Below are 69,737 nucleotides of genomic sequence, written 5' to 3'. Positions count from 1 at the left end.
CAATGGTGGCCGCTGTAGTTGATGAGTGGAGAGGGTAGGCCTCCATCCACTTGGAGTGAGCATCCATAATGACCAGAAACATGCGTCCCATGAATGGACCTGCATAGTCCACATGTAGCCTCCTCCATGGCTTGTCTGGCCACTCCCAGGGGTGCAAGGGGGCCTGCATCGGCATCTTCCGGTTCACTTGACAGGTGTCACAGCCGTTCACCACCCCCTCAACCTCAGCATCCAGCTGTGGCCACCAGACGTAGCTTCGCGCCAGGCCCTTCATCCGGGTGATTCCTGGGTGAGACTGGTGCAGTTGTTGCAACACCGCTGGACGTCCCTTCAGAGGGATGACCACCCGGGCCCCCCAGAGGACACACCCCCCTTGGATGCTGAGCTCGTTCTGTCTCTGGTAATAGGGAGCAAAACAGGGATTAATAACCCCTTTAGGCCAGCCCCTCTCAACATACTCACGCACCCGGGCCAAAACAGGGTCTCGGCTGGTCCACCTCTCCACTTGTCTGTCCGTAACTAGAGGTGCCTCCAGGTGATCGAGCATCATCACTCTGCCCTCATCTTCCGGGTCCATCACTCCATCATCCTCCTTTCTTGGCAGCGGCAGGCGGCTCAAAGCGTCAGCATTTCCATGATCCTTTCCTGTTTTGTAAACCATCACATAGTCATAGGCCCCCAAGGTCACAGCCCACCTCTGAACTCGGGGTGAAACCATCTGAGGGACCATTTTAGCTTCACTAAACAGGCTGAGGAGAGGCTTATGGTCTGTAACTATGGTAAATCTACGGCCATACACATAGTTGTGAAACTTCTTCACTCCAAACATCACTGCCAGACCCTCCTTATCCAGCTGTGAATAGTTCCTCTCTGCAGCAGTTAATGTGCGGGATACAAACCCAACAGGTCTCTCCGACCCATCAGGCATCCGATGGGACAACACTGCCCCCACTCCATAGGGAGAGGCATCACAAGCCAGGATCGCCTCCTTCTTCGTGTCATAGTGCACCAGGACCTGTGATGACTGTAGAAGAGATTTAGAGTGATCAAAAGCCCCTTGCTGTGCGGCCCCCCAATCCCAGCGAACATCTTTCCTGAGTAGTGAATGGAGAGGATCCAGAAGGGAAGATAGGTTAGGTAGGAATCGATGATAATAATTCAGCAGTCCTAGATAGCCTTTTAGCTCTGACACAGTCTTAGGTGTGGGTGCATCCTTAACAGCAGCCACCTTCTCAGAAACTGGACGGAGCCCATTCCTGTCAATCATGTGCCCCAGATACATCACTTCATCCTTCAGGAAGGTGCACTTCTGCCGCTTAAGGCGTAGGCCATGGTCCTCCAGACGCTGCAGGACCTCCTCCAGGGTTTTCAGATGCTCCGCCTCTGTTGGACCACTCAAAAGAATATCATCCAAAAACACACAACAGTGAGGGATCCCTCGGAGGATCCCCTCCATAATCCTCTGGAAAATAGCAGGACTGGATGAAACACCGAAAGGCAGTCGGTTATAGGTATACAACCCTCGTTGTGTGTTTATAGTAACATATGGCTTTGAGACCTCATCCAAAACCACTTGTAAATAAGCATGGCTCATGTCAAGCTTAGAGAACTTGTCTCCTCCAGATAGCTTAGCAAACAGATCCTCTACTCTTGGAATGGGATATTGCTCTACACTGGAAGCCTGATTGACAGTTACCTTGTAGTCCCCACAGATGCGGACCCCCCCACAGGGCTTGAGTATGGGTACTATGGGGGCAGCCCATTCTGAATGAGTCACTGGCTCAATGATCTTAGCTTCCAGGAGCCTATCCAGCTCAGCCTCCACTAAAGGTTTAACCGCATATGGGACCGACCTGGGTTTGAAGAACTTCGGTTTGGCTTCAGGATCCACATGTATAGCTGCTTTGACGCCCTTCAGAGTCCCCAGCTCATCTTTGAACACCGCTTCATGCTTCATAAGGACCTGCTCCAGCCTGCCGTAGTTCATAGTCTCCACCCGGTGGACGGTGTGCACCTCCATGGCCAATTCCTGGAGCCAACTCCGTCCTAGTAGATTTGGGCCTGAGCCAGCCCCTACGATCACAGGCAACACTTTAGAGACAGTCTTGTGGGTCACAGTGACTCGGGCCATGCCTTTAACCCTAAGCTTCTCCCCGGTGTATGTCTTCAGCTTAATCGGGCATCTCTCCAAATTGGGCATAACGGCTAGGTCCCTCAGCGTAACATACTGCTTTTGACTAAGAACCGTAACACTACAGCCTGTGTCAACTTCAAAATGGACCTTGGTGCTGTTGATCATCACAGATTGTTGAATAGGGGGCACTTTGTGATTACGCTGTCCTACCAGGCATAGAGTGTGCATTGCATACATATCCTGCTCTGACTCAGAGTCACTACTCTCCCCCTCCTGTAACAAATGAGCCCTGCGGGACTTCCCCCTAGCTGTCTTCGGCACGTGGGACCCCCGTGGACCTGACTGACTCTGGGCGGGTTTTCCCTTGGACCGACACGCCCGCATGATATGGCCTCTCTTACCACAACCATGACATGTCTCTGTAGCGAACCTGCAGTCAGCCGGGTTGTGGTGCCCCCTGCACCTGAAGCACAGCTGGTCCGGAGATGGCGAGACTGTGGATCTCCGCTCAGACACCTGGTAAACCGCCTCCCCAGGTTTGCTCCGCCCCGCCGCTCCAGCCTCATCTCTCCACAGGGCCTGTATATCCTTAACATCTTTATTAGCCGTTTCCATAGACTGTGAAATTTCCCAGGCCTTCTCAAAGGTTAGATCCCCATGTGACAGAAGCCTCCTCTGAATACTGTCATCATTCACCCCACACACCAAACGGTCCCTCAACATCTGTAACAGAGACTCTCCATAATTACAGTCACGTGCAAGCTTCCTAAGTTCAGCCACATATTCAGCAATCGATTCCTCCGGACGTCGAGTTCTTGTATTGAACTTGAACCTTTGCACGATCTCACTAGGTTTGGGGTTGAAATGGGCCCGCAATGTCTCGACTAATTGAGGGTAGGTCTTTTCCCCAGGTGTAGCAGGGCTCACCAAACTCCTCAACAAACTGTATGTAGCTGGGCCACAACAACTGAGCAAAATAGCCTTTGTCTTACCAGCATCAGTGATATCATTAGCCACGAAAAAAAAATCCAAAACCTCACAGTACTCCTCCCAAGTCTGGGACTGGCTGTCAAATGGGCCCACAGTTCCTACTGTGCCCATACTGGCTCCTTTCCTCCTCCACCTTCAGTTGATCCCCGTCGCCAATGTAATAGCCGAGTTATCCAAGGAACACGCAGAGACCAATAAGGCGAGTTGACTGTTTACTTCCACAGGAGTAGAGCACACCAAACAATTGACTGTGGCACCACCAACATGGCTGCTCAGAGCGCCCCCTATGAAACAGGAAGCACCTATATATAGTGTACAGATGAACCCTAGTGTCTCCATCTAGTGGACAGGTAAATACATTACAAGTCAAACCAGCCAGGATATTACACAGAGGGTCATGCAGCCTTTTCCAGTAAAGATAAAGGTATTATGATCATGTAATTACCAGTACTGTGATCAACTATCAACATAACTGATCATCAATTATAATGTCTCAGTCTCACCTTTCTCTCTGTCTCCCCTTTTCTCCCTCTCTCTCTATCAAAGGTTGCCCTAATTTGTTTGAAAAGAAGCACTTTGCTTTTAACTGGAGTGGACTTCACAGGCATCCTTTTTATGTAAGTAGTGAGTTTACAATCTATGCAACTGCTTACATTTTCTAGAAGATATTGTTACTATCTGAATCTATAGTTTATCTCACTTATCGTGTCTCATCTCTCTTCCTCCCTCTTTCTCACTCAGGATGCCATTGTTGATGAGGGTATTCAGAGGTCCATGCAGCCTTTTTCCAGTAAGTAAGTATACAATTCATGCAACTCTGATCATCTGAATCTGTCATTTAATCATGTATGACTTATCATTGATCATGTCTCATCTCTCCCTCTCTCTCTCTCCCCCCCTATCTCTCTCTTTCTCTCTCTCTCTCTCAGGAGATGCCATTATTGTTGAGGGTATCCAGAGGGCCATGCAGCCTTTATTACTAAGTAAGTATCAAATACATGCAACTATCTCTCTACATTGTTCTCAATTGAAGATACTGGACCAGTACTGTGATCATTTAACTCCATCAATTATCATTCTCACCTTTCTCTCTTTGTCTCTCCCTCTCACTCTTTTAAAGGTTGCCTTGTTTGAGGAGGAGATCTTTTCAGCCCAGTGGAGTTCACAGGCAACATTTTGAGTTACTTGTATACTTTGTACATATATTTCTATACTTACATTTGAATAATAATAATAATAATTTAATAAATAATTTGAAATTATACTTTGACTTCTATCAGAGCTTTTTCTTTGACAATTTCTTGTACTTCTACTGTAACTGTTACTTGAGTATGGAGATTGTGTACTCCACGGCCACGTCTGATCACCAGGGAGTCAAGAGTGAGTGAGTACACTCGTCCATTTGCACTGGTACACTTGTCCACGGAACTTACTCATCTTTGTAGTGGTTTGGGGAAATAGTACGGTGGTATTGCATATTTAAAGGGGCCGCAAGGATTTCGTACTGGTGGGTGGTGTCCGACCGATTGTGGTGAGCCGGTCTGGGCCAAAAATGCCAGGGCCGATTTTTTGTCCCAGTCCAGCCCTGGCCTCGTCTGCATCACCCGCAGCGGCAGCGACGCCCACAAGTTCATCCACCAGACGGATGCCCTCTGGAGGCACCGGCAGAACATCCACGTGGTCCGCGAGTGGGTGACCAACGAGATCTCGGCCACTCACGTGAGGCGGGCGCTGCGCCGCGGCCGGAGCGTCCGGTACCTGCTGCCCGACCCCGTGGTGCGCTACATCCGGGAGCAGAGCCTGTACAGCGCGGAGAGCGAGCAGAAAAACGCTGACGTCGTCCTGGCCCCTTTGCAGAGATACACAGGCTCCGCCTCCTCCAGCTGAGCTAGCCTCCCCATCACCCGCTGCCTCACAGCCTCCCCCAGGACCACCTCTCCTCTAGCGGGGGCGGGGATAGGTTTTGTGGCTGGACTGATTATTGTCGCTTTTTGTTTCCGTTGGTTTTTGACTCTGAAGTAGTCCACGTCCGTCTGCCAGTGCCTCGTCAAAAACGCGTGACTTTTCTGATAAGGAAGATTTAGTTTGCTCTGTTTCAGTAGAGCATCTTTTCTTGAGGTCTTCTCTTCACAGGACAGAGGTGGAACAGAGACGGGACAGAACGTTTGCTAAATGCTGTGAAAGCGCCTTGTGATTTGTAGGTCGAAGTATAGCATAGTTATAATCCAATCAGCTGACACTAGAGTGTCATACGCAATAATGTTCACATTAGTGCCGATACAGACAGCAGCAAGGGTTGCCCTTGATGTGTTGTGTATTAGTGAAATTGCATAGCGCAACCTTGGTCGAGACAGGGCATTTACTGATTCTAGTGTGAAGAAATTAGAATAGCCTACCTTGTTTAAGATCAAACATGTTTTACATGGAAATGAGACACCACTCCAACCTAGTAACCTAGTCTGTTTGTTTTTGAATACTGGTGTGAGAGCAACTGACTGTTTTTGATGGGTGTGTTTTACTGTTCTCATACAGAACGGTGCTAAAAGATGCATGGAACCTGACAGTGATGGTGGAATGTAAAAGGGATAACGGAGACGGTACAAACAAACAACTTCCATTCAACACCTCAACACCTCAAGTTGTTAACAGTGGCACTCAAACAGAATTGAATCTAAGCATAAGCACATTACTACTGTATTTGATATATACTGTATCAGCAAGGAACAAATGAAATGCATTCATCTTCATAGTCACATTCATCTTGGTGTTTTTGGCAATGTCAAATGGCCACACAAGGGGTTTTTTTCTACTTCAATAGCCTTGGCAGGAAAACACCCCTGACTTCTGCATTCCGCCTGTTTTCTGCATAGTGTCGATAGTTTAGTTTGTCTTTCAGTTTCTCATTTGGAGAGCTAGAGAGAGGAGCTAGAGAGAGATTCAACTATGTTCATTTTCCAAGTTGAAGTGATGTATGGGCGAATTGAAAAATGGCCTCGTCTTCAAGTGAGATGAAGAGAAAGTAGGCTACTACTTTGTCACCTACTTATGTTCTACAGTAGGTCAAATACTTTAATAATTGTCTGTGCTCCCCGGGGGAGAAGAGGATTGTCATACAAGCTGCACGCAGAGAAAAGTATGACATGTCTTGTTCCCATCCCATATCTTAGAGGAGCACCAACCCCATCCTTAGCCCTCAGGTGACAGCGAATGAACAGAAGGCACACCTCCCTCTATCCCTCATAAGCGAGTCCCTGCCATAGCCAACATCCTGTTCTGTCTACAGGTGACAGTTTTTCCTCCACCTTCGTATTGCAGCTTGAGCACCCTGTCTGAAAATGCCAGTGGGCTTCTGTGGGACGTGGGACATGCTCAGCAATGTCAACATGGAGGATTATATGATTGCACTTGGTAAGTTCTAAATTGTAAAAATGTAATATCTAAAGTGAACGCCTGGTCATCTCCATATTTTCTTCATTGAATTTAGGTCATTATGATGATGCTACAGTATGCACGGTTTTCAGGACCAGAGTTGAGTTTTTTAGTGTCTTGATCATTTGATAACCGATCATTGGTGGTATTAAGAGACTTGGTTTGACACGTTTACCTTGCCGGGCAGCTGGATGGGCGAGACTGTAACAAACCAACTGGCGCGTCAGGCTCAGGGCGTGTGTTTCTGCTCGCTCCTTGTACTTACCATTGATCCATCCATTTGTTGACTATGCAAATATTACTTACGCTTGTTGAATCAGTCAAATGTTATCAATTTCACTGATATTGTGTGTGAAAATGAGACACAAGTTCAAGTAGGCCTATTTGTCGATATAGGCTATAGGCTACATTGGAATATGCTGCCATATGAGAAGAGCACAATCCCAGCTGTCTGGGATCCTTGACTATGTTCTTAGCTCTGTTAAGAACCCTGCTTGTGTAAATGTTCTTTAAAGATGGAAGATCAGCACCAATTGTGATGAGCTATACAGACAATTCTTTCTAGAGGTTTATGATTTTGAGAAGTCAAGTTGCCAAACCAAACATTGATGGAACCAGTTAGAATGCTGGCAGTAGAATTGGCACAGATTGATTACAGGCCAGTGCTCATTTTGAATTTCTTGTTCATAGAAAATAAAGTCGCTTATGTGCCTTCTTTATAATGGCTTGGAGACAGATCTTCTGGTGGCTGTAGACCAAGGAATTTGAATAAGCATTTCTACTTCTCCATATAGAATTGTGCTGTAGGCTACATTTTTCCTTCTGAAATCAACAATGACTTCTTTAGTTGTGCCTACATTAAAATGTGATTATTATTAGCACACCAGCTGACTAAATGATTCTCTATAATTTACTTCATCATCATTCACAATAAACACAGTTACTGTTGTATATTCTTAAAATTTAACAATAGAATTATTTTGGAATTTGGCAGTGCAATCATGAATAAAAAGTGAGTAGGATAATGGGATCAGCACGCTCACACACACACACACACACACACACACACACACACACAGGCTTATAAGCTCCCTGTCCCTCCGCAGGTATCAGTGCTATCACACGTAAGATTGCCCTGAGGTTGAATCTGAGGAAGGTGATCGAGACCTGTACGTGATTAAGACCCTCAGCCCCTTACGAAACTACACCTTTTCCTTCACACTGGGACGGGAGTTTGAGGAGTTCACCAAGGGACTGGATGACCGACACTGCAAGGTACTTGTCAGGCTCAGTCAAGTTGAGAAAATGTTGAATGTTCCATGTTATATGATGATGTTTTTGTACATTATTGACAAATGGTATCATTTTGTAAACGTGCACAAATTATATTCCGTGTGTGTGTGTGTGTGTGTGTGTGTGTCTTTCAGTCAGTGGTGACATGGGAGGGTGCCAGGCTGGTGGCTGAGGCTGGTGGCTCTGCGGAACAGAGGCTGGGCACACTGGATTGAGGATGATCAACTGCATTTGGTAAGAAGTTTGAACTGAAGACAAAAACTTCGCAATCGCAAAAGCGAAGTGGTTGGCGGGGGGGGGGGGGGGGGTTGTTTATCACTTCTGCCTGTCAATGTGCGTGTGAATAGGCTAACTCTTATTCACCTAACATGTATCTTTTCTCTGTGCTTAGGAGCTGTACTGTGAAGGTCAAGTCTGCAAGCAAGTTTTCAAAAAGAGCATAGTGAATAAATGTTGAAGATGAATTGTCTGGACCCTAAATGATAGGGAGAGCCTTGTTAAATACATTTTCTGTTTTGTTTTGTTCTTGGACTTAACTGCTCATTATGCAATACAAACGAGAAGTACAAATGTGGGAATGGTGGTGGTGACGTTGTCCGGCCACTAGAGGGCACCATTTGATTATTGTTATCAGATGGTCTGGTAAAGTCCCTCTGATCATGGATGGAAAACCACTGTTTCCTGCACATCTCTTGGATGGTAAACCGAAGCTTTGAAAAATGAGTTTCACATTGCACTGGTTTAGAGAACCTCAAAGAAAAATAGCATCTGAGCTGAACTGCCAGTCTCTTATTATTGCACAGGACCCATATATCTATTGCATAAGACTGCATCTGCAGTGCCCTAGCTGTCTGATAATAAGTCATGGTGTGGAGTTGAGCATAATATAGGACACATCAATTGCACCCTTACCTAATGCGTATACTGTCCACAGTTGTGTCCCCATGGTAGTTAATCTTTTTTTGCCAAAATATTCTATATAGGTTATGTGTCTGCGCCCAACTTTATACTGAGAATGTCTGTGTATTTTTTGTACTATATGCTACACAATGTAAAATAAAAGATGTACATATGTATCATAACGTCTCTTGAGTGAATAATCACCTGCTTGCACAGGTGGATGTGCAATGGAAAATTAGCCTAGCTCTCAGATGCTTGCCCTTGGCCCCATGACCTTCTCCACATTGCCTATCCCCGAGCCACAGCCACGATCAGGCATAGCCTAAGTGTGCCAAACAAATGATGTCAGGCCTGAGAAGCAATCCAAATCACTCAAACAAATATGCATTATCAGAGGGGGCAAGAACCTAGAATTGATAGTTATGGCTCTGTTACATCGATATTACTCTAGGCTACTAAAACAACAGTAGAATATCAAATATGATTAAATGTAACACAGATGGCCGAATCCAGCGATCAGACTCAAATCCCACCCTTCTCCCGTGGTCACGTGATACACTATCCAGAATGGCCTCCTTCGTGTTTTGACATACTTTTGTGTTTGTTTCATTCTTGGTAGAAATCGTGTGGATCAATCCATTTAGGGAGGAAAATAGTCTGTTCTGCCTCTTTATTTTTCTTTATTTAACTTTAAGACAATCAAGCCAAACAGTTATTTGCTTAACGAGTTAGCTAGACCATGAATATTTGGTTCTATTAGAAATAGCTGCTGCTAGCTAGCTGGCTGGCTGGCACAATTGTTGTTTAGCCAGTTGGAAATAAAGGAAAAATAATGGAAGAATTGAGTGCCGACGAGGTAAGCTTACAACGGCGATGCTGGTATAAATTACTTTCTGGTGTTGACATGTTTTTTGACAAGGTTGTCCTTCTTGATTTTGGTGTGCTGGGACTACTGCCTCTTGTGGTGCCAACAGAGATCTGCAGGCCAACATTGTCCAGAGTGACGGAGGGAGGGAGTGATAACCGGACAAATGCTATACTATACTAACGCTGGCTTACAGCCACGCACAAAAACACATAGACAAATGTAGGCTATATTGTTGAAAATATTTATTTCAGTACAACAAATGCAGTGTGTAGTAATGTAAAGGAATGTATGAGAAAAGCCTAGCACATTTAGATCAAGGTCCAGGTCAAATTACTTTAAAACCTGAGGTCATTATTTTGCTAGTACGTTGTGCCAGCAAGTGTCTTCATGTTCTGCTGGAGTGTTACCCAGGATGGTGGGATGTTTTCCAGAGTTCAAGACCTCTGTGTGTAGAGCTGTCCTTCTGGTTCCTGGTTGAAGGAAGGTTCTAAAGGGTTCTAGACTTCTGTGTAAAGAGCTGATCTTCTGGATCCTGGTTGAAAGTAGATTCTCCAGGGTTCTAGACTTCTGTGTGGAGAGCTGTTCTCCTGTCATCGTTCACATCCGTGCTACTCTCTGGTTGGGTCGTACATCAGCACCTCTAATCTCTCCAGCAGTAACATTGACCCTCTACTGACCTCACTGGACATGCTGAGGAGATCAATTAAAGGATAATGCTCGTTTTTGACAACCTGACAACCCTCTGTAATATGATCTTTAGAAACGTCTTTCGAAACGAAATAGCTTCCTCGCACAGCGCGCAATCGTTGCTCCAGCACGCTGTGCGCATGCGTGCTGGAGCAAGTGAGGAAGCTATTTCGTTTCGAAAGACGTTTCTAAAGATCAAATTACAGAGGCATGTGAAAAACCACCACATGATTATGCTCTATGTAAGCACAACTAGCGATTCATGAAGACAGATTGATGAAAACAACCGCTTCGCGGCAGGAAATAGATTTTTAGAAACTGCATTCTAAGTGCCCCGACCACCGACATTACATGGATATACTTGGCTCGCGCTGGATTTTAAATTGCTTCTACATGCCTCCGAACTACACCAAAGTGATCTCGGTGAGTCAAACGTCTTATAATATGTCGTAAATAAGGTCCAGGTTGTCAAAAACGAGCATTGTCCTTTAAAGCAGCGTTGACCTCTGAGAAACACGTCCACATTCCCCAGGTGTCCTGTTTCCTCTGTCAGACAGTGCAGACGTTTCCCAGCCTGTGAAAGGACTGGGAGACTCAGAAAACATTTGTTGAACAGCTCTGTACCAAAAGTTTGAGCCGACACCAGAGGCCGACACCTACATCAGGAGCCGTATGCTGAATGAAGCCATAATAAAAAGACATACACCCGCGGTACATAACTGTTCACCAAATGTTTTACCACTATGAATGCCACCCAGTGTCTGAGCCACCCAGTCCTTTCACAGGCTGGGACACATCTACACTGTCTGACAGGACGCCTGGACAACGTGGACGTGTTCCTCAGAGGTCAACACTGCTTTCAGTGGACTCTTCTACATGCCCAGTGGACAGTGGAGGGTCAATGTTACTGCTGGAGAGATTAGTGGTGCTGATGTACGACCCAACCAGAGAGTAGGACGGACGTGAATGATGCCAGGAGAACAGCTCTCCACACAGTAGTTTAGAACCCTGGAGAACCTACCTTCAAACAGGAACCAGAAGAAGAGCCCTTCACACAGAAGTCTAGAACCCTTGAGAACCTACTTTCAACCAGGAACCAGAAGGACAGCTCTCCACACAGAAGTCTGGAGCTCTGGAAAACATTCCACCAACTCGGGTAACATTCCAGCAGAACATGAAGCACACTTGGTAGCGCAGTGTACTAGCAAAATAATGACCTCAGGTAATTTGACTTGAACCTTGATCTAAATGTGCTATGTTAGAAATGTCTAGTGTCAAAGCTAACATGAGAATACAAATGTTTGTATGTGTGTGTGTGTATGTGTGCACGTGTATGTTGTTGTTCTGTGTGTGTGTGTGTGTCTGGGGGGGGGGGGGGGGGTGCAGTTGTGTGTGTGTGTGTGTAGTTCTGTGTGTGTGTGTGTAGTTCTGTGTGTGTGTGTGTGTGTGTGTGTGTGTGTGTGCACTGTCCGCACAGGCAGGCGAACATCCAAAACTGGATCTGTCAAATCTGTCAAAACAGACAATAGTAAGATTTTCAGTGCATTATCCTCACTGACAGTGTAATTCAGCCCAGAACATATATATCAGATAGATAAATTGATAGATCGATAGACAGACAGACAGACAGATAGATAGACAGATAGATAGATAGATATATAGATAGACTTTACCAGCTTTTTCTCGTTAATAAGGACGTTGATGTCCTTCAGACCTGAAATCACAATAGTGAAGCTCGAGCTCACTGATGCAGGGTTCAGCTGGACGTTAATGTCCGTCAGATCTGAAATCACAAAATTAATATTGTTTAACCTGCAAAATGGAGAGCATCAAAAAACAAATGGCTGTCCAGGCTGTTTTGACCTCACCCCATTCCTGTCTACGAGTAGGTCGTCCCGAGCCTTTCAGAGCACGGGTGGAGGAGCAGGAGTGTCGTGTCTGTCTCTCCGACCTCAGAGGCTTGTCCTCCTCCTTCAGCGCCAGGCCCATCGGTGGAGTTGAGGCAGCTGGGGCGACACTCTCCCTGAGGTGAGAGAGGCTCAGCTTGGCCTCCAGCTGCAGCGCTAGGTCGTTGACCTCCTCCTCGATTGTTAGGGAGGCCATCAGAGGTGGAGTGGGTTTACTGGCACCAATGGTGTGAAGCGTTGTGCTGGCAGGTCCACTGGCAGGAGGAGGGTTAGCCCCAGCCTGCTCCCTGACCAGAGGGTTAGCTCCAGCTTGCTCCCTGACAATAGGGCGGCTCAACACAAGCTTGGTCTCCAGCTGAGGTGTCAAGTCGACTTCAGCCTCGAGTGTTGGAGAGGCCATCACAGGTGAAGCGGGCTTAAGGGCACTCACAGGAGCACGGATGTAGGAGCAGGAGTGCCCTGTCTGTCTGTCCTTCCTCAGAGGCCTGCCCTCTGCCTCTAGTGCCAGGCCAATTGTTGCAGTGGATGTAGGGGCAACACAAGGCCAAAAAGCTGTCTTCCCACTCTCCCTGAGGCGAGGGGGGCTCAGCTTGGCCTCCAGCTGAAGTGCAAAGTCGTTGACCACCTCCTCGAGTGTTGGAGAGGCCATCACAGGGGGAGCAAGCTTAAAGGCACTCACAGGAGCACGGATGTAGGAGCAGGAGTGCCCTGTCTCTCTGTCCTTCCTCAGAGGCCTGCCCTCTGCCTCTAGTGCCAGGCCAGTAGGTGGAGTTGTTGCAGGGGCAACACAAGGCCAAAATCCCATCTTCCCACTCTCCCTTGGGCGAGGGGGGCTCAGCTTGGCCTCCAGCTGCAGCGCTAGGTCGTTGACCTCATCCTCAATTGTTGTAGAGATCAACTGAGGTGGAGTTTTCTGTTTCAATGAAAAGAAAGTCACTGAAGCTAATCCAATAATTTATTTGCTCATTGCTCATGGTATGTAAGTAAATCCTGAGCTTGAGGTTCTCCCTCTTAAGCTCAGCTATAGAAATTGAGTATGGATATTGAGAAATGACAAGATCCTGAGAACCTTTATAGTGGCCTGGCATTAAAGAGTTGTCTGGTCTCAATAGAGAGTGGGTCTAGGTCCAGGACTGTACAAAACCAGATTAAGTTGACTGACCATGCTTACATGGTATATGAAATATAAACCTTTAGGGGGGTTACTTACCTTTTGGTAACCCGACATGGTCCCGTGTGGGCTGGACCAAGCCTCCATGTTGTGTTCTTGAGGGGAAAATTGGACGGTTAATTTAAATTAACTGGGGGCACAGGCTTTACAAGGGCTTTAAGTGTGGGTCAGGCAATTGGCAGTGAACCAGACAATTAACAGTGAACAGTCAACCAGACCACTACACTCACCCAGCATCTGCTTCCGCTGCTGTGGTGGAGTGGCAGCCAGAATGGAGGTCGTCCGAGACCTCCATTCTCTCGCACGCTCCCGAATGCCCAGCGGGTAGACAGCAGGACGCGCAGGAGCTGTAGGAGCCGAGGTTGGACGAGGGCCCATGGTCTGGGCGGAGACACACTGGATGGACGTGGACCAAGGCTCCATGTTGTGTTCTTGAGGGGAAAATTGGACGGTTAATTTAAATTAACTGGGGGCACAGGCTTTACAAGGGCTTTAAGTGTGGGTCAGGCAATTGGCAGTGAACCAGACAATTAACAGTGAACAGTCAACCAGACCACTACACTCACCCAGCATCTGCTTCCGCTGCTGTGGTGGAGTGGCAGCCAGAATGGAGGTCGTCCGAGACCTCCATTCTCTCGCACGCTCCCGAATGCCCAGCGGGTAGACAGCAGGACGCGCAGGAGCTGTAGGAGCCGAGGTTGGACGAGGGCCCATGGTCTGGGCGGAGACACACTGGATGGACGTGTGAGGGATGGCAGGCATGGAGGATCCAGAGGGCTGTGCAGGCAGTTTGATCTCCATGCTGGGCATGGCACGCCTGACGGCCATTCGCTGCCTGTATCTGTTGGTTAGATACACCCGTGGCTGTTTCTTGGGCCGGGCCAGGGCCACATACAGGGGCTTGGTGGCCAGGATGCGTCCGTTCAGCGCTGCAATGGCCCGGGAGGCCTCCTCAGGGGAGGACAGACACACAAACCCAAAGCCCTTGCTGCGGCCGCGCTCCATCACGACTTTGGCACTAATGATGGTACCAAAGGGAGAGAACTCCTTCCTCAGTCGCATCTCATCAATCTCTTCCTTCAAGTTCTTTATGTAGAGACTGATGCCGGTACACTGTTTGATTTGGTCGCCCAGCTCGGCCTCTCGTACATTTCTGGATTTGAAAGGGCCAGCAAACACCTTTTTACCGTTGAGGAGCATGCCATTGATCCTCTTGATGGCCCTCTCAGCGTCCTCCGGAGCCTCAAAGTGCACAAAGCCGTAGCCCTTGGAGCCGTTCTCGTCACTCTCCACTTTACAGGAGAGGATGGTGCCGAAGGCGGAGAAGGTGTCATACAGGGCCTGGCTGTCGATGCACTTCTCCAAACCCTTCAGGAAGATGTTCCCAATTCCGTTGTCCCTCAGGGTGCGGTCGCGTTGAGACCACGTGATCCGGAGCTGTCGGCCCATGACTGTTTCATAGCTCAAGGTGTCAAGAGCGCGTTTGGCGTCAGCTGGCTGCTGGAAGTTGACATATGCGTATCTTGAGGAGCGCCTGGTGATCCTGTCTCTACAGACCCGGATAGAATGGAGTGTCCCCATGGGGCTAAATAAATCATACAGCATGGCCTCTGTCACGTCGGGGTGCAGATCCCCAATGTGCAGGGAGGCCATGGAGAAGTTAGGAGCACTGGATTGCATTGCATACACCAACCACTTCAAAATGTCACTGACCACTGACAGAGAAAAATGTAACTATGAACTAGAATGTGGCTGTCATAGTCATACTGTGACATCATTGTGTTCAAATATGATGTCATATCATTGTGAGACAATCTGTTACAGTATGGCCAAACTTCTAATTCTAGAATTGCCATGACTGACTCAAGTCAAGGAAGAAGTATTAATTATTTATATAGTTAGGTTAAATAAGTTTATTATTATGGCCTGTGCAAAAATGTAATAAAAATAACAAAATTAATATGACTAAGGCAACAAACTCATTTTGTCCTGATTCCCCTCCTTGAATAGAGTGTGTAATTCCGATTATATCCACTGGGTGGCAATGCTGTAAAATGGGCATGGGGAGTAGAGTGTCAAAATAACGCTCGTTTGGAATTCCCTTCAACATCATTTTCAGGGCTGTCGCATGTCAACAGCCTGTCACAAACTATGGCTTACCATAACCATTGTTAATGAATGAATCTTATATTAACTGAAGCTAAGCTTTCGGAGAGGGAAAGTCATGTGTCCCGATCTCAGACGATGTGGCAGGCCGGTTGTTTTGGAGTTTTGGTTTTACACGTGCATGTTTCGTTTGCAGTGAGAGTGCAGTTATATTCTTTTGCAGTGCAGTTTACATTATTTTGCAGTGAGAGTGCAGTGTTATAATTTAAGCCTGGAGCGTCTGGGGGGGCGGGCAGCTATAGGGGGTTTGGGGAGCGTCCCGAGCCATGCTGGTGTGCATTTGAAATGAAATGATTAATATAGCCATGTCCTTTTTCTAACGCCTGTGTGGTGTGTGTGTGTGTGTGTGTTCTGACGCCGGACCCCACCGGTTAAAAAAAGGTGGTGGCAGCGCAATTCGCTATTGAACCCAGAAACCAGCTCCTCCCTCTGTTGGGTGGTTCTGGTTCTTTTCAGTAGGCTACGCCAGATGCAGCATGCTACATCCAAACTGTGCCTGCTACATCTGGTGTACTACACCTGCACACACTCAACATAACGAGACAATCAAAACAAACTGACAAAATTAACTGAAGGATTTGCAGCTAGAGATGAATGCGCTGATATGGTCTCAGTCTCAGTGAAGATAATATGAGGAAGGTGTTTTTTATAGTCAGGGAGTCTGAAACAAAAGCACCGTTCGTGCTGACTATGCATGACTGGCAGGGCTGGACTGGCCATGTGGCGGGGCCGGACCTACTTGTGGGCCGATCTAAAAAAATATATATATTTTTTTTTCTTTGGGGGCTAACGAACGGCCCATAGAGCAGGGACAGCGGCCCATTGGTCCATTTTCTATACTGACACTGGGCTGGCCCAATCATATGTAGGCCCCACCCCTCCCTCTGTTAGTTTCAGGTGTCATTTGCGTGGGCCGTTAGAGAGCCAAAAGTCAGTGGATGGAGAAAGAAGTATTGAGGCGGATGCTGCAACATGTGCAAAAATTACTGATATGTTTGCGCCAGGGGCTGCTTCAACGTCTACAGCCGACGTTGTGCAGCAACACCATGTTGAACACGAACTTGAAGGAGAGGTGGCTGGTGGCCATGGTGGCCGAGAGCAGGACAGGGAAGCCGAGGAGGGACAGAGACATGACAGGGCCGAGGAAGGACAGAGTGAGCAGGAGGAGTGTGTAGTTGAAACGGTAAGGAAATATAGCTGAAAGATAAAAAAGCTATAGCTAAATATGAATATGGGTGACGGCTATCTGCTGGCTAGCGCCAGCTAGCATTAGCTAGGTACAGCTAGCTAGCATTATCTAGCTACCCACCTCCCTGCCAAGCTAATCGGGTTGTAGCTAGCTACGTTTGAGCTAGCTAGCGTTAACACTGTTTGTCTAGGCCAGCCAGATAACGTCAGTACTAGAAGTGCTAACATTAGCACGTTAGCTTAGCAATTAGCACTAGCGCTATTACTAACGTTATCTATTCTGGCCTAGCCTAGCAGTGTTGCTGCTGCTGGGCTACTTAACGTTATATCTTCGAAGAAAAAGAGGAGCAGGCTAACGTTAGCTGTGTGTGGCCATGGTCCAAAATTAACCCTAGCCATTTACTAGCCAATGGCTAGCTGCTAAAAATCTATTGGTAATGGATAATTTACCAGCCAGTTGACTGGTAAGCCTAGCTCCTTTCAGGACTGTTACTAAGGGGCTAGGTTAAAAAAGTCATTCTCAACACTGAAATATATCAAAAGCAGACTGAGGAGCAGCCTGTCTGCCAGCAAATTGGAAGCCTTCATGTTGATGGCCACTGAAAAAGACGTCCTTGTTGCTTTGGACACAGACACTGTCATTGACAAAGTGTCAGAGAAGAGTGAGCTACTGAGGAAACTTATAGTAAGTTGATATGAAATTGTTGTTATTATTATAAAATCATTCATAATAATGTAGCAGCTTTTTAGACTGAAGATAGTGTGATCATGTGACTCATTATTACCCCCCCTCCCCTGTCTCTCAAAGGATGCCCGGCCCTAACTTGTGTGGTTCATTGTCCATTGTTGATGAGGGTATTCAGAGGGCCATGCAGCCTTTTCCACTAAGTAAGTATACAATACATGCAACTATGTTTTTATATTTTCCAGAATCTGTCATTTAATCATTTATAATTTAAAAATGATCATTGATCATGTCTCATCTCTCTCTCACCCCCCCCCCCCCCTCTCTCTCTGTCAGGATATTATTGTTGAGGGTATCCAGAGGGTCATGCAGCCTTTTCCAGTAAAGATAAAGGTATTATGATCATGTAATTACCAGTACTGTGATCAACTATCAACATAACTGATCATCAATTATAATGTCTCAGTCTCACCTTTCTCTCTGTCTCCCCTTTTCTCCCTCTCTCTCTATCAAAGGTTGCCCTAATTTGTTTGAAAAGAAGCACTTTGCTTTTAACTGGAGTGGACTTCACAGGCATCCTTTTTATGTAAGTAGTGAGTTTACAATCTATGCAACTGCTTACATTTTCTAGAAGATATTGTTACTATCTGAATCTATAGTTTATCTCACTTATCGTGTCTCATCTCTCTTCCTCCCTCTTTCTCACTCAGGATGCCATTGTTGATGAGGGTATTCAGAGGTCCATGCAGCCTTTTTCCAGTAAGTAAGTATACAATTCATGCAACTCTGATCATCTGAATCTGTCATTTAATCATGTATGACTTATCATTGATCATGTCTCATCTCTCCCTCTCTCTCTCTCCCCCCCTATCTCTCTCTTTCTCTCTCTCTCTCTCAGGAGATGCCATTATTGTTGAGGGTATCCAGAGGGCCATGCAGCCTTTATTACTAAGTAAGTATCAAATACATGCAACTATCTCTCTACATTGTTCTCAATTGAAGATACTGGACCAGTACTGTGATCATTTAACTCCATCAATTATCATTCTCACCTTTCTCTCTTTGTCTCTCCCTCTCACTCTTTTAAAGGTTGCCTTGTTTGAGGAGGAGATCTTTTCAGCCCAGTGGAGTTCACAGGCAACATTTTGAGTTACTTGTATACTTTGTACATATATTTCTATACTTACATTTGAATAATAATAATAATAATTTAATAAATAATTTGAAATTATACTTTGACTTCTATCAGAGCTTTTTCTTTGACAATTTCTTGTACTTCTACTGTAACTGTTACTTGAGTATGGAGATTGTGTACTCCACGGCCACGTCTGATCACCAGGGAGTCAAGAGTGAGTGAGTACACTCGTCCATTTGCACTGGTACACTTGTCCACGGAACTTACTCATCTTTGTAGTGGTTTGGGGAAATAGTACGGTGGTATTGCATATTTAAAGGGGCCGCAAGGATTTCGTACTGGTGGGTGGTGTCCGACCGATTGTGGTGAGCCGGTCTGGGCCAAAAATGCCAGGGCCGATTTTTTGTCCCAGTCCAGCCCTGGCCTCGTCGGCATCACCCGCAGCGGCAGCGACGCCCACAAGTTCATCCACCAGACGGATGCCCTCTGGAGGCACCGGCAGAACATCCACGTGGTCCGCGAGTGGGTGACCAACGAGATCTCGGCCACTCACGTGAGGCGGGCGCTGCGCCGCGGCCGGAGCGTCCGGTACCTGCTGCCCGACCCCGTGGTGCGCTACATCCGGGAGCAGAGCCTGTACAGCGCGGAGAGCGAGCAGAAAAACGCTGACGTCGTCCTGGCCCCTTTGCAGAGATACACAGGCTCCGCCTCCTCCAGCTGAGCTAGCCTCCCCATCACCCGCTGCCTCACAGCCTCCCCCAGGACCACCTCTCCTCTAGCGGGGGCGGGGATAGGTTTTGTGGCTGGACTGATTATTGTCGCTTTTTGTTTCCGTTGGTTTTTGACTCTGAAGTAGTCCACGTCCGTCCGCCAGTGCCTCGTCAAAAACGCGTGACTTTTCTGATAAGGAAGATTTAGTTTGCTCTGTTTCAGTAGAGCATCTTTTCTTGAGGTCTTCTCTTCACAGGACAGATGTGGAACAGAGACGGGACAGAACGTTTGCTAAATGCTGTGAAAGCGCCTTGTGATTTGTAGGTCGAAGTATAGCATAGTTATAATCCAATCAGCTGACACTAGAGTGTCATACGCAATAATGTTCACATTAGTGCCGATACAGACAGCAGCAAGGGTTGCCCTTGATGTGTTGTGTATTAGTGAAATTGCATAGCGCAACCTTGGTCGAGACAGGGCATTTACTGATTCTAGTGTGAAGAAATTAGAATAGCCTACCTTGTTTAAGATCAAACATGTTTTACATGGAAATGAGACACCACTCCAACCTAGTAACCTAGTCTGTTTGTTTTTGAATACTGGTGTGAGAGCAACTGACTGTTTTTGATGGGTGTGTTTTACTGTTCTCATACAGAACGGTGCTAAAAGATGCATGGAACCTGACAGTGATGGTGGAATGTAAAAGGGATAACGGAGACGGTACAAACAAACAACTTCCATTCAACACCTCAACACCTCAAGTTGTTAACAGTGGCACTCAAACAGAATTGAATCTAAGCATAAGCACATTACTACTGTATTTGATATATACTGTATCAGCAAGGAACAAATGAAATGCATTCATCTTCATAGTCACATTCATCTTGGTGTTTTTGGCAATGTCAAATGGCCACACAAGGGTTTTTTTTCTACTTCAATAGCCTTGGCAGGAAAACACCCCTGACTTCTGCATTCCGCCTGTTTTCTGCATAGTGTCGATAGTTTAGTTTGTCTTTCAGTTTCTCATTTGGAGAGCTAGAGAGAGGAGCTAGAGAGAGATTCAACTATGTTCATTTTCCAAGTTGAAGTGATGTACGGGCGAATTGAAAAATGGCCTCGTCTTCAAGTGAGATGAAGAGAAAGTAGGCTACTACTTTGTCACCTACTTATGTTCTACAGTAGGTCAAATACTTTAATAATTGTCTGTGCTCCCCGGGGGAGAAGAGGATTGTCATACAAGCTGCACGCAGAGAAAAGTATGACATGTCTTGTTCCCATCCCATATCTTAGAGGAGCACCAACCCCATCCTTAGCCCTCAGGTGACAGCGAATGAACAGAAGGCACACCTCCCTCTATCCCTCATAAGCGAGTCCCTGCCATAGCCAACATCCTGTTCTGTCTACAGGTGACAGTTTTTCCTCCACCTTCGTATTGCAGCTTGAGCACCCTGTCTGAAAATGCCAGTGGGCTTCTGTGGGACGTGGGACATGCTCAGCAATGTCAACATGGAGGATTATATGATTGCACTTGGTAAGTTCTAAATTGTAAAAATGTAATATCTAAAGTGAACGCCTGGTCATCTCCATATTTTCTTCATTGAATTTAGGTCATTATGATGATGCTACAGTATGCACGGTTTTCAGGACCAGAGTTGAGTTTTTTAGTGTCTTGATCATTTGATAACCGATCATTGGTGGTATTAAGAGACTTGGTCTGACACGTTTACCTTGCCGGGCAGCTGGATGGGCGAGACTGTAACAAACCAACTGGCGCGTCAGGCTCAGGGCGTGTGTTTCTGCTCGCTCCTTGTACTTACCATTGATCCATCCATTTGTTGACTATGCAAATATTACTTACGCTTGTTGAATCAGTCAAATGTTATCAATTTCACTGATATTGTGTGTGAAAATGAGACACAAGTTCAAGTAGGCCTATTTGTCGATATAGGCTATAGGCTACATTGGAATATGCTGCCATATGAGAAGAGCACAATAAAACAAAATAAGCATCAATAATATATTAGAATGAGAATTAGAATAGAGGCTAGTAGGCTACTGATCATTCAAAAGCCATAAAGCACTGGGCTATCTCTGGAACTAATCGCTTTTATTATATCTTCATCTAGAGGGTAAAGATGTGCACTGCTGCAGGCTGTCTGGGATCCTTGACTGTTCTTAGCTCTGTTAAGAACCCTGCTTGTGTAAATGTTCTTTAAAGATGGAAGATCAGCACCAATTGTGATGAGCTATACAGACAATTCTTACTAGAGGTTTGTGATTTTGAGAAGTCAAGTTGCCAAACCAAACATTGATGGAACCAGTTAGAATGCTGGCAGTAGAATTGGCACAGATTGATTACAGGCCAGTGCTCATTTTGAATTTCTTGTTCATAGAAAATAAAGGCTTATGTGCCTTCTTTATAATGGCTTGGAGACAGATCTTCTGGTGGCTGTAGACCAAGGAATTTGAAAAAGCATTTCTACTTCTCCATATAGAATTATGCTGTAGGCTACATTTTTCCTTCTGAAATCAACAATGACTTCTTTAGTTGTGCCTACATTAAAATGTGATTATTATTAGCACACCAGCTGACTAAATTATTCTCTATAATTTACTTCATCATTCACAATAAACACAGTTACTGTTGTATATTCTTAAAATTTAACAATAGAATTATTTTGGAATTTGGCAGTGCAATCATGAATAAAAAGTGAGTAGAATAATGGGATCAGCACGCTCACACACACACACACGCAACGCAGGCTTATAAGCTCCCTGTCCCTCCCCAGGTATCAGTGCTATCACACGTAAGATTGCCCTGAGGTTGAATCTGAGGAAGGTGATCGAGCAGCAGGGAGACCTGTACGTGATCAAGACCCTCAGCCCCTTACGAAACTACACCTTTTCCTTCACACTGGGACGGGAGTTTGAGGAGTTCACCAAGGGACTGGATGACCGACACTGCAAGGTACTTGTCAGGCTCAGTCAAGTTGAGAAAATGTTGAATGTTAGGCCTACATGTTATATGATGATGTTTTTGTACATTATTAACAAATAGTATCATTTTGTAAACGTGCAGGAATGATGTGTGTGTGTGTGTGTGTGTGTGTGTGTGTGTGTGTGTGTATGTGTGTGTGTCTTTCAGTCATTGGTGACATGGGAGGGTGCCAGGCTGGTGGCTGAGCAGACAGGGGAGAAGAGGAACAGAGGCTGGGCACACTGGATTGAGGATGATCAACTGCATTTGGTAAGAAGTTTCAACTGAAGACAAAAACTTCAACGGGGTAACCAATCGCCTTGAGGCAGCAAAGCGAAGTGGTCGGCGGGGGCGGGGGGGGTGTATATCACTTCTGCCTGTCAATGTGCGTGTGAATAGGCTAACTCTTATTCACCTAACATGTATCTTTTCTCTGTGCTTAGGAGCTGTACTGTGAAGGTCAAGTCTGCAAGCAAGTTTTCAAAAAGAGCATAGTGAATAAATGTTGAAGATGAATTGTCTGGACCCTAAATGATGGGGAGAGCCTTGTCAAATACATTTTCTGTTTTGTTTTGTTCTTGGACTTAACTGCTCATTATGCAATACAAACGAGAAGTACAAATGAGGGAATGGTGGTGGTGACGTTGTCCGGCCACTAGAGGGCACCATTTGATTATTGTTATCAGATTGTCTGGTAAAGTCCCTCTGATCATGGATGGAAAACCACTGTTTCCTGCACATCTCTTGGATGGTAAACCGAAGCTTTGAAAAATGAGTTTCACATTGCACTGGTTTAGAGAACCTCAAAGAAAAATAGCATCTGAGCTGAACTGCCAGTCTCTTATTATTGCACAGGACCCATATATCTATTGCATAAGACTGCATCTGCAGTGCCCTAGCTGTCTGATAATAAGTCATGGTGTGGAGTTGAGCATAATATAGGACACATCAATTGCACCCTTACCTAATGCGTATACTGTCCACAGTTGTGTCCCCATGGTAGTTAATCTTTTTTTGCCAAAATATTCTATATAGGTTATGTGTCTGCGCCCAACTTTATACTGAGAATGTCTGTATTTTTTGTACTATATGCTACACAATGTAAAATAAAAGATGTACATATGTATCATAATGTCTCTTGAGTGAATAATCACCTGCTTGCACAGGTGGATGTGCAATGGAAAATTAGCCTAGCTCTCAGATGCTTGCCCTTGGCCCCATGACCTTCTCCACATTGCCTATCCCCGAGCCACAGCCACGATCAGGCATAGCCTAAGTGTGCCAAACAAATGATGTCAGGCCTGAGAAGCAATCCAAATCACTCAAACAAATATGCATTATCAGAGGGGGCAAGAACCTAGAATTGATAGTTATGGCTCTGTTACATCGATATTACTCTAGGCTACTAAAACAACAGTAGAATATCAAATATGATTAAATGTAACACAGATGGCCGAATCCAGCGATCAGACTCAAATCCCACCCTTCTCCCGTGGTCACGTGATACACTATCCAGAATGGCCTCCTTCGTGTTTTGACATACTTTTGTGTTTGTTTCATTCTTGGTAGAAATCGTGTGGATCAATCCATTTAGGGAGGAAAATAGTCTGTTCTGCCTCTTTATTTTTCTTTATTTAACTTTAAGACAATCAAGCCAAACAGTTATTTGCTTAACGAGTTAGCTAGACCATGAATATTTGGTTCTATTAGAAATAGCTGCTGCTAGCTAGCTGGCTGGCTGGCACAATTGTTGTTTAGCCAGTTGGAAATAAAGGAAAAATAATGGAAGAATTGAGTGCCGACGAGGTAAGCTTACAACGGCGATGCTGGTATAAATTACTTTCTGGTGTTGACATGTTTTTTGACAAGGTTGTCCTTCTTGATTTTGGTGTGCTGGGACTACTGCCTCTTGTGGTGCCAACAGAGAACTGCAGGCCAACATTGTCCAGAGTGACGGAGGGAGGGAGTGATAACCGGACAAATGCTATACTATACTAACGCTGGCTTACAGCCACGCACAAAAACACATAGACAAATGTAGGCTATATTTTTGAAAATATTTATTTCAGTACAACAAATGCAGTGTGTAGTAATGTAAAGGAATGTATGAGAAAAGCCTAGCACATTTAGATCAAGGTCCAGGTCAAATTACTTTAAAACCTGAGGTCATTATTTTGCTAGTACGTTGTGCCAGCAAGTGTGCTTCATGTTCTGCTGGAGTGTTACCCAGGATGGTGGGATGTTTTCCAGAGTTCGAGACCTCTGTGTGTAGAGCTGTCCTTCTGGTTCCTGGTTGAAGGAAGGTTCTAAAGGGTTCTAGACTTCTGTGTAAAGAGCTGATCTTCTGTATCCTGGTTGAAAGTAGATTCTCCAGGGTTCTAGACTTCTGTGTGGAGAGCTGTTCTCCTGTCATCGTTCACATCCGTGCTACTCTCTGGTTGGGTCGTACATCAGCACCTCTAATCTCTCCAGCAGTAACATTGACCCTCTACTGACCTCACTGGACATGCTGAGGAGATCAATTAAAGGATAATGCTCGTTTTTGACAACCTGACAACCCTCTGTAATATGATCTTTAGAAACGTCTTTCGAAACGAAATAGCTTCCTCGCACAGCGCGCAATCGTTGCTCCAGCACGCTGTGCGCATGCGTGCTGGAGCAAGTGAGGAAGCTATTTCGTTTCGAAAGACGTTTCTAAAGATCAAATTACAGAGGCATGTGAAAAACCACCACATGATTATGCTCTATGTAAGCACAACTAGCGATTCATGAAGACAGATTGATGAAAACAACCGCTTCGCGGCAGGAAATAGATTTTTAGAAACTGCATTCTAAGTGCCCCGACCACCGACATTACATGGATATACTTGGCTCGCGCTGGATTTTAAATTTCTTCTACATGCCTCCGAACTACACCAAAGTGATCTCGGTGAGTCAAACGTCTTATAATATGTCGTAAATAAGGTCCAGGTTGTCAAAAACGAGCATTGTCCTTTAAAGCAGCGTTGACCTCTGAGAAACACGTCCACATTCCCCAGGTGTCCTGTTTCCTCTGTCAGACAGTGCAGACGTTTCCCAGCCTGTGAAAGGACTGGGAGACTCAGAAAACATTTGTTGAACAGCTCTGTACCAAAAGTTTGAGCCGACACCAGAGGCCGACACCTACATCAGGAGCCGTATGCTGAATGAAGCCATAATAAAAAGACATACACCCGCGGTACATAACTGTTCACCAAATGTTTTACCACTATGAATGCCACCCAGTGTCTGAGCCACCCAGTCCTTTCACAGGCTGGGACACATCTACACTGTCTGACAGGACGCCTGGACAACGTGGACGTGTTCCTCAGAGGTCAACACTGCTTTCAGTGGACTCTTCTACATGCCCAGTGGACAGTGGAGGGTCAATGTTACTGCTGGAGAGATTAGTGGTGCTGATGTACGACCCAACCAGAGAGTAGGACGGACGTGAATGATGCCAGGAGAACAGCTCTCCACACAGTAGTTTAGAACCCTGGAGAACCTACCTTCAAACAGGAACCAGAAGAAGAGCCCTTCACACAGAAGTCTAGAACCCTTGAGAACCTACTTTCAACCAGGAACCAGAAGGACAGCTCTCCACACAGAAGTCTGGAGCTCTGGAAAACATTCCACCAACTCGGGTAACATTCCAGCAGAACATGAAGCACACTTGGTAGCGCAGTGTACTAGCAAAATAATGACCTCAGGTAATTTGACTTGAACCTTGATCTAAATGTGCTATGTTAGAAATGTCTAGTGTCAAAGCTAACATGAGAATACAAATGTTTGTATGTGTGTGTGTGTATGTGTGCACGTGTATGTTGTTGTTCTGTGTGTGTGTGTGCGTCTGTGGAGGGGGGGGGGTTGCAGTTGTGTGTGTGTGTGTGTGTGTGTGTGTGTGTGTGTGTGTAGTTCTGTGTGTGTGTGTGTAGTTCTGTGTGTGTGTGTGTGTGTGTGTGTGTGCACTGTCCGCACAGGCAGGCGAACATCGAAAACTGGATCTGTCAAATCTGTCAAAACAGACAATAGTAAGATTTTCAGTGCATTATCCTCACTGACAGTGTAATTCAGCCCAGAACATATATATCAGATAGATAAATTGATAGATCGATAGACAGACAGACAGACAGACAGACAGACAGACAGACAGATAGATAGACAGATAGATAGATAGATAGATAGATAGATAGATAGATATATAGATAGATAGACTTTACCAGCTTTTTCTCGTTAATAAGGACGTTGATGTCCTTCAGACCTGAAATCACAATAGTGAAGCTCGCGCTCACTGATGCAGGGTTCAGCTGGACGTTAATGTCCGTCAGATCTGAAATCACAAAATTAATATTGTTTAACCTGCAAAATGGAGAGCATCAAAAAACAAATGGCTGTCCAGGCTGTTTTGACCTCACCCCATTCCTGTCTACGAGTAGGTCGTCCCGAGCCTTTCAGAGCACGGGTGGAGGAGCAGGAGTGTCGTGTCTGTCTCTCCGACCTCAGAGGCTTGTCCTCCTCCTTCAGCGCCAGGCCCATCGGTGGAGTTGAGGCAGCTGGGGCGACACTCTCCCTGAGGTGAGAGAGGCTCAGCTTGGCCTCCAGCTGCAGCGCTAGGTCGTTGACCTCCTCCTCGATTGTTAGGGAGGCCATCAGAGGTGGAGTGGGTTTACTGGCACCGATGGTGTGAAGCGTTGTGCTGGCAGGTCCACTGGCAGGAGGAGGGTTAGCCCCAGCCTGCTCCCTGACCAGAGGGTTAGCTCCAGCTTGCTCCCTGACAAGAGGGCGGCTCAACACAAGCTTGGTCTCCAGCTGAGGTGTCAAGTCGACTTCAGCCTCGAGTGTTGGAGAGGCCATCACAGGTGAAGCAGGCTTAAGGGCACTCACAGGAGCACGGATGTAGGAGCAGGAGTGCCCTGTCTGTCTGTCCTTCCTCAGAGGCCTGCCCTCTGCCTCTAGTGCCAGGCCAATTGTTGCAGTGGATGTAGGGGCAACACAAGGCCAAAAACCTGTCTTCCCACTCTCCCTGAGGCGAGGGGGGCTCAGACTGGCCTCCAGCTGAAGTGCCAAGTCGTTGACCACCTCCTCGAGTGTTGGAGAGGCCATCACAGGGGGAGCAAGCTTAAAGGCACTCACAGGAGCACGGATGTAGGAGCAGGAGTGCCCTGTCTCTCTGTCCTTCCTCAGAGGCCTGCCCTCTGCCTCTAGTGCCAGGCCAGTAGGTAGAGTTGGTGCAGGGGCAACACAAGGCCAAAATCCCATCTTCCCACTCTCCCTTGGGCGAGGGGGGCTCAGCTTGGCCTCCAGCTGCAGCGCTAGGTCGTTGACCTCATCCTCAATTGTTGTAGAGATCAACTGAGGTGGAGTTTTCTGTTTCAATGAAAAGAAAGTCACTGAAGCTAATCCAATAATTTATTTGCTCATTGCTCATGGTATGTAAGTAAATCCTGAGCTTGAGGTTCTCCCTCTTAAGCTCAGCTATAGAAATTGAGTATGGATATTGAGAAATGACAAGATCCTGAGAACCTTTATAGTGGCCTGGCATTAAAGAGTTGTCTGGTCTCAATAGAGAGTGGGTCTAGGTCCAGGACTGTACAAAACCAGATAAAGTTGACTGACCATGCTTACATGGTATATGAAATATAAACCTTTAGGGGGGTTACTTACCTTTTGGTAACCCGACATGGTCCCGTGTGGGCTGGACCAAGGCTCCATGTTGTGTTCTTGAGGGGAAAATTGGACGGTTAATTTAAATTAACTGGGGGCACAGGCTTTACAAGGGCTTTAAGTGTGGGTCAGGCAATTGGCAGTGAACCAGACAATTAACAGTGAACAGTCAACCAGACCACTACACTCACCCAGCATCTGCTTCCGCTGCTGTGGTGGAGTGGCAGCCAGAATGGAGGTCGTCCGAGACCTCCATTCTCTCGCACGCTCCCGAATGCCCAGCGGGTAGACAGCAGGACGCGCAGGAGCTGTAGGAGCCGAGGTTGGACGAGGGCCCATGGTCTGGGCGGAGACACACTGGATGGACGTGGACCAAGGCTCCATGTTGTGTTCTTGAGGGGAAAATTGGACGGTTAATTTAAATTAACTGGGGGCACAGGCTTTACAAGGGCTTTAAGTGTGGGTCAGGCAATTGGCAGTGAACCAGACAATTAACAGTGAACAGTCAACCAGACCACTACACTCACCCAGCATCTGCTTCCGCTGCTGTGGTGGAGTGGCAGCCAGAATGGAGGTCGTCCGAGACCTCCATTCTCTCGCACGCTCCCGAATGCCCAGCGGGTAGACAGCAGGACGCGCAGGAGCTGTAGGAGCCGAGGTTGGACGAGGGCCCATGGTCTGGGCGGAGACACACTGGATGGACGTGGACCAAGGCTCCATGTTGTGTTCTTGAGGGGAAAATTGGACGGTTAATTTAAATTAACTGGGGGCACAGGCTTTACAAGGGCTTTAAGTGTGGGTCAGGCAATTGGCAGTGAACCAGACAATTAACAGTGAACAGTCAACCAGACCACTACACTCACCCAGCATCTGCTTCCGCTGCTGTGGTGGAGTGGCAGCCAGAATGGAGGTCGTCCGAGACCTCCATTCTCTCGCACGCTCCCGAATGCCCAGCGGGTAGACAGCAGGACGCGCAGGAGCTGTAGGAGCCGAGGTTGGACGAGGGCCCATGGTCTGGGCGGAGACACACTGGATGGACGTGGACCAAGGCTCCATGTTGTGTTCTTGAGGGGAAAATTGGACGGTTAATTTAAATTAACTGGGGGCACAGGCTTTACAAGGGCTTTAAGTGTGGGTCAGGCAATTGGCAGTGAACCAGACAATTAACAGTGAACAGTCAACCAGACCACTACACTCACCCAGCATCTGCTTCCGCTGCTGTGGTGGAGTGGCAGCCAGAATGGAGGTCGTCCGAGACCTCCATTCTCTCGCACGCTCCCGAATGCCCAGCGGGTAGACAGCAGGACGCGCAGGAGCTGTAGGAGCCCAGGTTGGACGAGGGCCCATGGTCTGGGCGGAGACACACTGGATGGACGTGTGAGGGATGGCAGCCATGGAGGATCCAGAGGGCTGTGCAGGCAGTTTGATCTCCATGCTGGGCATGGCACGCCTGACGGCCATTCGCTGCCTGTATCTGTTGGTTAGATACACCCGTGGCTGTTTCTTGGGCCGGGCCAGGGCCACATACAGGGGCTTGGTGGCCAGGATGCGTCCGTTCAGCGCTGCAATGGCCCGGGAGGCCTCCTCAGGGGAGGACAGACACACAAACCCAAAGCCCTTGCTGCGGCCGCGCTCCATCACGACTTTGGCACTAATGATGGTACCAAAGGGAGAGAACTCCTTCCTCAGTCGCATCTCATCAATCTCTTCCTTCAAGTTCTTTATGTAGAGACTGATGCCGGTACACTGTTTGATTTGGTCGCCCAGCTCGGCCTCTCGTACATTTCTGGATTTGAAAGGGCCAGCAAACACCTTTTTACCGTTGAGGAGCATGCCATTGATCCTCTTGATGGCCCTCTCAGCGTCCTCCGGAGCCTCAAAGTGCACAAAGCCGTAGCCCTTGGAGCCGTTCTCGTCAGTCTCCACTTTACAGGAGAGGATGGTGCCGAAGGCGGAGAAGGTGTCATACAGGGCCTGGCTGTCGATGGACTTCTCCAAACCCTTCAGGAAGATGTTCCCAATTCCGTTGTCCCTCAGGGTGCGGTCGCGTTGAGACCACGTGATCCGGAGCTGTCGGCCCATGACTGTTTCATAGCTCAAGGTGTCAAGAGCGCGTTTGGCGTCAGCTGGCTGCTGGAAGTTGACATATGCGTATCTTGAGGAGCGCCTGGTGATCCTGTCTCTACAGACCCGGATAGAATGGAGTGTCCCCATGGGGCTAAATAAATCATACAGCATGGCCTCTGTCACGTCGGGGTGCAGATCCCCAATGTGCAGGGAGGCCATGGAGAAGTTAGGAGCACTGGATTGCATTGCATACACCAACCACTTCAAAATGTCACTGACCACTGACAGAGAAAAATTTAACTATGAACTAGAATGTGGCTGTCATAGTCATACTGTGACATCATTGTGTTCAAATATGATGTCATATCATTGTGAGACAATCTGTTACAGTATGGCCAAACTTCTAATTCTAGAATTGCCATGACTGACTCAAGTCAAGGAAGAAGTATTAATTATTTATATAGTTAGGTTAAATAAGTTTATTATTATGGCCTGTGCAAAAATGTAATAAAAATAACAAAATTAATATGACTAAGGCAACAAACTCATTTTGTCCTGATTCCCCTCCTTGAATAGAGTGTGTAATTCCGATTATATCCACTGGGTGGTAATGCTGTAAAATGGGCATGGGGAGTAGAGTGTCAAAATAACGCTCGTTTGGAATTCCCTTCAACATCATTTTCAGGGCTGTCGCATGTCAACAGCCTGTCACAAACTATGGCTTACCATAACCATTGTTAATGAATGAATCTTATATTAACTGAAGCTAAGCTTTCGGAGAGGGAAAGTCATGTGTCCCGATCTCAGACGATGTGGCAGGCCGGTTGTTTTGGAGTTTTGGTTTTACACGTGCATGTTTCGTTTGCAGTGAGAGTGCAGTTATATTCTTTTGCAGTGCAGTTTACATTATTTTGCAGTGAGAGTGCAGTGTTATAATTTAAGCCTGGAGCGTCTGGGGGGGCGGGCAGCTATAGGGGGTTTGGGGAGCGTCCCGAGCCATGCTGGTGTGCATTTGAAATGAAATGATTAATATAGCCATGTCCTTTTTCTAACGCCTGTGTGGTGTGTGTGTGTGTGTGTGTGTGTGTGTTCTGACGCCGGACCCCACCGGTTAAAAAAAGGTGGTGGCAGCGCAATTCGCTATTGAACCCAGAAACCAGCTCCTCCCTCTGTTGGGTGGTTCTGGTTCTTTTCAGTAGGCTACGCCAGATGCAGCATGCTACATCCAAACTGTGCCTGCTACATCTGGTGTACTACACCTGCACACACTCAACATAACGAGACAATCAAAACAAACTGACAAAATTAACTGAAGGATTTGCAGCTAGAGATGAATGCGCTGATATGGTCTCAGTCTCAGTGAAGATAATATGAGGAAGGTGTTTTTTATAGTCAGGGAGTCTGAAACAAAAGCACCGTTCGTGCTGACTATGCATGACTGGCAGGGCTGGACTGGCCATGTGGCGGGGCCGGACCTACTTGTGGGCCGATCTAAAAAAATATATATATATTTTTTTCTTTGGGGGCTAACGAACGGCCCATAGAGCAGGGACAGCGGCCCATTGGTCCATTTTCTATACTGACACTGGGCTGGCCCAATCATATGTAGGCCCCACCCCTCCCTCTGTTAGTTTCAGGTGTCATTTGCGTGGGCCGTTAGAGAGCCAAAAGTCAGTGGATGGAGAAAGAAGTATTGAGGCGGATGCTGCAACATGTGCAAAAATTACTGATATGTTTGCGCCAGGGGCTGCTTCAACGTCTACAGCCGACGTTGTGCAGCAACACCATGTTGAACACGAACTTGAAGGAGAGGTGGCCATGGTGGCCGAGAGCAGGACAGGGAAGCCGAGGAGGGACAGAGACATGACAGGGCCGAGGAAGGACAGAGTGAGCAGGAGGAGTGTGTAGTTGAAACGGTAAGGAAATATAGCTGAAAGCTAAAAAAGCTATAGCTAAATATGAATATGGGTGACGGCTATCTGCTGGCTAGCGCCAGCTAGCATTAGCTAGGTACAGCTAGCTAGCATTATCTAGCTACCCACCTCCCTGCCAAGCTAATCGGGTTGTAGCTAGCTACGTTTGAGCTAGCTAGCGTTAACACTGTTTGTCTAGGCCAGCCAGATAACGTCAGTACTAGAAGTGCTAACATTAGCACGTTAGCTTAGCAATTAGCACTAGCGCTATTACTAACGTTATCTATTCTGGCCTAGCCTAGCAGTGTTGCTGCTGCTGGGCTACTTAACGTTATATCTTCGAAGAAAAAGAGGAGCAGGCTAACGTTAGCTGTGTGTGGCCATGGTCCGAAATTAACCCTAGCCATTTACTAGCCAATGGCTAGCTGCTAAAAATCTATTGGTAATGGATAATTTACCAGCCAGTTGACTGGTAAGCCTAGCTCCTTTCAGGACTGTTACTAAGGGGCTAGGTTAAAAAAGTCATTCTCAACACTGAAATATATCAAAAGCAGACTGAGGAGCAGCCTGTCTGCCAGCAAATTGGAAGCCTTCATGTTGATGGCCACTGAAAAAGACGTCCTTGTTGCTTTGGACACAGACACTGTCATTGACAAAGTGTCAGAGAAGAGTGAGCTACTGAGGAAACTTATAGTAAGTTGATATGAAATTGTTGTTATTATTATAAAATCATTCATAATAATGTAGCAGCTTTTTAGACTGAAGATAGTGTGATCATGTGACTCATTATTACCCCCCCTCCCCTGTCTCTCAAAGGATGCCCGGCCCTAACTTGTGTGGTTCATTGTCCATTGTTGATGAGGGTATTCAGAGGGCCATGCAGCCTTTTCCACTAAGTAAGTATACAATACATGCAACTATGTTTTTATATTTTCCAGAATCTGTCATTTAATCATTTATAATTTAAAAATGATCATTGATCATGTCTCATCTCTCTCTCACTCCCCCCCCCCCTCTCTCTCTGTCAGGATATTATTGTTGAGGGTATCCAGAGGGTCATGCAGCCTTTTCCAGTAAAGATAAAGGTATTATGATCATGTAATTACCAGTACTGTGATCAACTATCAACATAACTGATCATCAATTATAATGTCTCAGTCTCACCTTTCTCTCTGTCTCCCCTTTTCTCCCTCTCTCTCTATCAAAGGTTGCCCTAATTTGTTTGAAAAGAAGCACTTTGCTTTTAACTGGAGTGGACTTCACAGGCATCCTTTTTATGTAAGTAGTGAGTTTACAATCTATGCAACTGCTTACATTTTCTAGAAGATATTGTTACTATCTGAATCTATAGTTTATCTCACTTATCGTGTCTCATCTCTCTTCCTCCCTCTTTCTCACTCAGGATGCCATTGTTGATGAGGGTATTCAGAGGTCCATGCAGCCTTTTTCCAGTAAGTAAGTATACAATTCATGCAACTCTGATCATCTGAATCTGTCATTTAATCATGTATGACTTATCATTGATCATGTCTCATCTCTCCCTCTCTCTCTCTCCCCCCCTATCTCTCTCTTTCTCTCTCTCTCTCTCAGGAGATGCCATTATTGTTGAGGGTATCCAGAGGGCCATGCAGCCTTTATTACTAAGTAAGTATCAAATACATGCAACTATCTCTCTACATTGTTCTCAATTGAAGATACTGGACCAGTACTGTGATCATTTAACTCCATCAATTATCATTCTCACCTTTCTCTCTTTGTCTCTCCCTCTCACTCTTTTAAAGGTTGCCTTGTTTGAGGAGGAGATCTTTTCAGCCCAGTGGAGTTCACAGGCAACATTTTGAGTTACTTGTATACTTTGTACATATATTTCTATACTTACATTTGAATAATAATAATAATAATTTAATAAATAATTTGAAATTATACTTTGACTTCTATCAGAGCTTTTTCTTTGACAATTTCTTGTACTTCTACTGTAACTGTTACTTGAGTATGGAGATTGTGTACTCCACGGCCACGTCTGATCACCAGGGAGTCAAGAGTGAGTGAGTACACTCGTCCATTTGCACTGGTACACTTGTCCACGGAACTTACTCATCTTTGTAGTGGTTTGGGGAAATAGTACGGTGGTATTGCATATTTAAAGGGGCCGCAAGGATTTCGTACTGGTGGGTGGTGTCCGACCGATTGTGGTGAGCCGGTCTGGGCCAAAAATGCCAGGGCCGATTTTTTGTCCCAGTCCAGCCCTGGCCTCGTCGGCATCACCCGCAGCGGCAGCGACGCCCACAAGTTCATCCACCAGACGGATGCCCTCTGGAGGCACCGGCAGAACATCCACGTGGTCCGCGAGTGGGTGACCAACGAGATCTCGGCCACTCACGTGAGGCGGGCGCTGCGCCGCGGCCGGAGCGTCCGGTACCTGCTGCCCGACCCCGTGGTGCGCTACATCCGGGAGCAGAGCCTGTACAGCGCGGAGAGCGAGCAGAAAAACGCTGACGTCGTCCTGGCCCCTTTGCAGAGATACACAGGCTCCGCCTCCTCCAGCTGAGCTAGCCTCCCCATCACCCGCTGCCTCACAGCCTCCCCCAGGACCACCTCTCCTCTAGCGGGGGCGGGGATAGGTTTTGTGGCTGGACTGATTATTGTCGCTTTTTGTTTCCGTTGGTTTTTGACTCTGAAGTAGTCCACGTCCGTCCGCCAGTGCCTCGTCAAAAACGCGTGACTTTTCTGATAAGGAAGATTTAGTTTGCTCTGTTTCAGTAGAGCATCTTTTCTTGAGGTCTTCTCTTCACAGGACAGAGGTGGAACAGAGACGGGACAGAACGTTTGCTAAATGCTGTGAAAGCGCCTTGTGATTTGTAGGTCGAAGTATAGCATAGTTATAATCCAATCAGCTGACACTAGAGTGTCATACGCAATAATGTTCACATTAGTGCCGATACAGACAGCAGCAAGGGTTGCCCTTGATGTGTTGTGTATTAGTGAAATTGCATAGCGCAACCTTGGCCGAGACAGGGCATTTACTGATTCTAGTGTGAAGAAATTAGAATAGCCTACCTTGTTTAAGATCAAACATGTTTTACATGGAAATGAGACACCACTCCAACCTAGTAACCTAGTCTGTTTGTTTTTGAATACTGGTGTGAGAGCAACTGACTGTTTTTGATGGGTGTGTTTTACTGTTCTCATACAGAACGGTGCTAAAAGATGCATGGAACCTGACAGTGATGGTGGAATGTAAAAGGGATAACGGAGACGGTACAAACAAACAACTTCCATTCAACACCTCAACACCTCAAGTTGTTAACAGTGGCACTCAAACAGAATTGAATCTAAGCATAAGCACATTACTACTGTATTTGATATATACTGTATCAGCAAGGAACAAATGAAATGCATTCATCTTCATAGTCACATTCATCTTGGTGTTTTTGGCAATGTCAAATGGCCACACAAGGGTTTTTTTTCTACTTCAATAGCCTTGGCAGGAAAACACCCCTGACTTCTGCATTCCGCCTGTTTTCTGCATAGTGTCGATAGTTTAGTTTGTCTTTCAGTTTCTCATTTGGAGAGCTAGAGAGAGGAGCTAGAGAGAGATTCAACTATGTTCATTTTCCAAGTTGAAGTGATGTACGGGCGAATTGAAAAATGGCCTCGTCTTCAAGTGAGATGAAGAGAAAGTAGGCTACTACTTTGTCACCTACTTATGTTCTACAGTAGGTCAAATACTTTAATAATTGTCTGTGCTCCCCGGGGGAGAAGAGGATTGTCATACAAGCTGCACGCAGAGAAAAGTATGACATGTCTTGTTCCCATCCCATATCTTAGAGGAGCACCAACCCCATCCTTAGCCCTCAGGTGACAGCGAATGAACAGAAGGCACACCTCCCTCTATCCCTCATAAGCGAGTCCCTGCCATAGCCAACATCCTGTTCTGTCTACAGGTGACAGTTTTTCCTCCACCTTCGTATTGCAGCTTGAGCACCCTGTCTGAAAATGCCAGTGGGCTTCTGTGGGACGTGGGACATGCTCAGCAATGTCAACATGGAGGATTATATGATTGCACTTGGTAAGTTCTAAATTGTAAAAATGTAATATCTAAAGTGAACGCCTGGTCATCTCCATATTTTCTTCATTGAATTTAGGTCATTATGATGATGCTACAGTATGCACGGTTTTCAGGACCAGAGTTGAGTTTTTTAGTGTCTTGATCATTTGATAACCGATCATTGGTGGTATTAAGAGACTTGGTTTGACACGTTTACCTTGCCGGGCAGCTGGATGGGCGAGACTGTAACAAACCAACTGGCGCGTCAGGCTCAGGGCGTGTGTTTCTGCTCGCTCCTTGTACTTACCATTGATCCATCCATTTGTTGACTATGCAAATATTACTTACGCTTGTTGAATCAGTCAAATGTTATCAATTTCACTGATATTGTGTGTGAAAATGAGACACAAGTTCAAGTAGGCCTATTTGTCGATATAGGCTATAGGCTACATTGGAATATGCTGCCATATGAGAAGAGCACAATAAAACAAAATAAGCATCAATAATATATTAGAATGAGAATTAGAATAGAGGCTAGTAGGCTACTGATCATTCAAAAGCCATAAAGCACTGGGCTATCTCTGGAACTAATCGCTTTTATTATATCTTCATCTAGAGGGTAAAGATGTGCACTGCTGCAGGCTGTCTGGGATCCTTGACTGTTCTTAGCTCTGTTAAGAACCCTGCTTGTGTAAATGTTCTTTAAAGATGGAAGATCAGCACCAATTGTGATGAGCTATACAGACAATTCTTACTAGAGGTTTGTGATTTTGAGAAGTCAAGTTGCCAAACCAAACATTGATGGAACCAGTTAGAATGCTGGCAGTAGAATTGGCACAGATTGATTACAGGCCAGTGCTCATTTTGAATTTCTTGTTCATAGAAAATAAAGGCTTATGTGCCTTCTTTATAATGGCTTGGAGACGGATCTTCTGGTGGCTGTAGACCAAGGAATTTGAAAAAGCATTTCTACTTCTCCATATAGAATTATGCTGTAGGCTACATTTTTCCTTCTGAAATCAACAATGACTTCTTTAGTTGTGCCTACATTAAAATGTGATTATTATTAGCACACCAGCTGACTAAATTATTCTCTATAATTTACTTCATCATTCACAATAAACACAGTTACTGTTGTATATTCTTAAAATTTAACAATATAATTATTTTGGAATTTGGCAGTGCAATCATGAATAAAAAGTGAGTAGAATAATGGGATCAGCACGCTCACACACACACACACGCAACGCAGGCTTATAAGCTCCCTGTCCCTCCCCAGGTATCAGTGCTATCACACGTAAGATTGCCCTGAGGTTGAATCTGAGGAAGGTGATCGAGCAGCAGGGAGACCTGTACGTGATCAAGACCCTCAGCCCCTTACGAAACTACACCTTTTCCTTCACACTGGGACGGGAGTTTGAGGAGTTCACCAAGGGACTGGATGACCGACACTGCAAGGTACTTGTCAGGCTCAGTCAAGTTGAGAAAATGTTGAATGTTAGGCCTACATGTTATATGATGATGTTTTTGTACATTATTAACAAATAGTATCATTTTGTAAACGTGCAGGAATGATGTGTGTGTGTGTGTGTGTGTGTGTGTGTGTGTGTATGTGTGTGTGTGTGTGTCTTTCAGTCATTGGTGACATGGGAGGGTGCCAGGCTGGTGGCTGAGCAGACAGGGGAGAAGAGGAACAGAGGCTGGGCACACTGGATTGAGGATGATCAACTGCATTTGGTAAGAAGTTTCAACTGAAGACAAAAACTTCAACGGGGTAACCAATCGCCTTGAGGCAGCAAAGCGAAGTGGTCGGCGGGGGCGGGGGGGGTGTATATCACTTCTGCCTGTCAATGTGCGTGTGAATAGGCTAACTCTTATTCACCTAACATGTATCTTTTCTCTGTGCTTGGGAGCTGTACTGTGAAGGTCAAGTCTGCAAGCAAGTTTTCAAAAAGAGCATAGTGAATAAATGTTGAAGATGAATTGTCTGGACCCTAAATGATGGGGAGAGCCTTGTCAAATACATTTTCTGTTTTGTTTTGTTCTTGGACTTAACTGCTCATTATGCAATACAAACGAGAAGTACAAATGAGGGAATGGTGGTGGTGACGTTGTCCGGCCACTAGAGGGCACCATTTGATTATTGTTATCAGATTGTCTGGTAAAGTCCCTCTGATCATGGATGGAAAACCACTGTTTCCTGCACATCTCTTGGATGGTAAACCGAAGCTTTGAAAAATGAGTTTCACATTGCACTGGTTTAGAGAACCTCAAAGAAAAATAGCATCTGAGCTGAACTGCCAGTCTCTTATTATTGCACAGGACCCATATATCTATTGCATAAGACTGCATCTGCAGTGCCCTAGCTGTCTGATAATAAGTCATGGTGTGGAGTTGAGCATAATATAGGACACATCAATTGCACCCTTACCTAATGCGTATACTGTCCACAGTTGTGTCCCCATGGTAGTTAATCTTTTTTTGCCAAAATATTCTATATAGGTTATGTGTCTGCGCCCAACTTTATACTGAGAATGTCTGTATTTTTTGTACTATATGCTACACAATGTAAAATAAAAGATGTACATATGTATCATAATGTCTCTTGAGTGAATAATCACCTGCTTGCACAGGTGGATGTGCAATGGAAAATTAGCCTAGCTCTCAGATGCTTGCCCTTGGCCCCATGACCTTCTCCACATTGCCTATCCCCGAGCCACAGCCACGATCAGGCATAGCCTAAGTGTGCCAAACAAATGATGTCAGGCCTGAGAAGCAATCCAAATCACTCAAACAAATATGCATTATCAGAGGGGGCAAGAACCTAGAATTGATAGTTATGGCTCTGTTACATCGATATTACTCTAGGCTACTAAAACAACAGTAGAATATCAAATATGATTAAATGTAACACAGATGGCCGAATCCAGCGATCAGACTCAAATCCCACCCTTCTCCCGTGGTCACGTGATACACTATCCAGAATGGCCTCCTTCGTGTTTTGACATACTTTTGTGTTTGTTTCATTCTTGGTAGAAATCGTGTGGATCAATCCATTTAGGGAGGAAAATAGTCTGTTCTGCCTCTTTATTTTTCTTTATTTAACTTTAAGACAATCAAGCCAAACAGTTATTTGCTTAACGAGTTAGCTAGACCATGAATATTTGGTTCTATTAGAAATAGCTGCTGCTAGCTAGCTGGCTGGCTGGCACAATTGTTGTTTAGCCAGTTGGAAATAAAGGAAAAATAATGGAAGAATTGAGTGCCGACGAGGTAAGCTTACAACGGCGATGCTGGTATAAATTACTTTCTGGTGTTGACATGTTTTTTGACAAGGTTGTCCTTCTTGATTTTGGTGTGCTGGGACTACTGCCTCTTGTGGTGCCAACAGAGAACTGCAGGCCAACATTGTCCAGAGTGACGGAGGGAGGGAGTGATAACCGGACAAATGCTATACTATACTAACGCTGGCTTACAGCCACGCACAAAAACACATAGACAAATGTAGGCTATATTGTTGAAAATATTTATTTCAGTACAACAAATGCAGTGTGTAGTAATGTAAAGGAATGTATGAGAAAAGCCTAGCACATTTAGATCAAGGTCCAGGTCAAATTACTTTAAAACCTGAGGTCATTATTTTGCTAGTACGTTGTGCCAGCAAGTGTGCTTCATGTTCTGCTGGAGTGTTACCCAGGATGGTGGGATGTTTTCCAGAGTTCGAGACCTCTGTGTGTAGAGCTGTCCTTCTGGTTCCTGGTTGAAGGAAGGTTCTAAAGGGTTCTAGACTTCTGTGTAAAGAGCTGATCTTCTGGATCCTGGTTGAAAGTAGATTCTCCAGGGTTCTAGACTTCTGTGTGGAGAGCTGTTCTCCTGTCATCGTTCACATCCGTGCTACTCTCTGGTTGGGTCGTACATCAGCACCTCTAATCTCTCCAGCAGTAACATTGACCCTCTACTGACCTCACTGGACATGCTGAGGAGATCAATTAAAGGATAATGCTCGTTTTTGACAACCTGACAACCCTCTGTAATATGATCTTTAGAAACGTCTTTCGAAACGAAATAGCTTCCTCGCACAGCGCGCAATCGTTGCTCCAGCACGCTGTGCGCATGCGTGCTGGAGCAAGTGAGGAAGCTATTTCGTTTCGAAAGACGTTTCTAAAGATCAAATTACAGAGGCATGTGAAAAACCACCACATGATTATGCTCTATGTAAGCACAACTAGCGATTCATGAAGACAGATTGATGAAAACAACCGCTTCGCGGCAGGAAATAGATTTTTAGAAACTGCATTCTAAGTGCCCCGACCACCGACATTACATGGATATACTTGGCTCGCGCTGGATTTTAAATTGCTTCTACATGCCTCCGAACTACACCAAAGTGATCTCGGTGAGTCAAACGTCTTATAATATGTCGTAAATAAGGTCCAGGTTGTCAAAAACGAGCATTGTCCTTTAAAGCAGCGTTGACCTCTGAGAAACACGTCCACATTCCCCAGGTGTCCTGTTTCCTCTGTCAGACAGTGCAGACGTTTCCCAGCCTGTGAAAGGACTGGGAGACTCAGAAAACATTTGTTGAACAGCTCTGTACCAAAAGTTTGAGCCGACACCAGAGGCCGACACCTACATCAGGAGCCGTATGCTGAATGAAGCCATAATAAAAAGACATACACCCGCGGTACATAACTGTTCACCAAATGTTTTACCACTATGAATGCCACCCAGTGTCTGAGCCACCCAGTCCTTTCACAGGCTGGGACACATCTACACTGTCTGACAGGACGCCTGGACAACGTGGACGTGTTCCTCAGAGGTCAACACTGCTTTCAGTGGACTCTTCTACATGCCCAGTGGACAGTGGAGGGTCAATGTTACTGCTGGAGAGATTAGTGGTGCTGATGTACGACCCAACCAGAGAGTAGGACGGACGTGAATGATGCCAGGAGAACAGCTCTCCACACAGTAGTTTAGAACCCTGGAGAACCTACCTTCAAACAGGAACCAGAAGAAGAGCCCTTCACACAGAAGTCTAGAACCCTTGAGAACCTACTTTCAACCAGGAACCAGAAGGACAGCTCTCCACACAGAAGTCTGGAGCTCTGGAAAACATTCCACCAACTCGGGTAACATTCCAGCAGAACATGAAGCACACTTGGTAGCGCAGTGTACTAGCAAAATAATGACCTCAGGTAATTTGACTTGAACCTTGATCTAAATGTGCTATGTTAGAAATGTCTAGTGTCAAAGCTAACATGAGAATACAAATGTTTGTATGTGTGTGTGTGTATGTGTGCACGTGTATGTTGTTGTTCTGTGTGTGTGTGTGTGTCTGTGGAGGGGGGGGGGTTGCAGTTGTGTGTGTGTGTGTGTGTGTGTGTGTGTGTGTGTGTAGTTCTGTGTGTGTGTGTGTAGTTCTGTGTGTGTGTGTGTGTGTGTGTGTGTGTGTGCACTGTCCGCACAGGCAGGCGAACATCGAAAACTGGATCTGTCAAATCTGTCAAAACAGACAATAGTAAGATTTTCAGTGCATTATCCTCACTGACAGTGTAATTCAGCCCAGAACATATATATCAGATAGATAAATTGATAGATCGATAGACAGACAGACAGACAGACAGACAGATAGATAGACAGATAGATAGATAGATAGATAGATAGATAGATAGATAGATAGATAGATAGATAGATAGATATATAGATAGATAGACTTTACCAGCTTTTTCTCGTTAATAAGGACGTTGATGTCCTTCAGACCTGAAATCACAATAGTGAAGCTCGCGCTCACTGATGCAGGGTTCAGCTGGACGTTAATGTCCGTCAGATCTGAAATCACAAAATTAATATTGTTTAACCTGCAAAATGGAGAGCATCAAAAAACAAATGGCTGTCCAGGCTGTTTTGACCTCACCCCATTCCTGTCTACGAGTAGGTCGTCCCGAGCCTTTCAGAGCACGGGTGGAGGAGCAGGAGTGTCGTGTCTGTCTCTCCGACCTCAGAGGCTTGTCCTCCTCCTTCAGCGCCAGGCCCATCGGTGGAGTTGAGGCAGCTGGGGCGACACTCTCCCTGAGGTGAGAGAGGCTCAGCTTGGCCTCCAGCTGCAGCGCTAGGTCGTTGACCTCCTCCTCGATTGTTAGGGAGGCCATCAGAGGTGGAGTGGGTTTACTGGCACCGATGGTGTGAAGCGTTGTGCTGGCAGGTCCACTGGCAGGAGGAGGGTTAGCCCCAGCCTGCTCCCTGACCAGAGGGTTAGCTCCAGCTTGCTCCCTGACAAGAGGGCGGCTCAACACAAGCTTGGTCTCCAGCTGAGGTGTCAAGTCGACTTCAGCCTCGAGTGTTGGAGAGGCCATCACAGGTGAAGCAGGCTTAAGGGCACTCACAGGAGCACGGATGTAGGAGCAGGAGTGCCCTGTCTGTCTGTCCTTCCTCAGAGGCCTGCCCTCTGCCTCTAGTGCCAGGCCAATTGTTGCAGTGGATGTAGGGGCAACACAAGGCCAAAAACCTGTCTTCCCACTCTCCCTGAGGCGAGGGGGGCTCAGCTTGGCCTCCAGCTGAAGTGCCAAGTCGTTGACCACCTCCTCGAGTGTTGGAGAGGCCATCACAGGGGGAGCAAGCTTAAAGGCACTCACAGGAGCACGGATGTAGGAGCAGGAGTGCCCTGTCTCTCTGTCCTTCCTCAGAGGCCTGCCCTCTGCCTCTAGTGCCAGGCCAGTAGGTAGAGTTGGTGCAGGGGCAACACAAGGCCAAAATCCCATCTTCCCACTCTCCCTTGGGCGAGGGGGGCTCAGCTTGGCCTCCAGCTGCAGCGCTAGGTCGTTGACCTCATCCTCAATTGTTGTAGAGATCAACTGAGGTGGAGTTTTCTGTTTCAATGAAAAGAAAGTCACTGAAGCTAATCCAATAATTTATTTGCTCATTGCTCATGGTATGTAAGTAAATCCTGAGCTTGAGGTTCTCCCTCTTAAGCTCAGCTATAGAAATTGAGTATGGATATTGAGAAATGACAAGATCCTGAGAACCTTTATAGTGGCCTGGCATTAAAGAGTTGTCTGGTCTCAATAGAGAGTGGGTCTAGGTCCAGGACTGTACAAAACCAGATAAAGTTGACTGACCATGCTTACATGGTATATGAAATATAAACCTTTAGGGGGGTTACTTACCTTTTGGTAACCCGACATGGTCCCGTGTGGGCTGGACCAAGGCTCCATGTTGTGTTCTTGAGGGGAAAATTGGACGGTTAATTTAAATTAACTGGGGGCACAGGCTTTACAAGGGCTTTAAGTGTGGGTCAGGCAATTGGCAGTGAACCAGACAATTAACAGTGAACAGTCAACCAGACCACTACACTCACCCAGCATCTGCTTCCGCTGCTGTGGTGGAGTGGCAGCCAGAATGGAGGTCGTCCGAGACCTCCATTCTCTCGCACGCTCCCGAATGCCCAGCGGGTAGACAGCAGGACGCGCAGGAGCTGTAGGAGCCGAGGTTGGACGAGGGCCCATGGTCTGGGCGGAGACACACTGGATGGACGTGGACCAAGGCTCCATGTTGTGTTCTTGAGGGGAAAATTGGACGGTTAATTTAAATTAACTGGGGGCACAGGCTTTACAAGGGCTTTAAGTGTGGGTCAGGCAATTGGCAGTGAACCAGACAATTAACAGTGAACAGTCAACCAGACCACTACACTCACCCAGCATCTGCTTCCGCTGCTGTGGTGGAGTGGCAGCCAGAATGGAGGTCGTCCGAGACCTCCATTCTCTCGCACGCTCCCGAATGCCCAGCGGGTAGACAGCAGGACGTGCAGGAGCTGTAGGAGCCGAGGTTGGACGAGGGCCCATGGTCTGGGCGGAGACACACTGGATGGACGTGGACCAAGGCTCCATGTTGTGTTCTTGAGGGGAAAATTGGACGGTTAATTTAAATTAACTGGGGGCACAGGCTTTACAAGGGCTTTAAGTGTGGGTCAGGCAATTGGCAGTGAACCAGACAATTAACAGTGAACAGTCAACCAGACCACTACACTCACCCAGCATCTGCTTCCGCTGCTGTGGTGGAGTGGCAGCCAGAATGGAGGTCGTCCGAGACCTCCATTCTCTCGCACGCTCCCGAATGCCCAGCGGGTAGACAGCAGGACGCGCAGGAGCTGTAGGAGCCGAGGTTGGACGAGGGCCCATGGTCTGGGCGGAGACACACTGGATGGACGTGGACCAAGGCTCCATGTTGTGTTCTTGAGGGGAAAATTGGACGGTTAATTTAAATTAACTGGGGGCACAGGCTTTACAAGGGCTTTAAGTGTGGGTCAGGCAATTGGCAGTGAACCAGACAATTAACAGTGAACAGTCAACCAGACCACTACACTCACCCAGCATCTGCTTCCGCTGCTGTGGTGGAGTGGCAGCCAGAATGGAGGTCGTCCGAGACCTCCATTCTCTCGCACGCTCCCGAATGCCCAGCGGGTAGACAGCAGGACGCGCAGGAGCTGTAGGAGCCGAGGTTGGACGAGGGCCCATGGTCTGGGCGGAGACACACTGGATGGACGTGTGAGGGATGGCAGCCATGGAGGATCCAGAGGGCTGTGCAGGCAGTTTGATCTCCATGCTGGGCATGGCACGCCTGACGGCCATTCGCTGCCTGTATCTGTTGGTTAGATACACCCGTGGCTGTTTCTTGGGCCGGGCCAGGGCCACATACAGGGGCTTGGTGGCCAGGATGCGTCCGTTCAGCGCTGCAATGGCCCGGGAGGCCTCCTCAGGGGAGGACAGACACACAAACCCAAAGCCCTTGCTGCGGCCGCGCTCCATCACGACTTTGGCACTAATGATGGTACCAAAGGGAGAGAACTCCTTCCTCAGTCGCATCTCATCAATCTCTTCCTTCAAGTTCTTTATGTAGAGACTGATGCCGGTACACTGTTTGATTTGGTCGCCCAGCTCGGCCTCTCGTACATTTCTGGATTTGAAAGGGCCAGCAAACACCTTTTTACCGTTGAGGAGCATGCCATTGATCCTCTTGATGGCCCTCTCAGCGTCCTCCGGAGCCTCAAAGTGCACAAAGCCGTAGCCCTTGGAGCCGTTCTCGTCACTCTCCACTTTACAGGAGAGGATGGTGCCGAAGGCGGAGAAGGTGTCATACAGGGCCTGGCTGTCGATGGACTTCTCCAAACCCTTCAGGAAGATGTTCCCAATTCCGTTGTCCCTCAGGGTGCGGTCGCGTTGAGACCACGTGATCCGGAGCTGTCGGCCCATGACTGTTTCATAGCTCAAGGTGTCAAGAGCGCGTTTGGCGTCAGCTGGCTGCTGGAAGTTGACATATGCGTATCTTGAGGAGCGCCTGGTGATCCTGTCTCTACAGACCCGGATAGAATGGAGTGTCCCCATGGGGCTAAATAAATCATACAGCATGGCCTCTGTCACGTCGGGGTGCAGATCCCCAATGTGCAGGGAGGCCATGGAGAAGTTAGGAGCACTGGATTGCATTGCATACACCAACCACTTCAAAATGTCACTGACCACTGACAGAGAAAAATTTAACTATGAACTAGAATGTGGCTGTCATAGTCATACTGTGACATCATTGTGTTCAAATATGATGTCATATCATTGTGAGACAATCTGTTACAGTATGGCCAAACTTCTAATTCTAGAATTGCCATGACTGACTCAAGTCAAGGAAGAAGTATTAATTATTTATATAGTTAGGTTAAATAAGTTTATTATTATGGCCTGTGCAAAAATTTAATAAAAATAACAAAATTAATATGACTAAGGCAACAAACTCATTTTGTCCTGATTCCCCTCCTTGAATAGAGTGTGTAATTCCGATTATATCCACTGGGTGGCAATGCTGTAAAATGGGCATGGGGAGTAGAGTGTCAAAATAACGCTCGTTTGGAATTCCCTTCAACATCATTTTCAGGGCTGTCGCATGTCAACAGCCTGTCACAAACTATGGCTTACCATAACCATTGTTAATGAATGAATCTTATATTAACTGAAGCTAAGCTTTCGGAGAGGGAAAGTCATGTGTCCCGATCTCAGACGATGTGGCAGGCCGGTTGTTTTGGAGTTTTGGTTTTACACGTGCATGTTTCGTTTGCAGTGAGAGTGCAGTTATATTCTTTTGCAGTGCAGTTTACATTATTTTGCAGTGAGAGTGCAGTGTTATAATTTAAGCCTGGAGCGTCTGGGGGGGCGGGCAGCTATAGGGGGTTTGGGGAGCGTCCCGAGCCATGCTGGTGTGCATTTGAAATGAAATGATTAATATAGCCATGTCCTTTTTCTAACGCCTGTGTGGTGTGTGTGTGTGTGTGTGTTCTGACGCCGGACCCCACCGGTTAAAAAAAGGTGGTGGCAGCGCAATTCGCTATTGAACCCAGAAACCAGCTCCTCCCTCTGTTGGGTGGTTCTGGTTCTTTTCAGTAGGCTACGCCAGATGCAGCATGCTACATCCAAACTGTGCCTGCTACATCTGGTGTACTACACCTGCACACGCTCAACATAACGAGACAATCAAAACAAACTGACAAAATTAACTGAAGGATTTGCAGCTAGAGATGAATGCGCTGATATGGTCTCAGTCTCAGTGAAGATAATATGAGGAAGGTGTTTTTTATAGTCAGGGAGTCTGAAACAAAAGCACCGTTCGTGCTGACTATGCATGACTGGCAGGGCTGGACTGGCCATGTGGCGGGGCCGGACCTACTTGTGGGCCGATCTAAAAAAATATATATATTTTTTTTTCTTTGGGGGCTAACGAACGGCCCATAGAGCAGGGACAGCGGCCCATTGGTCCATTTTCTATACTGACACTGGGCTGGCCCAATCATATGTAGGCCCCACCCCTCCCTCTGTTAGTTTCAGGTGTCATTTGCGTGGGCCGTTAGAGAGCCAAAAGTCAGTGGATGGAGAAAGAAGTATTGAGGCGGATGCTGCAACATGTGCAAAAATTACTGATATGTTTGCGCCAGGGGCTGCTTCAACGTCTACAGCCGACGTTGTGCAGCAACACCATGTTGAACACGAACTTGAAGGAGAGGTGGCTGGTGGCCATGGTGGCCGAGAGCAGGACAGGGAAGCCGAGGAGGGACAGAGACATGACAGGGCCGAGGAAGGACAGAGTGAGCAGGAGGAGTGTGTAGTTGAAACGGTAAGGAAATATAGCTGAAAGCTAAAAAAGCTATAGCTAAATATGAATATGGGTGACGGCTATCTGCTGGCTAGCGCCAGCTAGCATTAGCTAGGTACAGCTAGCTAGCATTATCTAGCTACCCACCTCCCTGCCAAGCTAATCGGGTTGTAGCTAGCTACGTTTGAGCTAGCTAGCGTTAACACTGTTTGTCTAGGCCAGCCAGATAACGTCAGTACTAGAAGTGCTAACATTAGCACGTTAGCTTAGCAATTAGCACTAGCGCTATTACTAACGTTATCTATTCTGGCCTAGCCTAGCAGTGTTGCTGCTGCTGGGCTACTTAACGTTATATCTTCGAAGAAAAAGAGGAGCAGGCTAACGTTAGCTGTGTGTGGCCATGGTCCAAAATTAACCCTAGCCATTTACTAGCCAATGGCTAGCTGCTAAAAATCTATTGGTAATGGATAATTTACCAGCCAGTTGACTGGTAAGCCTAGCTCCTTTCAGGACTGTTACTAAGGGGCTAGGTTAAAAAAGTCATTCTCAACACTGAAATATATCAAAAGCAGACTGAGGAGCAGCCTGTCTGCCAGCAAATTGGAAGCCTTCATGTTGATGGCCACTGAAAAAGACGTCCTTGTTGCTTTGGACACAGACACTGTCATTGACAAAGTGTCAGAGAAGAGTGAGCTACTGAGGAAACTTATAGTAAGTTGATATGAAATTGTTGTTATTATTATAAAATCATTCATAATAATGTAGCAGCTTTTTAGACTGAAGATAGTGTGATCATGTGACTCATTATTACCCCCCCTCCCCTGTCTCTCAAAGGATGCCCGGCCCTAACTTGTGTGGTTCATTGTCCATTGTTGATGAGGGTATTCAGAGGGCCATGCAGCCTTTTCCACTAAGTAAGTATACAATACATGCAACTATGTTTTTATATTTTCCAGAATCTGTCATTTAATCATTTATAATTTAAAAATGATCATTGATCATGTCTCATCTCTCTCTCTGTCAGGATATTATTGTTGAGGGTATCCAGAGGGTCATGCAGCCTTTTCCAGTAAAGATAAAGGTATTATGATCATGTAATTACCAGTACTGTGATCAACTATCAACATAACTGATCATCAATTATAATGTCTCAGTCTCACCTTTCTCTCTGTCTCCCCTTTTCTCCCTCTCTCTCTATCAAAGGTTGCCCTAATTTGTTTGAAAAGAAGCACTTTGCTTTTAACTGGAGTGGACTTCACAGGCATCCTTTTTATGTAAGTAGTGAGTTTACAATCTATGCAACTGCTTACATTTTCTAGAAGATATTGTTACTATCTGAATCTATAGTTTATCTCACTTATCGTGTCTCATCTCTCTTCCTCCCTCTTTCTCACTCAGGATGCCATTGTTGATGAGGGTATTCAGAGGTCCATGCAGCCTTTTTCCAGTAAGTAAGTATACAATTCATGCAACTCTGATCATCTGAATCTGTCATTTAATCATGTATGACTTATCATTGATCATGTCTCATCTCTCCCTCTCTCTCTCTCCCCCCCTATCTCTCTCTTTCTCTCTCTCTCTCTCAGGAGATGCCATTATTGTTGAGGGTATCCAGAGGGCCATGCAGCCTTTATTACTAAGTAAGTATCAAATACATGCAACTATCTCTCTACATTGTTCTCAATTGAAGATACTGGACCAGTACTGTGATCATTTAACTCCATCAATTATCATTCTCACCTTTCTCTCTTTGTCTCTCCCTCTCACTCTTTTAAAGGTTGCCTTGTTTGAGGAGGAGATCTTTTCAGCCCAGTGGAGTTCACAGGCAACATTTTGAGTTACTTGTATACTTTGTACATATATTTCTATACTTACATTTGAATAATAATAATAATAATTTAATAAATAATTTGAAATTATACTTTGACTTCTATCAGAGCTTTTTCTTTGACAATTTCTTGTACTTCTACTGTAACTGTTACTTGAGTATGGAGATTGTGTACTCCACGGCCACGTCTGATCACCAGGGAGTCAAGAGTGAGTGAGTACACTCGTCCATTTGCACTGGTACACTTGTCCACGGAACTTACTCATCTTTGTAGTGGTTTGGGGAAATAGTACGGTGGTATTGCATATTTAAAGGGGCCGCAAGGATTTCGTACTGGTGGGTGGTGTCCGACCGATTGTGGTGAGCCGGTCTGGGCCAAAAATGCCAGGGCCGATTTTTTGTCCCAGCCCTGGCCTCGTCTGCATCACCCGCAGCGGCAGCGACGCCCACAAGTTCATCCACCAGACGGATGCCCTCTGGAGGCACCGGCAGAACATCCACGTGGTCTGCGAGTGGGTGACCAACGAGATCTCGGCCACTCACGTGAGGCGGGCGCTGCGCCGCGGCCGGAGCGTCCGGTACCTGCTGCCCGACCCCGTGGTGCGCTACATCCGGGAGCAGAGCCTGTACAGCGCGGAGAGCGAGCAGAAAAACGCTGACGTCGTCCTGGCCCCTTTGCAGAGATACACAGGCTCCGCCTCCTCCAGCTGAGCTAGCCTCCCCATCACCCGCTGCCTCACAGCCTCCCCCAGGACCACCTCTCCTCTAGCGGGGGCGGGGATAGGTTTTGTGGCTGGACTGATTATTGTCGCTTTTTGTTTCCGTTGGTTTTTGACTCTGAAGTAGTCCACGTCCGTCCGCCAGTGCCTCGTCAAAAACGCGTGACTTTTCTGATAAGGAAGATTTAGTTTGCTCTGTTTCAGTAGAGCATCTTTTCTTGAGGTCTTCTCTTCACAGGACAGAGGTGGAACAGAGACGGGACAGAACGTTTGCTAAATGCTGTGAAAGCGCCTTGTGATTTGTAGGTCGAAGTATAGCATAGTTATAATCCAATCAGCTGACACTAGAGTGTCATACGCAATAATGTTCACATTAGTGCCGATACAGACAGCAGCAAGGGTTGCCCTTGATGTGTTGTGTATTAGTGAAATTGCATAGCGCAACCTTGGTCGAGACAGGGCATTTACTGATTCTAGTGTGAAGAAATTAGAATAGCCTACCTTGTTTAAGATCAAACATGTTTTACATGGAAATGAGACACCACTCCAACCTAGTAACCTAGTCTGTTTGTTTTTGAATACTGGTGTGAGAGCAACTGACTGTTTTTGATGGGTGTGTTTTACTGTTCTCATACAGAACGGTGCTAAAAGATGCATGGAACCTGACAGTGATGGTGGAATGTAAAAGGGATAACGGAGACGGTACAAACAAACAACTTCCATTCAACACCTCAACACCTCAAGTTGTTAACAGTGGCACTCAAACAGAATTGAATCTAAGCATAAGCACATTACTACTGTATTTGATATATACTGTATCAGCAAGGAACAAATGAAATGCATTCATCTTCATAGTCACATTCATCTTGGTGTTTTTGGCAATGTCAAATGGCCACACAAGGGTTTTTTTTCTACTTCAATAGCCTTGGCAGGAAAACACCCCTGACTTCTGCATTCCGCCTGTTTTCTGCATAGTGTCGATAGTTTAGTTTGTCTTTCAGTTTCTCATTTGGAGAGCTAGAGAGAGGAGCTAGAGAGAGATTCAACTATGTTCATTTTCCAAGTTGAAGTGATGTACGGGCGAATTGAAAAATGGCCTCGTCTTCAAGTGAGATGAAGAGAAAGTAGGCTACTACTTTGTCACCTACTTATGTTCTACAGTAGGTCAAATACTTTAATAATTGTCTGTGCTCCCCGGGGGAGAAGAGGATTGTCATACAAGCTGCACGCAGAGAAAAGTATGACATGTCTTGTTCCCATCCCATATCTTAGAGGAGCACCAACCCCATCCTTAGCCCTCAGGTGACAGCGAATGAACAGAAGGCACACCTCCCTCTATCCCTCATAAGCGAGTCCCTGCCATAGCCAACATCCTGTTCTGTCTACAGGTGACAGTTTTTCCTCCACCTTCGTATTGCAGCTTGAGCACCCTGTCTGAAAATGCCAGTGGGCTTCTGTGGGACGTGGGACATGCTCAGCAATGTCAACATGGAGGATTATATGATTGCACTTGGTAAGTTCTAAATTGTAAAAATGTAATATCTAAAGTGAACGCCTGGTCATCTCCATATTTTCTTCATTGAATTTAGGTCATTATGATGATGCTACAGTATGCACGGTTTTCAGGACCAGAGTTGAGTTTTTTAGTGTCTTGATCATTTGATAACCGATCATTGGTGGTATTAAGAGACTTGGTTTGACACGTTTACCTTGCCGGGCAGCTGGATGGGCGAGACTGTAACAAACCAACTGGCGCGTCAGGCTCAGGGCGTGTGTTTCTGCTCGCTCCTTGTACTTACCATTGATCCATCCATTTGTTGACTGCAAATATTACTTACGCTTGTTGAATCAGTCAAATGTTATCAATTTCACTGATATTGTGTGTGAAAATGAGACACAAGTTCAAGTAGGCCTATTTGTCGATATAGGCTATAGGCTACATTGGAATATGCTGCCATATGAGAAGAGCACAATAAAACAAAATAAGCATCAATAATATATTAGAATGAGAATTAGAATAGAGGCTAGTAGGCTACTGATCATTCAAAAGCCATAAAGCACTGGGCTATCTCTGGAACTAATCGCTTTTATTATATCTTCATCTAGAGGGTAAAGATGTGCACTGCTGCAGGCTGTCTGGGATCCTTGACTGTTCTTAGCTCTGTTAAGAACCCTGCTTGTGTAAATGTTCTTTAAAGATGGAAGATCAGCACCAATTGTGATGAGCTATACAGACAATTCTTACTAGAGGTTTGTGATTTTGAGAAGTCAAGTTGCCAAACCAAACATTGATGGAACCAGTTAGAATGCTGGCAGTAGAATTGGCACAGATTGATTACAGGCCAGTGCTCATTTTGAATTTCTTGTTCATAGAAAATAAAGGCTTATGTGCCTTCTTTATAATGGCTTGGAGACAGATCTTCTGGTGGCTGTAGACCAAGGAATTTGAAAAAGCATTTCTACTTCTCCATATAGAATTATGCTGTAGGCTACATTTTTCCTTCTGAAATCAACAATGACTTCTTTAGTTGTGCCTACATTAAAATGTGATTATTATTAGCACACCAGCTGACTAAATTATTCTCTATAATTTACTTCATCATTCACAATAAACACAGTTACTGTTGTATATTCTTAAAATTTAACAATAGAATTATTTTGGAATTTGGCAGTGCAATCATGAATAAAAAGTGAGTAGAATAATGGGATCAGCACGCTCACACACACACACACGCAACGCAGGCTTATAAGCTCCCTGTCCCTCCCCAGGTATCAGTGCTATCACACGTAAGATTGCCCTGAGGTTGAATCTGAGGAAGGTGATCGAGCAGCAGGGAGACCTGTACGTGATCAAGACCCTCAGCCCCTTACGAAACTACACCTTTTCCTTCACACTGGGACGGGAGTTTGAGGAGTTCACCAAGGGACTGGATGACCGACACTGCAAGGTACTTGTCAGGCTCAGTCAAGTTGAGAAAATGTTGAATGTTAGGCCTACATGTTATATGATGATGTTTTTGTACATTATTAACAAATAGTATCATTTTGTAAACGTGCAGGAATGATGTGTGTGTGTGTGTGTGTGTGTGTGTGTATGTGTGTGTGTGTGTGTCTTTCAGTCATTGGTGACATGGGAGGGTGCCAGGCTGGTGGCTGAGCAGACAGGGGAGAAGAGGAACAGAGGCTGGGCACACTGGATTGAGGATGATCAACTGCATTTGGTAAGAAGTTTCAACTGAAGACAAAAACTTCAACGGGGTAACCAATCGCCTTGAGGCAGCAAAGCGAAGTGGTCGGCGGGGGCGGGGGGGGTGTATATCACTTCTGCCTGTCAATGTGCGTGTGAATAGGCTAACTCTTATTCACCTAACATGTATCTTTTCTCTGTGCTTAGGAGCTGTACTGTGAAGGTCAAGTCTGCAAGCAAGTTTTCAAAAAGAGCATAGTGAATAAATGTTGAAGATGAATTGTCTGGACCCTAAATGATGGGGAGAGCCTTGTCAAATACATTTTCTGTTTTGTTTTGTTCTTGGACTTAACTGCTCATTATGCAATACAAACGAGAAGTACAAATGAGGGAATGGTGGTGGTGACGTTGTCCGGCCACTAGAGGGCACCATTTGATTATTGTTATCAGATTGTCTGGTAAAGTCCCTCTGATCATGGATGGAAAACCACTGTTTCCTGCACATCTCTTGGATGGTAAACCGAAGCTTTGAAAAATGAGTTTCACATTGCACTGGTTTAGAGAACCTCAAAGAAAAATAGCATCTGAGCTGAACTGCCAGTCTCTTATTATTGCACAGGACCCATATATCTATTGCATAAGACTGCATCTGCAGTGCCCTAGCTGTCTGATAATAAGTCATGGTGTGGAGTTGAGCATAATATAGGACACATCAATTGCACCCTTACCTAATGCGTATACTGTCCACAGTTGTGTCCCCATGGTAGTTAATCTTTTTTTGCCAAAATATTCTATATAGGTTATGTGTCTGCGCCCAACTTTATACTGAGAATGTCTGTATTTTTTGTACTATATGCTACACAATGTAAAATAAAAGATGTACATATGTATCATAATGTCTCTTGAGTGAATAATCACCTGCTTGCACAGGTGGATGTGCAATGGAAAATTAGCCTAGCTCTCAGATGCTTGCCCTTGGCCCCATGACCTTCTCCACATTGCCTATCCCCGAGCCACAGCCACGATCAGGCATAGCCTAAGTGTGCCAAACAAATGATGTCAGGCCTGAGAAGCAATCCAAATCACTCAAATAAATATGCATTATCAGAGGGGGCAAGAACCTAGAATTGATAGTTATGGCTCTGTTACATCGATATTACTCTAGGCTACTAAAACAACAGTAGAATATCAAATATGATTAAATGTAACACAGATGGCCGAATCCAGCGATCAGACTCAAATCCCACCCTTCTCCCGTGGTCACGTGATACACTATCCAGAATGGCCTCCTTCGTGTTTTGACATACTTTTGTGTTTGTTTCATTCTTGGTAGAAATCGTGTGGATCAATCCATTTAGGGAGGAAAATAGTCTGTTCTGCCTCTTTATTTTTCTTTATTTAACTTTAAGACAATCAAGCCAAACAGTTATTTGCTTAACGAGTTAGCTAGACCATGAATATTTGGTTCTATTAGAAATAGCTGCTGCGAGCTAGCTGGCTGGCTGGCACAATTGTTGTTTAGCCAGTTGGAAATAAAGGAAAAATAATGGAAGAATTGAGTGCCGACGAGGTAAGCTTACAACGGCGATGCTGGTATAAATTACTTTCTGGTGTTGACATGTTTTTTGACAAGGTTGTCCTTCTTGATTTTGGTGTGCTGGGACTACTGCCTCTTGTGGTGCCAACAGAGAACTGCAGGCCAACATTGTCCAGAGTGACGGAGGGAGGGAGTGATAACCGGACAAATGCTATACTATACTAACGCTGGCTTACAGCCACGCACAAAAACACATAGACAAATGTAGGCTATATTGTTGAAAATATTTATTTCAGTACAACAAATGCAGTGTGTAGTAATGTAAAGGAATGTATGAGAAAAGCCTAGCACATTTAGATCAAGGTCCAGGTCAAATTACTTTAAAACCTGAGGTCATTATTTTGCTAGTACGTTGTGCCAGCAAGTGTGCTTCATGTTCTGCTGGAGTGTTACCCAGGATGGTGGGATGTTTTCCAGAGTTCGAGACCTCTGTGTGTAGAGCTGTCCTTCTGGTTCCTGGTTGAAGGAAGGTTCTAAAGGGTTCTAGACTTCTGTGTAAAGAGCTGATCTTCTGGATCCTGGTTGAAAGTAGATTCTCCAGGGTTCTAGACTTCTGTGTGGAGAGCTGTTCTCCTGTCATCGTTCACATCCGTGCTACTCTCTGGTTGGGTCGTACATCAGCACCTCTAATCTCTCCAGCAGTAACATTGACCCTCTACTGACCTCACTGGACATGCTGAGGAGATCAATTAAAGGATAATGCTCGTTTTTGACAACCTGACAACCCTCTGTAATATGATCTTTAGAAACGTCTTTCGAAACGAAATAGCTTCCTCGCACAGCGCGCAATCGTTGCTCCAGCACGCTGTGCGCATGCGTGCTGGAGCAAGTGAGGAAGCTATTTCGTTTCGAAAGACGTTTCTAAAGATCAAATTACAGAGGCATGTGAAAAACCACCACATGATTATGCTCTATGTAAGCACAACTAGCGATTCATGAAGACAGATTGATGAAAACAACCGCTTCGCGGCAGGAAATAGATTTTTAGAAACTGCATTCTAAGTGCCCCGACCACCGACATTACATGGATATACTTGGCTCGCGCTGGATTTTAAATTTCTTCTACATGCCTCCGAACTACACCAAAGTGATCTCGGTGAGTCAAACGTCTTATAATATGTCGTAAATAAGGTCCAGGTTGTCAAAAACGAGCATTGTCCTTTAAAGCAGCGTTGACCTCTGAGAAACACGTCCACATTCCCCAGGTGTCCTGTTTCCTCTGTCAGACAGTGCAGACGTTTCCCAGCCTGTGAAAGGACTGGGAGACTCAGAAAACATTTGTTGAACAGCTCTGTACCAAAAGTTTGAGCCGACACCAGAGGCCGACACCTACATCAGGAGCCGTATGCTGAATGAAGCCATAATAAAAAGACATACACCCGCGGTACATAACTGTTCACCAAATGTTTTACCACTATGAATGCCACCCAGTGTCTGAGCCACCCAGTCCTTTCACAGGCTGGGACACATCTACACTGTCTGACAGGACGCCTGGACAACGTGGACGTGTTCCTCAGAGGTCAACACTGCTTTCAGTGGACTCTTCTACATGCCCAGTGGACAGTGGAGGGTCAATGTTACTGCTGGAGAGATTAGTGGTGCTGATGTACGACCCAACCAGAGAGTAGGACGGACGTGAATGATGCCAGGAGAACAGCTCTCCACACAGTAGTTTAGAACCCTGGAGAACCTACCTTCAAACAGGAACCAGAAGAAGAGCCCTTCACACAGAAGTCTAGAACCCTTGAGAACCTACTTTCAACCAGGAACCAGAAGGACAGCTCTCCACACAGAAGTCTGGAGCTCTGGAAAACATTCCACCAACTTGGGTAACATTCCAGCAGAACATGAAGCACACTTGGTAGCGCAGTGTACTAGCAAAATAATGACCTCAGGTAATTTGACTTGAACCTTGATCTAAATGTGCTATGTTAGAAATGTCTAGTGTCAAAGCTAACATGAGAATACAAATGTTTGTATGTGTGTGTGTGTATGTGTGCACGTGTATGTTGTTGTTCTGTGTGTGTGTGTGTGTCTGTGGAGGGGGGGGGGTTGCAGTTGTGTGTGTGTGTGTGTGTGTGTGTGTGTGTGTGTGTGTAGTTCTGTGTGTGTGTGTGTAGTTCTGTGTGTGTGTGTGTGTGTGTGTGTGTGTGTGTGTGTGCACTGTCCGCACAGGCAGGCGAACATCGAAAACTGGATCTGTCAAATCTGTCAAAACAGACAATAGTAAGATTTTCAGTGCATTATCCTCACTGACAGTGTAATTCAGCCCAGAACATATATATCAGATAGATAAATTGATAGATCGATAGACAGACAGACAGACAGACAGACAGACAGACAGATAGATAGATAGATAGATAGATAGATAGATAGATAGATAGATAGATAGATAGATAGATAGATAGATAGATAGATATATAGATAGATAGACTTTACCAGCTTTTTCTCGTTAATAAGGACGTTGATGTCCTTCAGACCTGAAATCACAATAGTGAAGCTCGCGCTCACTGATGCAGGGTTCAGCTGGACGTTAATGTCCGTCAGATCTGAAATCACAAAATTAATATTGTTTAACCTGCAAAATGGAGAGCATCAAAAAACAAATGGCTGTCCAGGCTGTTTTGACCTCACCCCATTCCTGTCTACGAGTAGGTCGTCCCGAGCCTTTCAGAGCACGGGTGGAGGAGCAGGAGTGTCGTGTCTGTCTCTCCGACCTCAGAGGCTTGTCCTCCTCCTTCAGCACCAGGCCCATCAGTGGAGTTGAGGCAGCTGGGGCGACACTCTCCCTGAGGTGAGAGAGGCTCAGCTTGGCCTCCAGCTGCAGCGCTAGGTCGTTGACCTCCTCCTCGATTGTTAGGGAGGCCATCAGAGGTGGAGTGGGTTTACTGGCACCGATGGTGTGAAGCCTTGTGCTGGCAGGTCCACTGGCAGGAGGAGGGTTAGCCCCAGCCTGCTCCCTGACCAGAGGGTTAGCTCCAGCTTGCTCCCTGACAAGAGGGCGGCTCAACACAAGCTTGGTCTCCAGCTGAGGTGTCAAGTCGACTTCAGCCTCGAGTGTTGGAGAGGCCATCACAGGTGAAGCAGGCTTAAGGGCACTCACAGGAGCACGGATGTAGGAGCAGGAGTGCCCTGTCTGTCTGTCCTTCCTCAGAGGCCTGCCCTCTGCCTCTAGTGCCAGGCCAATTGTTGCAGTGGATGTAGGGGCAACACAAGGCCAAAAACCTGTCTTCCCACTCTCCCTGAGGCGAGGGGGGCTCAGCTTGGCCTCCAGCTGAAGTGCCAAGTCGTTGACCACCTCCTCGAGTGTTGGAGAGGCCATCACAGGGGGAGCAAGCTTAAAGGCACTCACAGGAGCACGGATGTAGGAGCAGGAGTGCCCTGTCTCTCTGTCCTTCCTCAGAGGCCTGCCCTCTGCCTCTAGTGCCAGGCCAGTAGGTAGAGTTGGTGCAGGGGCAACACAAGGCCAAAATCCCATCTTCCCACTCTCCCTTGGGCGAGGGGGGCTCAGCTTGGCCTCCAGCTGCAGCGCTAGGTCGTTGACCTCATCCTCAATTGTTGTAGAGATCAACTGAGGTGGAGTTTTCTGTTTCAATGAAAAGAAAGTCACTGAAGCTAATCCAATAATTTATTTGCTCATTGCTCATGGTATGTAAGTAAATCCTGAGCTTGAGGTTCTCCCTCTTAAGCTCAGCTATAGAAATTGAGTATGGATATTGAGAAATGACAAGATCCTGAGAACCTTTATAGTGGCCTGGCATTAAAGAGTTGTCTGGTCTCAATAGAGAGTGGGTCTAGGTCCAGGACTGTACAAAACCAGATAAAGTTGACTGACCATGCTTACATGGTATATGAAATATAAACCTTTAGGGGGGTTACTTACCTTTTGGTAACCCGACATGGTCCCGTGTGGGCTGGACCAAGGCTCCATGTTGTGTTCTTGAGGGGAAAATTGGACGGTTAATTTAAATTAACTGGGGGCACAGGCTTTACAAGGGCTTTAAGTGTGGGTCAGGCAATTGGCAGTGAACCAGACAATTAACAGTGAACAGTCAACCAGACCACTACACTCACCCAGCATCTGCTTCCGCTGCTGTGGTGGAGTGGCAGCCAGAATGGAGGTCGTCCGAGACCTCCATTCTCTCGCACGCTCCCGAATGCCCAGCGGGTAGACAGCAGGACGCGCAGGAGCTGTAGGAGCCGAGGTTGGACGAGGGCCCATGGTCTGGGCGGAGACACACTGGATGGACGTGGACCAAGGCTCCATGTTGTGTTCTTGAGGGGAAAATTGGACGGTTAATTTAAATTAACTGGGGGCACAGGCTTTACAAGGGCTTTAAGTGTGGGTCAGGCAATTGGCAGTGAACCAGACAATTAACAGTGAACAGTCAACCAGACCACTACACTCACCCAGCATCTGCTTCCGCTGCTGTGGTGGAGTGGCAGCCAGAATGGAGGTCGTCCGAGACCTCCATTCTCTCGCACGCTCCCGAATGCCCAGCGGGTAGACAGCAGGACGCGCAGGAGCTGTAGGAGCCGAGGTTGGACGAGGGCCCATGGTCTGGGCGGAGACACACTGGATGGACGTGGACCAAGGCTCCATGTTGTGTTCTTGAGGGGAAAATTGGACGGTTAATTTAAATTAACTGGGGGCACAGGCTTTACAAGGGCTTTAAGTGTGGGTCAGGCAATTGGCAGTGAACCAGACAATTAACAGTGAACAGTCAACCAGACCACTACACTCACCCAGCATCTGCTTCCGCTGCTGTGGTGGAGTGGCAGCCAGAATGGAGGTCGTCCGAGACCTCCATTCTCTCGCACGCTCCCGAATGCCCAGCGGGTAGACAGCAGGACGCGCAGGAGCTGTAGGAGCCGAGGTTGGACGAGGGCCCATGGTCTGGGCGGAGACACACTGGATGGACGTGGACCAAGGCTCCATGTTGTGTTCTTGAGGGGAAAATTGGACGGTTAATTTAAATTAACTGGGGGCACAGGCTTTACAAGGGCTTTAAGTGTGGGTCAGGCAATTGGCAGTGAACCAGACAATTAACAGTGAACAGTCAACCAGACCACTACACTCACCCAGCATCTGCTTCCGCTGCTGTGGTGGAGTGGCAGCCAGAATGGAGGTCGTCCGAGACCTCCATTCTCTCGCACGCTCCCGAATGCCCAGCGGGTAGACAGCAGGACGCGCAGGAGCTGTAGGAGCCGAGGTTGGACGAGGGCCCATGGTCTGGGCGGAGACACACTGGATGGACGTGTGAGGGATGGCAGCCATGGAGGATCCAGAGGGCTGTGCAGGCAGTTTGATCTCCATGCTGGGCATGGCACGCCTGACGGCCATTCGCTGCCTGTATCTGTTGGTTAGATACACCCGTGGCTGTTTCTTGGGCCGGGCCAGGGCCACATACAGGGGCTTGGTGGCCAGGATGCGTCCGTTCAGCGCTGCAATGGCCCGGGAGGCCTCCTCAGGGGAGGACAGACACACAAACCCAAAGCCCTTGCTGCGGCCGCGCTCCATCACGACTTTGGCACTAATGATGGTACCAAAGGGAGAGAACTCCTTCCTCAGTCGCATCTCATCAATCTCTTCCTTCAAGTTCTTTATGTAGAGACTGATGCCGGTACACTGTTTGATTTGGTCGCCCAGCTCGGCCTCTCGTACATTTCTGGATTTGAAAGGGCCAGCAAACACCTTTTTACCGTTGAGGAGCATGCCATTGATCCTCTTGATGGCCCTCTCAGCGTCCTCCGGAGCCTCAAAGTGCACAAAGCCGTAGCCCTTGGAGCCGTTCTCGTCACTCTCCACTTTACAGGAGAGGATGGTGCCGAAGGCGGAGAAGGTGTCATACAGGGCCTGGCTGTCGATGGACTTCTCCAAACCCTTCAGGAAGATGTTCCCAATTCCGTTGTCCCTCAGGGTGCGGTCGCGTTGAGACCACGTGATCCGGAGCTGTCGGCCCATGACTGTTTCATAGCTCAAGGTGTCAAGAGCGCGTTTGGCGTCAGCTGGCTGCTGGAAGTTGACATATGCGTATCTTGAGGAGCGCCTGGTGATCCTGTCTCTACAGACCCGGATAGAATGGAGTGTCCCCATGGGGCTAAATAAATCATACAGCATGGCCTCTGTCACGTCGGGGTGCAGATCCCCAATGTGCAGGGAGGCCATGGAGAAGTTAGGAGCACTGGATTGCATTGCATACACCAACCACTTCAAAATGTCACTGACCACTGACAGAGAAAAATTTAACTATGAACTAGAATGTGGCTGTCATAGTCATACTGTGACATCATTGTGTTCAAATATGATGTCATATCATTGTGAGACAATCTGTTACAGTATGGCCAAACTTCTAATTCTAGAATTGCCATGACTGACTCAAGTCAAGGAAGAAGTATTAATTATTTATATAGTTAGGTTAAATAAGTTTATTATTATGGCCTGTGCAAAAATGTAATAAAAATAACAAAATTAATATGACTAAGGCAACAAACTCATTTTGTCCTGATTCCCCTCCTTGAATAGAGTGTGTAATTCCGATTATATCCACTGGGTGGCAATGCTGTAAAATGGGCATGGGGAGTAGAGTGTCAAAATAACGCTCGTTTGGAATTCCCTTCAACATCATTTTCAGGGCTGTCGCATGTCAACAGCCTGTCACAAACTATGGCTTACCATAACCATTGTTAATGAATGAATCTTATATTAACTGAAGCTAAGCTTTCGGAGAGGGAAAGTCATGTGTCCCGATCTCAGACGATGTGGCAGGCCGGTTGTTTTGGAGTTTTGGTTTTACACGTGCATGTTTCGTTTGCAGTGAGAGTGCAGTTATATTCTTTTGCAGTGCAGTTTACATTATTTTGCAGTGAGAGTGCAGTGTTATAATTTAAGCCTGGAGCGTCTGGGGGGGCGGGCAGCTATAGGGGGTTTGGGGAGCGTCCCGAGCCATGCTGGTGTGCATTTGAAATGAAATGATTAATATAGCCATGTCCTTTTTCTAACGCCTGTGTGGTGTGTGTGTGTGTGTGTGTTCTGACGCCGGACCCCACCGGTTAAAAAAAGGTGGTGGCAGCGCAATTCGCTATTGAACCCAGAAACCAGCTCCTCCCTCTGTTGGGTGGTTCTGGTTCTTTTCAGTAGGCTACGCCAGATGCAGCATGCTACATCCAAACTGTGCCTGCTACATCTGGTGTACTACACCTGCACACACTCAACATAACGAGACAATCAAAACAAACTGACAAAATTAACTGAAGGATTTGCAGCTAGAGATGAATGCGCTGATATGGTCTCAGTCTCAGTGAAGATAATATGAGGAAGGTGTTTTTTATAGTCAGGGAGTCTGAAACAAAAGCACCGTTCGTGCTGACTATGCATGACTGGCAGGGCTGGACTGGCCATGTGGCGGGGCCGGACCTACTTGTGGGCCGATCTAAAAAAAAATATATATATTTTTTTCTTTGGGGGCTAACGAACGGCCCATAGAGCAGGGACAGCGGCCCATTGGTCCATTTTCTATACTGACACTGGGCTGGCCCAATCATATGTAGGCCCCACCCCTCCCTCTGTTAGTTTCAGGTGTCATTTGCGTGGGCCGTTAGAGAGCCAAAAGTCAGTGGATGGAGAAAGAAGTATTGAGGCGGATGCTGCAACATGTGCAAAAATTACTGATATGTTTGCGCCAGGGGCTGCTTCAACGTCTACAGCCGACGTTGTGCAGCAACACCATGTTGAACACGAACTTGAAGGAGAGGTGGCTGGTGGCCATGGTGGCCGAGAGCAGGACAGGGAAGCCGAGGAGGGACAGAGACATGACAGGGCCGAGGAAGGACAGAGTGAGCAGGAGGAGTGTGTAGTTGAAACGGTAAGGAAATATAGCTGAAAGCTAAAAAAGCTATAGCTAAATATGAATATGGGTGACGGCTATCTGCTGGCTAGCGCCAGCTAGCATTAGCTAGGTACAGCTAGCTAGCATTATCTAGCTACCCACCTCCCTGCCAAGCTAATCGGGTTGTAGCTAGCTACGTTTGAGCTAGCTAGCGTTAACACTGTTTGTCTAGGCCAGCCAGATAACGTCAGTACTAGAAGTGCTAACATTAGCACGTTAGCTTAGCAATTAGCACTAGCGCTATTACTAACGTTATCTATTCTGGCCTAGCCTAGCAGTGTTGCTGCTGCTGGGCTACTTAACGTTATATCTTCGAAGAAAAAGAGGAGCAGGCTAACGTGAGCTGTGTGTGGCCATGGTCCAAAATTAACCCTAGCCATTTACTAGCCAATGGCTAGCTGCTAAAAATCTATTGGTAATGGATAATTTACCAGCCAGTTGACTGGTAAGCCTAGCTCCTTTCAGGACTGTTACTAAGGGGCTAGGTTAAAAAAGTCATTCTCAACACTGAAATATATCAAAAGCAGACTGAGGAGCAGCCTGTCTGCCAGCAAATTGGAAGCCTTCATGTTGATGGCCACTGAAAAAGACGTCCTTGTTGCTTTGGACACAGACACTGTCATTGACAAAGTGTCAGAGAAGAGTGAGCTACTGAGGAAACTTATAGTAAGTTGATATGAAATTGTTGTTATTATTATAAAATCATTCATAATAATGTAGCAGCTTTTTAGACTGAAGATAGTGTGATCATGTGACTCATTATTACCCCCCCTCCCCTGTCTCAAAGGATGCCCGGCCCTAACTTGTGTGGTTCATTGTCCATTGTTGATGAGGGTATTCAGAGGGCCATGCAGTCTTTTCCACTAAGTAAGTATACAATACATGCAACTATGTTTTTATATTTTCCAGAATCTGTCATTTAATCATTTATAATTTAAAAATGATCATTGATCATGTCTCATCTCTCTCTCACTCCCCCCCCCCCTCTCTCTCTGTCAGGATATTATTGTTGAGGGTATCCAGAGGGTCATGCAGCCTTTTCCAGTAAAGATAAAGGTATTATGATCATGTAATTACCAGTACTGTGATCAACTATCAACATAACTGATCATCAATTATAATGTCTCAGTCTCACCTTTCTCTCTGTCTCCCCTTTTCTCCCTCTCTCTCTATCAAAGGTTGCCCTAATTTGTTTGAAAAGAAGCACTTTGCTTTTAACTGGAGTGGACTTCACAGGCATCCTTTTTATGTAAGTAGTGAGTTTACAATCTATGCAACTGCTTACATTTTCTAGAAGATATTGTTACTATCTGAATCTATAGTTTATCTCACTTATCGTGTCTCATCTCTCTTCCTCCCTCTTTCTCACTCAGGATGCCATTGTTGATGAGGGTATTCAGAGGTCCATGCAGCCTTTTTCCAGTAAGTAAGTATACAATTCATGCAACTCTGATCATCTGAATCTGTCATTTAATCATGTATGACTTATCATTGATCATGTCTCATCTCTCCCTCTCTCTCTCTCCCCCCCTATCTCTCTCTTTCTCTCTCTCTCTCTCAGGAGATGCCATTATTGTTGAGGGTATCCAGAGGGCCATGCAGCCTTTATTACTAAGTAAGTATCAAATACATGCAACTATCTCTCTACATTGTTCTCAATTGAAGATACTGGACCAGTACTGTGATCATTTAACTCCATCAATTATCATTCTCACCTTTCTCTCTTTGTCTCTCCCTCTCACTCTTTTAAAGGTTGCCTTGTTTGAGGAGGAGATCTTTTCAGCCCAGTGGAGTTCACAGGCAACATTTTGAGTTACTTGTATACTTTGTACATATATTTCTATACTTACATTTGAATAATAATAATAATAATTTAATAAATAATTTGAAATTATACTTTGACTTCTATCAGAGCTTTTTCTTTGACAATTTCTTGTACTTCTACTGTAACTGTTACTTGAGTATGGAGATTGTGTACTCCACGGCCACGTCTGATCACCAGGGAGTCAAGAGTGAGTGAGTACACTCGTCCATTTGCACTGGTACACTTGTCCACGGAACTTACTCATCTTTGTAGTGGTTTGGGGAAATAGTACGGTGGTATTGCATATTTAAAGGGGCCGCAAGGATTTCGTACTGGTGGGTGGTGTCCGACCGATTGTGGTGAGCCGGTCTGGGCCAAAAATGCCAGGGCCGATTTTTTGTCCCAGTCCAGCCCTGGCCTCGTCTGCATCACCCGCAGCGGCAGCGACGCCCACAAGTTCATCCACCAGACGGATGCCCTCTGGAGGCACCGGCAGAACATCCACGTGGTCCGCGAGTGGGTGACCAACGAGATCTCGGCCACTCACGTGAGGCGGGCGCTGCGCCGCGGCCGGAGCGTCCGGTACCTGCTGCCCGACCCCGTGGTGCGCTACATCCGGGAGCAGAGCCTGTACAGCGCGGAGAGCGAGCAGAAAAACGCTGACGTCGTCCTGGCCCCTTTGCAGAGATACACAGGCTCCGCCTCCTCCAGCTGAGCTAGCCTCCCCATCACCCGCTGAATCACAGCCTCCCCCAGGACCACCTCTCCTCTAGCGGGGGCGGGGATAGGTTTTGTGGCCGGACTGATTATTGTCGCTTTTTGTTTCCGTTGGTTTTTGACTCTGAAGTAGTCCACGTCCGTCCGCCAGTGCCTCGTCAAAAACGCGTGACTTTTCTGATAAGGAAGATTTAGTTTGCTCTGTTTCAGTAGAGCATCTTTTCTTGAGGTCTTCTCTTCACAGGACAGAGGTGGAACAGAGACGGGACAGAACGTTTGCTAAATGCTGTGAAAGCGCCTTGTGATTTGTAGGTCGAAGTATAGCATAGTTATAATCCAATCAGCTGACACTAGAGTGTCATACGCAATAATGTTCACATTAGTGCCGATACAGACAGCAGCAAGGGTTGCCCTTGATGTGTTGTGTATTAGTGAAATTGCATAGCGCAACCTTGGTCGAGACAGGGCATTTACTGATTCTAGTGTGAAGAAATTAGAATAGCCTACCTTGTTTAAGATCAAACATGTTTTACATGGAAATGAGACACCACTCCAACCTAGTAACCTAGTCTGTTTGTTTTTGAATACTGGTGTGAGAGCAACTGACTGTTTTTGATGGGTGTGTTTTACTGTTCTCATACAGAACGGTGCTAAAAGATGCATGGAACCTGACAGTGATGGTGGAATGTAAAAGGGATAACGGAGACGGTACAAACAAACAACTTCCATTCAACACCTCAACACCTCAAGTTGTTAACAGTGGCACTCAAACAGAATTGAATCTAAGCATAAGCACATTACTACTGTATTTGATATATACTGTATCAGCAAGGAACAAATGAAATGCATTCATCTTCATAGTCACATTCATCTTGGTGTTTTTGGCAATGTCAAATGGCCACACAAGGGTTTTTTTTCTACTTCAATAGCCTTGGCAGGAAAACACCCCTGACTTCTGCATTCCGCCTGTTTTCTGCATAGTGTCGATAGTTTAGTTTGTCTTTCAGTTTCTCATTTGGAGAGCTAGAGAGAGGAGCTAGAGAGAGATTCAACTATGTTCATTTTCCAAGTTGAAGTGATGTACGGGCGAATTGAAAAATGGCCTCGTCTTCAAGTGAGATGAAGAGAAAGTAGGCTACTACTTTGTCACCTACTTATGTTCTACAGTAGGTCAAATACTTTAATAATTGTCTGTGCTCCCCGGGGGAGAAGAGGATTGTCATACAAGCTGCACGCAGAGAAAAGTATGACATGTCTTGTTCCCATCCCATATCTTAGAGGAGCACCAACCCCATCCTTAGCCCTCAGGTGACAGCGAATGAACAGAAGGCACACCTCCCTCTATCCCTCATAAGCGAGTCCCTGCCATAGCCAACATCCTGTTCTGTCTACAGGTGACAGTTTTTCCTCCACCTTCGTATTGCAGCTTGAGCACCCTGTCTGAAAATGCCAGTGGGCTTCTGTGGGACGTGGGACATGCTCAGCAATGTCAACATGGAGGATTATATGATTGCACTTGGTAAGTTCTAAATTGTAAAAATGTAATATCTAAAGTGAACGCCTGGTCATCTCCATATTTTCTTCATTGAATTTAGGTCATTATGATGATGCTACAGTATGCACGGTTTTCAGGACCAGAGTTGAGTTTTTTAGTGTCTTGATCATTTGATAACCGATCATTGGTGGTATTAAGAGACTTGGTTTGACACGTTTACCTTGCCGGGCAGCTGGATGGGCGAGACTGTAACAAACCAACTGGCGCGTCAGGCTCAGGGCGTGTGTTTCTGCTCGCTCCTTGTACTTACCATTGATCCATCCATTTGTTGACTATGCAAATATTACTTACGCTTGTTGAATCAGTCAAATGTTATCAATTTCACTGATATTGTGTGTGAAAATGAGACACAAGTTCAAGTAGGCCTATTTGTCGATATAGGCTATAGGCTACATTGGAATATGCTGCCATATGAGAAGAGCACAATCCCAGCTGTCTGGGATCCTTGACTATGTTCTTAGCTCTGTTAAGAACCCTGCTTGTGTAAATGTTCTTTAAAGATGGAAGATCAGCACCAATTGTGATGAGCTATACAGACAATTCTTTCTAGAGGTTTATGATTTTGAGAAGTCAAGTTGCCAAACCAAACATTGATGGAACCAGTTAGAATGCTGGCAGTAGAATTGGCACAGATTGATTACAGGCCAGTGCTCATTTTGAATTTCTTGTTCATAGAAAATAAAGTCGCTTATGTGCCTTCTTTATAATGGCTTGGAGACAGATCTTCTGGTGGCTGTAGACCAAGGAATTTGAATAAGCATTTCTACTTCTCCATATAGAATTGTGCTGTAGGCTACATTTTTCCTTCTGAAATCAACAATGACTTCTTTAGTTGTGCCTACATTAAAATGTGATTATTATTAGCACACCAGCTGACTAAATGATTCTCTATAATTTACTTCATCATCATTCACAATAAACACAGTTACTGTTGTATATTCTTAAAATTTAACAATAGAATTATTTTGGAATTTGGCAGTGCAATCATGAATAAAAAGTGAGTAGGATAATGGGATCAGCACGCTCACACACACACACACACACACACACACACGCAGGCTTATAAGCTCCCTGTCCCTCCGCAGGTATCAGTGCTATCACACGTAAGATTGCCCTGAGGTTGAATCTGAGGAAGGTGATCGAGACCTGTACGTGATTATGACCCTCAGCCCCTTACGAAACTACACCTTTTCCTTCACACTGGGACGGGAGTTTGAGGAGTTCACCAAGGGACTGGATGACCGACACTGCAAGGTACTTGTCAGGCTCAGTCAAGTTGAGAAAATGTTGAATGTTCCATGTTATATGATGATGTTATTGTACATTATTGACAAATGGTATCATTTTGTAAACGTGCACAAATTATATTCCGTGTGTGTGTGTGTGTGTGTGTGTGTGTGTCTTTCAGTCAGTGGTGACATGGGAGGGTGCCAGGCTGGTGGCTGAGGCTGGTGGCTCTGCGGAACAGAGGCTGGGCACACTGGATTGAGGATGATCAACTGCATTTGGTAAGAAGTTTGAACTGAAGACAAAAACTTCGCAATCGCAAAAGCGAAGTGGTTGGCGGGGGGGGGGGGGGGGTTGTTTATCACTTCTGCCTGTCAATGTGCGTGTGAATAGGCTAACTCTTATTCACCTAACATGTATCTTTTCTCTGTGCTTAGGAGCTGTACTGTGAAGGTCAAGTCTGCAAGCAAGTTTTCAAAAAGAGCATAGTGAATAAATGTTGAAGATGAATTGTCTGGACCCTAAATGATAGGGATAGCCTTGTTAAATACATTTTCTGTTTTGTTTTGTTCTTGGACTTAACTGCTCATTATGCAATACAAACGAGAAGTACAAATGAGGGAATGGTGGTGGTGACGTTGTCCGGCCACTAGAGGGCACCATTTGATTATTGTTATCAGATGGTCTGGTAAAGTCCCTCTGATCATGGATGGAAAACCACTGTTTCCTGCACATCTCTTGGATGGTAAACCGAAGCTTTGAAAAATGAGTTTCACATTGCACTGGTTTAGAGAACCTCAAAGAAAAATAGCATCTGAGCTGAACTGCCAGTCTCTTATTATTGCACAGGACCCATATATCTATTGCATAAGACTGCATCTGCAGTGCCCTAGCTGTCTGATAATAAGTCATGGTGTGGAGTTGAGCATAATATAGGACACATCAATTGCACCCTTACCTAATGCGTATACTGTCCACAGTTGTGTCCCCATGGTAGTTAATCTTTTTTTGCCAAAATATTCTATATAGGTTATGTGTCTGCGCCCAACTTTATACTGAGAATGTCTGTGTATTTTTTGTACTATATGCTACACAATGTAAAATAAAAGATGTACATATGTATCATAACGTCTCTTGAGTGAATAATCACCTGCTTGCACAGGTGGATGTGCAATGGAAAATTAGCCTAGCTCTCAGATGCTTGCCCTTGGCCCCATGACCTTCTCCACATTGCCTATCCCCGAGCCACAGCCACGATCAGGCATAGCCTAAGTGTGCCAAACAAATGATGTCAGGCCTGAGAAGCAATCCAAATCACTCAAACAAATATGCATTATCAGAGGGGGCAAGAACCTAGAATTGATAGTTATGGCTCTGTTACATCGATATTACTCTAGGCTACTAAAACAACAGTAGAATATCAAATATGATTAAATGTAACACAGATGGCCGAATCCAGCGATCAGACTCAAATCCCACCCTTCTCCCGTGGTCACGTGATACACTATCCAGAATGGCCTCCTTCGTGTTTTGACATACTTTTGTGTTTGTTTCATTCTTGGTAGAAATCGTGTGGATCAATCCATTTAGGGAGGAAAATAGTCTGTTCTGCCTCTTTATTTTTCTTTATTTAACTTTAAGACAATCAAGCCAAACAGTTATTTGCTTAACGAGTTAGCTAGACCATGAATATTTGGTTCTATTAGAAATAGCTGCTGCTAGCTAGCTGGCTGGCTGGCACAATTGTTGTTTAGCCAGTTGGAAATAAAGGAAAAATAATGGAAGAATTGAGTGCCGACGAGGTAAGCTTACAACGGCGATGCTGGTATAAATTACTTTCTGGTGTTGACATGTTTTTTGACAAGGTTGTCCTTCTTGATTTTGGTGTGCTGGGACTACTGCCTCTTGTGGTGCCAACAGAGAACTGCAGGCCAACATTGTCCAGAGTGACGGAGGGAGGGAGTGATAACCGGACAAATGCTATACTATACTAACGCTGGCTTACAGCCACGCACAAAAACACATAGACAAATGTAGGCTATATTGTTGAAAATATTTATTTCAGTACAACAAATGCAGTGTGTAGTAATGTAAAGGAATGTATGAGAAAAGCCTAGCACATTTAGATCAAGGTCCAGG

General features: G+C 46.0%; 2 protein-coding genes and 1 pseudogene across 3 annotated transcripts; all 3 read left to right on the top strand.

Annotated features, from left to right (window-relative positions):
* The first annotated feature begins 6,122 nt into the window (after window positions 1-6,122).
* LOC311330015 (retinoid-binding protein 7-like) lies at window positions 6,123-8,303 on the top strand (annotated as a pseudogene). The gene is made up of 4 exons: window positions 6,123-6,532; window positions 7,660-7,823; window positions 8,007-8,080; window positions 8,238-8,303. The product of its transcript is annotated as a retinoid-binding protein 7-like (transcript).
* Window positions 8,304-20,722: 12,419 nt separating this feature from the next.
* LOC311330014 (retinoid-binding protein 7-like) lies at window positions 20,723-34,451 on the top strand (the record flags this gene model as incomplete). Its single annotated transcript, XM_084461964.1, has 5 exons — window positions 20,723-20,795; window positions 22,054-22,232; window positions 22,410-22,511; window positions 22,685-22,735; window positions 34,143-34,451. The coding sequence occupies 5 exons, from the start codon at window positions 20,723-20,725 to the stop codon at window positions 34,449-34,451; spliced, it is 714 nt and encodes a 237-aa protein (XP_084318090.1).
* Window positions 34,452-35,899: 1,448 nt separating this feature from the next.
* Window positions 35,900-64,814, top strand: LOC311330013 (uncharacterized protein; the record flags this gene model as incomplete). The annotated part of the gene is made up of 10 exons (XM_084461963.1): window positions 35,900-35,972; window positions 37,231-37,409; window positions 37,587-37,688; window positions 37,865-37,890; window positions 49,338-49,594; window positions 51,049-51,135; window positions 52,392-52,570; window positions 52,742-52,843; window positions 53,017-53,067; window positions 64,506-64,814. The coding sequence occupies 10 exons, from the start codon at window positions 35,900-35,902 to the stop codon at window positions 64,812-64,814; spliced, it is 1,365 nt and encodes a 454-aa protein (XP_084318089.1).
* Between the last annotated feature and the right edge of the window lie 4,923 nt (window positions 64,815-69,737).

The sequence above is a fragment of the Borostomias antarcticus genome (assembly GCF_949987555.1).
Source record: "Borostomias antarcticus genome assembly, chromosome: 3".
NCBI lineage: Eukaryota > Metazoa > Chordata > Actinopteri > Stomiiformes > Stomiidae > Borostomias > Borostomias antarcticus.
The sequence above is the reverse complement of the archived record's forward strand: the minus strand, read 5'-3'. Positions and strand labels throughout refer to the sequence as shown.